This window comes from Salvelinus namaycush, unplaced genomic scaffold (genome assembly GCF_016432855.1).
Source record: "Salvelinus namaycush isolate Seneca unplaced genomic scaffold, SaNama_1.0 Scaffold37, whole genome shotgun sequence".
Classification (NCBI taxonomy): domain Eukaryota; kingdom Metazoa; phylum Chordata; class Actinopteri; order Salmoniformes; family Salmonidae; genus Salvelinus; species Salvelinus namaycush.
In genome coordinates, this window is record NW_024060674.1 from 124,774 (window position 1) to 196,862 (window position 72,089).

At 44.2% G+C, this 72,089-nt stretch overlaps 2 protein-coding genes across 2 annotated transcripts; both read left to right on the forward strand.

Moving 5' to 3' along the window:
- The first annotated feature begins 1,770 nt into the window (after positions 1–1,770).
- On the forward strand, positions 1,771–9,276 carry LOC120040636 (cytochrome b-c1 complex subunit 2, mitochondrial-like). Its single transcript, XM_038985717.1, has 3 exons — positions 1,771–2,795; positions 4,120–4,273; positions 8,928–9,276. The coding sequence occupies exons 1-3, from the start codon at positions 2,716–2,718 to the stop codon at positions 9,009–9,011; spliced, it is 318 nt and encodes a 105-aa protein (XP_038841645.1). The 5' UTR covers positions 1,771–2,715; the 3' UTR covers positions 9,012–9,276.
- Positions 9,277–13,113: 3,837 nt separating this feature from the next.
- LOC120040635 (uncharacterized protein C16orf52 homolog B) lies at positions 13,114–51,402 on the forward strand. The gene is made up of 3 exons (XM_038985716.1): positions 13,114–14,168; positions 35,696–35,908; positions 49,536–51,402. The coding sequence occupies exons 1-3, from the start codon at positions 14,063–14,065 to the stop codon at positions 49,718–49,720; spliced, it is 504 nt and encodes a 167-aa protein (XP_038841644.1). The 5' UTR covers positions 13,114–14,062; the 3' UTR covers positions 49,721–51,402.
- Positions 51,403–72,089: the final 20,687 nt, after the last annotated feature.

Consider the following 72,089-nt stretch of genomic DNA (forward strand, 5'->3'; position numbering starts at 1 on the left):
GAGAGGCTGGACTGGGGGCTTGTAGGCCTGTTGTAAGGCAGGTCCTCACCAGACATCACCGGCAACAACGTCCACTATGGGCACAAACCCACCGTGGCTGGACCAGACAGGACTGGCAAAAAGTGCTCTTCACTGACAAGTCACAGTTTTGTCTCACCAGGGGTGATGGTCGGATTCGCGTTTATCGTCGAAGGAATGAGCGTTACACCGAGGCCTGTACTCTGGAGCGGGATCGATTTGGAGGTGGAGGGTCCGTCATGGTCTGGAGCGGTGTGTCACAGCATCATCGGACTGAGCTTGTTGTCATTGCAGGCAATCTCAACGCTGTGCGTTACAGGGAAGACATCCTCCTCCCTCATGTGGTACCCCTCCTGCAGGCTCATCCTGACATGACCCTCCAGCATGACAATACCACCAGCCATACTGCTCATTCTGTGCGTGATTTCCTGCAAGACAGGAATGTCAGTGTTCTGCCATGGCCAGCGAAGAGCCCGGATGTCAAATCTATTGAGCAAGCATGGGACCTGTTGGATTGGAGGATGAGGGCTAGGGCCATTCCCCCCAGAAATGTCCTGGAACTTGCAGGTGCCTTGGTGGAAGAGTGGGGTAACATCTCACAGCAAGAACTGGTAAATCCGATGCAGTCCATGAGGAGGAGATGCACTGCAGTACTTAATGCAGCTGGTGGCCACACCAGATACTGACTGTTACTTTTGATTTTGACTCCCCCCCTCTTTGTTCAGGGACACATTCCATTTCTGTTAGTCACATGTCTGTGTAACTTGTTTAGTTTATGTCTCAGTTGTTGAATCTTATGTTCATACAAATATTTACACATGTTAAGTTTCCTGAAAATAAACGCAGTTGACAGTGAGAGGACGTTTCTTTTTTTGCTGAGTTTATGAGAACTGGGTGATCTATATATTCTCTCCAAAGCAGAAACACATTGGGTAAAAACTGGTTGAATCAAAGTTGTTTCAACGTTATTTTAACCAAAAAATGTAATGATGTTGTGGAAAACTGATTGGATTTGCAAAAGGTCATCAACTTAAAGGTATTTTACACCCTACTTTTAACCTAAATTCAATGACAGGGTGACATTTTGGTTGATTTCACATTGAATTCACGTTAGTTAACAACACAACCAAATGTGCATCAAAACTAGCCGTTAAACTGACGTCTGTGCCTAGTGTGAAGACTCACATTGCTGAGACTGCTGTGTTGAGTGGGTGGGAGGGAGGTTACTTTCTGCTGATTGCTTTGCTGCTCTAATGGAGATAGTGGAAAGCGCTGACCAGCAGAGTACTGCTCTCTGGCACACTCCTTTGATAGATCAGAGGATTTGCTTTGACCTTAACTACAGCAAGTGACAGTGAGAATAAACTAAGGCATCTACAAATGCTTTTGTTGGCAAAAATGTGTCACAAAAAGGTAATCATACAAACATTTCAGATTGTCCCCCCCATCCCATCACTCCTATCTTGGGGACCACTTTTATCTGGTAGAATGGACACTTATTCAAACATGGGATAGGGAGCCTTTGAGTGTTAAAAGGAAAGGCGTTACTTCTTCCTCTGATGAGAATAATAAACGGTTTGATGAATGTCATGTCCTTCTAAATGAGTGGTCTCATCTACCCCCTCTGCATGGTCCCATCTGTCTGAAACGTCTCTCACGCCAACGATCTCGCGAGACGATAGCGAATGCCCCCTGTGTGTGTGCGTGTGTGTGTGAGAGAGACAGAGTGGGCTGTTGTGTCTGTGGAACGCACTGCGTGAGGGACGGTGTTCGTTTGATAGGGAGCCAAGCTAGTGGGCTAATCGGGGAAAGCATAATCACCACCTCTCCTAGCGGCTTTAATAATATCGTATTTCCATATAAAGATTATGCGAAAGCCGCCGACCCTGATCGAGCTGCCTTGGTTCCTACTTCGCTATGTCGGTAACAGAGCTTGCTAGCTAGCGGTCTATTTACACTACAGATGCTATTCCAGCAGCGGAGAAGAAGGGGGCATGAATAAGCAAGAGGGAGGATGGGTTCTCGTTTTCCTGACGGCTAGCTAGCCTTAGAGCTTCGCTGAAAACAAGGACATACTGAAGGCACAGCATTATTAGATTATTTAGTACCTCTGTCTGACGGAGTTTTGTTCGTAAAATGGTTTAAAGTACTTCTTCAAATGGGGGTTCGGCCGTCAAGCACCCTCTCTGGGTTGTTGTTCGGCACACGGAGTTCGAATGTGGGAAATAGCTAGCTAGGTGGCTAGCTATCCTGCTAGTCTCAATAACCAAATGCTGCTGCTGCTACCGTGCAGCTCCGAGCGAGAACACCAGCGACTGGAGACTTGGGCCCTGACGTTGCGCCAGCTCCTTTTGCTTTATCGGAGGAAGATTCGGGTCGAAAAGATGGTAGTTTGAGATGTGATTTTTTTTCTCCGTTTTTGGCCATATGTAAGTCGAATGAAGGTGTGTTGATTTGCTGTTGCTGCCATCTCCAAATTAATAATGACAGGCTGAACCTCCAAACCAGTTGAATCTATTTTGAAGGGGGTGAGGTGGACCAATAACTATCTAACGGAAACAAATATTTAAAAACTGTATCTCTGAGGTCTAAACTCCTTGGTCTTACCTGGAACTCTAAGCCACGTCTTTCATATCTGCTAATTTAAAGCACACAGACTTGAGCTGCAAATATGGATAAATTAACAATTATATCAGGATGTCTGTTTCTGGCAGCGGATATCTTTGCAATCGCAAGCATTGCAAACCCCGACTGGATCAACACAGGCGAATCTGCAGGTAATTGGGGAATTATTGAACTCTTACCTTTGACATTGACCACTGTATTTTCCTTTTAATGTTACAGCTTCACTGATGGAATGATTCCCCTTTGCAGATTGTAGGGCTGGCTATACGTTATACATTCATTGAAGCCTTTACCTGCTGCTGCATTCATCATCCACAGAACAAAGATCCACCCTCTAGCAATGTTTACATTACATATCAGCAGGGGTATCTTGTCCCCTCTGCAACTCAGTCGTTTGTTCTATGTTCCTCTGTGATTTGAAACACTGGGCTACTAATCCAAAATAGGGATGCATAATGAACATATATAAATTATATCACATGTAGATATTATTTTAGGCCTATATAATATGTTATTGCTGATATATTGGGGGGGACACAGAAATAATTTGATATGTTGTATTCTCTACTACACTCTTTCCCATGTATTACGTAAGGGTAGTGTTGTAATGATTTCATATTAGCAAGACCAAGAAGCACTACTCACTAATTTCTTGGCGGCGGTTTTTTATTTAGTAGATAGAGCTGTCATCAGAGCAATTGGCCACGTCAATGACCACTTTGAGGTCAACCCTATGGGTCAATCGACAGACTTGATCAACTGTAACAAGTGTTGAATACAGGCTTCCTGCTGGCCTCCCGAATGCCAGTTGGTCTTTTTCTGTTGACAAGCCTCAAAACTTATCCACATGCCATTAATAGGCTGATGCTCTTCTTTGTACCCACCCCCACCCACGACGATGACGGCTTATAGTAGGAACTGGGTCAGGAAGGGTTCATGTACCAATGTGAAAGCAATGTAGCCTGTCAGCTGCTGCAGCAGAAGCAATTTGTTTTCATTGCCCTATTTTCTAAGAAGAAAAGGGATGGATGTTTTCAAAACACTGTTTCTGATGTGTGTTCACTGTCTTTATCTTTCAATTGGACAGTGTCCACACACACTCTCACTCAAATAAGCCTTCTATGACAATAACATTCATGTTTTGTCTTTAAAAACGACTTGACAATATTGACACCCTTACTGGAAATGAAGAGTAGCTAACTCATGTTCGACAGTAAATAACATTGTAATTACATGTAATTTGAAAGCATGCTGAGTTGCTTATGGACCTCACTTTGTGCATGGGGGCATTGTCATGCTAAAACAGGAAAGGGCCTTCCCCAAACCAATCTTGGCGCTGACTCTCTGTGGTTTTATTTTTATTTAACCTTTAACCAAGCCAGTCAGTTAATAACTAATTATTATTTACATTGATGGCCTATAATACCTTCTTGCCCTGATTGGACCTTTGACCCTGTCCCCCCTCTTACCTGGTAGGAAGCAGTTGAAAGCGGAGTACCTGATGTCCATGGAGAGTTCTGAGGGCCTGCTGGAGGAGATGGGGGCCCAGGCTCTGTCCAGCGGAGCCTACCACTCACCAGAGACAGTTACCCAGAGCATCGACTCTGTCAGCCACGCAGACGTCGTCAACGTGAGTACACTTCAACATTCACTACTGCTAGGGCAAGAAGGTCAAGGCCTACCTTTAAACTCAGTGCCTCTTTGCTTGACATCATGGGAAAATCAAGACATCAGCCAAGACCTCAGAAAATAAATTGTAGACCTCCACAAGTCTGGTTCATCCTTGGGAGCAATTTCCAAACGCCTGAAGGTACCACGTTCATCTGTACAAACAATAGTACGCAAGTATAAACACCATGGGACCACGCAGCCGTCATACCACTCAGGAAGGAGACGCGTTCTGTCTCATAGAGATGAACATACTTTGGTGCGAAAAGTGCAAATCAATCCCAGAACAGCAGCAAATCAAATCAAATCAAATTTTATTTGTCACATACACATGGTTAGCAGAAGTTAATGCGAGTGTAGCGAAATGCTTGTGCTTCTAGTTCCGACAATGCAGTAATAACCAACAAGTAATCTAACCTAACAATTCCACAACTACTACCTTATACACACAAGTGTAAAGGGATAAAGAATATGTACATAAAGATATATGAATGAGTGATGGTACAGAACGGCATAGGCAAGATGCAGTAGATGGTATAGAGTACAGTATATACATATGAGATGAGTAATGTAGGGTATGTAACCATAAAGTGGCATAGTTTAAAGTGGCTAGTGATACATGTATTACATAAAGATGGCAAGATGCAGTAGATGATATAGAGTACAGTATATACATATGAGATGAGTAATGTAGGGTATGTAAACATTATATTAAGTGGCATTGTTTAAAATGGCTAGTGGTAAATTTTTACATAATTTCCATCAATTCCCATTATTAAAGTGGCTGGAGTTGAGTCAGTATGTTGGCAGCGGCCACTAAATGTTAGTGGTGGCTGTTTAACAGTCTGATGGCCTTGAGATAGAAGCTGTTTTTCAGTCTCTCGGTCCCTGCTTTGATGCACCTGTACTGACCTCGCCTTCTGGATGATAGCGGGGTGAACAGGCAGTGGCTTGGGTGGTTGTTGTCCTTGATGATCTTTATGGCCTTCCTGTGACATCGGGTGGTGTAGGTGTCCTGGAGGGCAGGTAGTTTGCCCCCGGTGATGCGTTGTGCAGACCTCACTACCCTCTGGAGAGCCTTACGGTTGTGGGCGGAGCAGTTGCCGTACCAGCCCGACAGGATGCTCTCGATTGTGCATCTGTAGAAGTTTGTGAGTGCTTTTGGTGACAAGCCGAATTTCTTCAGCCTCCTGAGGCTGAAGAGGTGCTGCTGCGCCTTCTTCACAACGCTGTCTGTGTGGGTGGACCAATTCAGTTTGTCCGTGATGTGTACACCGAGGAACTTAAAACTTTCCACCTTCTCCACTACTGTCCCGTCGATGTGGATAGGGGGGTGCTCCCTCTGCTGTTTCCTGAAGTCCACAATCATCTCCTTTGTTTTGTTGACGTTGAGTGTGAGGTTATTTTCCTGACACCACACTCCGAGGGCCCTCACCTCCTCCCTGTAGGCCGTCTCGTCGTTGTTGGTAATCAAGCCTACCACTGTAGTGTCGTCCGCAAACTTGATGATTGAGTTGGAGGCGTGCATGGCCACGCAGTCGTGGGTGAACAGGGAGTACAGGAGAGGGCTCAGAACGCACCCTTGTGGGGCCCCAGTGTTGAGGATCAGCGGGGTGGAGATGTTGTTACCTACCCTCACCACCTGGAGGAGGCCCGTCAGGAAGTCCAGGACCCAGTTGCACAGGGCGGGGTCGAGACCCAGGGTCTCGAGCTTGATGACGAGTTTGGAGGGTACTATGATGTTAAATGCTGAGCTGTAGTCGATGAACAGCATTCTCACATAGGTATTCCTCTTGTCCAGATGGGTTAGGGCAGTGTGCAGTATGGTTGCGATTGCGTCGTCTGTGGACCTATTGGATCGGTAAGCAAATTGGAGTGGGTCTAGGGTGTCAGGTAGGGTGGAGGTGATATGGTCCTTGACTAGTCTCTCAAAGCACTTCATGATGACGGAAGTGAGTGCTACGGGGCGGTAGTCGTTTAGCTCAGTTACCTTAGCTTTCTTGGGAACAGGAACAATGGTGGCCCTCTTGAAGCATGTGGGAACAGCAGACTGGGATAAGGATTGATTGAATATGTCCTTAAACACACCAGCCAGCTGGTCTGCGCATGCTCTGAGGACGCGGCTGGGAATGCCGTCTGGGCCTGCAGCCTTGCGAGGGTTAACACGTTTAAATGTTTTACTCACCTCGGCTGCAGTGAAGGAGAGCCCGCAGGTTTTGGTAGCGGGCCTTGTCAGTGGCACTGTATTGTCCTCAAAGCGAGCAAAAAAGTTATTTAGCCTGTCTGGGAGCAAGACATCCTGGTCTGCGACGGGGCTGGTTTTCTTTTTGTAATCCGTGATTGACTGTAGACCCTGCCACATACCTCTTGTGTCTGAGCTGTTGAATTGCGACTCTACTTTGTCTCTATACTGGGACTTAGCTTGTTTGATTGCCTTGCGGAGAGAATAGCTACACTGTTTGTATTCGGTCATGTTTCCGGTCACCTTGCCCTGGTTAAAAGCAGTGGTTCGCGCTTTCAGTTTTACGCGAATGCTGCCATCAATCCACGGTTTCTGGTTTGGGAATGTTTTAATCGTTGCTGTGGGTACGACACCGTCAATGCACTTTCTAATGAACTCGCTCACCGAATCAGCGTATTCGTCAATATTGTTGTTGGACGCAATGCGGAACATATCCCAATCCACGTGATCGAAGCAGTCTTGAAGCGTGGAATCAGATTGGTCGGACCAGCGTTGAATAGACCTGAGCGAGGGAGCTTGTTGTTTTAGTTTCAGGACCTTGTCAAGTTGCTGGAGGAAACAGATACAAAAATATCTATATCCACAGTAAAACAAGTCCTATATTGACATAACCTGAAAGGCCGCTCAGCAAGGAAGAAGCCACTGCTCCAAAACCGCCATAAAAAAGCCAGACTACGGTTTGCATCTGCACATGGGGACAAAGATCATACTTTTTGGAGAAATGTCCTCTGGTCTGATAAAACAAAAATAGAACTGTCTGGCCATAATGACCATTGTTATGTTTGGAGGAAAAAGGGGGAGGCTTGCAAGCCGAAGAACACCATCCCAACCGTGAAACACGGGGGTGGCAGCATTATTTTGTGGGTGTGCTTTGCTGCAGGAGGGACTGGTGCACTTCGCAAAATAGATGGCATCATGAGGTTGGAAAATTATGTGGATACATTGAAGCAACATCTCAAGACATCAGTCAGGAAGTTAAAGCTTGGTTGCAAATGGGTCTTCCCGAATGGACAATGACCCCAAGCATACTTCTAAAGTTGTGGCAAAATGGCTTACGGACAACCAAGTCAAGGTATTGGAGTGGCCATCACAAAGCCCTGACCTCAATCCTATAGAACATTTGTGTGCAGAACTGAAAAAGCGTGTGCGAGCGAGCTGTCCTACAAACCTGACTCAGTTACATCAGCTCTGTCAGGAGGAATGGGCCAAAATTCACCCAACTTATTGTGGGAAGCTTGTGAAAGGCTACCTGACATGTTTGACCCAAGTTAAACAATTTAAAGGCAATACTACCAAATACTAATTGAGTGTATATAAACTTCTGACCCACTGGGAATGTGATGAAAGAAATAAAAGCTGAAATAAATCATTCTCTCTACTATTATTCTGACATTTCACATTCTTAAAATAAAGTGGTGATCCTAACTGACCTAAGGCAGGGAATTTTTACTAGGATTAAATGTCAGGAATTGTGAAAAACTGAGTTTAAATGTATTTTGCTAAGGTGTATGTAAACTTCCGACTTCAACTGTATCTATTCACATTCGATATACGCTAAGTGTGTAAAACATTAGGAACACCTTCCTAATATTGAGTTGCACCCCCCTTTGCCCTCAGAACAGCTTCAATTCATCGGGCATGGACTCCACAAGGTGTCAAGCATTCCACAGGGATGCTGGCCCATGTTGACTCCAATGCTTGTGTCAAGTTGTGTCAGTTGGCTGGATGTCCTTTGGGTGGTGGACCATTCTTGATACACACAGGAAACTGTTGAGTGTGAAAAACACAGCCTCGTTTCAGTTGGTGACACTTAAATTGGTGCGCCTGGCACCTACTACCATATCCTGCTCAAAGGCACTTAAATATTTTGTCTTGCCCATTCACCCTTTGAATGGCACGCATACACAATCCATGTCTCAAGGCTTAAAAATCCTTCTTTATCCTGTCTCCTTTACTTCATATACACTGATTGAAGTGGATTTAAATAAGTGATCATTGCTTTCACCTGGTCAGTCTATCATGGAAAGAACAGGCGTTCCTAATGTTTTGTACACTCAGTGTATGCCTGTGAATTTTTATGGTGAATATATTGCCCCCTTGGCTATGGGGGTTGCAGTCTGTATGTGCCCCTAAATCCTTTCTTTCCCTATCTTCCAAACTATACCTCCATCTGTACTATAAAATAATAATGTTTGGGTAAAGTGATCGGAACGCCATTCTTCAAGTAAAAAAGAAAGGGGGAAAAAAGAAATATATGACTAAAATTTTTGAAGACTGATTTCTGTGTGACTTACATTTATTTATAGCAGGTCAGCTGGGGACACAGAAGGGGAATAAGGGACAATGTGACAAGTGTATTATTTTGTTTTCCCAGGCTGCGAGAAAGTTTGTGGACGGCAAGAAATCGATGGCAGCCTGCGGACACCTCGCCAACACACCCTTCGTGGATGAATTGTGAAAAGAAACAAACCATAAACAATGAAACAGTTATTTAACATTTTAACCTGGGCAGGTTGTGCCTGGCTGCTTACTCCAGAAAAAGGAACCTGGTTCTGATATGAAGCCCATGACTTCATCTCACAGTAAACGATAATCCTTTGTTAACAAATCATGTTAACGTTTGTTCTGCAATAATTGTACACAGGTATCAGGAATAATTATTATTTTTGTTGTCAATTTCTCTGTATATTTGATGTAAATTCATTAAATGGTCTATCTACAGTTATGGCAGTCTGATTTGATCACCAAGATGAGTGAGTAATGATATATCTTTGATGTTATTCCGCCCAGCTGCTGCAGGGGGAGAAGAAGAGCCTTGAAAATCTGTTGGAGCTGCTACATCGGCAACATTTTGCATCTATTGTAGCAGCCAGGTATGTTAGAATTAGGGGAAATTGTGGGGGTATTGTTTATATACTGAACAAAAATATAAACGCAACATGTTTCATGAGCTAAAATAAAAGATCCCAGAAATGTTCCATATGCACAAAAAGCTTATTTCTCTCAAATTGTGTGCACAATTTTGTTTACATCCCTGGTAGTGAGCATTTCTCATTTGCTAAGATAATTCATCCACCTGACAGGTGTGGCATATCAAGAAGCTGATTAAATAGCATGATCATTACACAGGTGCACCTTGTGCTGGGGGCAATAAGTCCACACTAAAATGTGCAGTTTTGTCACACACCACAATGCCACAGATGTCTCAAGTTTTGAGGGAGCGTGCAATTGGCATGCTGACTGCAGGAATGTTCAACAGAGCTGTTGCCAGAGAATTTAATGTTTATTTCTCTACCATAAGCCACCTCCGTTTTAGAGAATTTGGCAGTACGTCCAACCAGCCTTTCAACCGCAGACCACATGTAACCACATCAGCCCAGGACCTCCACGTCCGGCTTCTGCACCTGTAGGATCGTTTGGGGGGTCAATTTATTTCAATTGACTGATTTCCTTCTATGAACTGTAACTAAGTAAACATTTTGAAATTGTTGCATGTTAAGTTTATATTTTTGTTAAGTATATTGATCGATCTGGAGTTTGGTCAAACACGTTATCAAAAATATTGCACAGCAAAAGCAGCCATTAAGAATAACAGCTATGGCTAGAGAGATAGGGGCAAAAAAGGCCTTGATGACTAAACATGACAAAACAACACAGATCACGACTGGATGTCAGTGAATCATGTATTCAAGGAACGTAGTGAATAATAAAGCTACATATCCATGTGGTTCTATTTAGGTTCAACATGTATTGTCCATTGGAGGTGGTGGAGGGTGCTTGAATCAGTGATTGACTGACTGTGGTAACAGGGAAATGCACTAATATACCCCCTGTGCCATTAATGCCATGAAGGCTATAGTGTGGTGTCCTCTGAGAAAATCTAATCTTATTAAACAAATTAAGAACTTTTTTTCTCTTCAAATGGGTATAGATTTGATTTTATTAGGATCTCTTTTAGTCCTCATTTGGACTAACCTTCCAAGAGTCCTGAAACATGAATACAATTCATAATACAAACACATTTTAACATATAACACACTGTCAGCTAAGGACCTCTTCCACTATTAGAATGTGTGTTCATGTCATTCTGCTTGGTCAGCCGGTGGGACCTACAATTGAGTGAATATGAACACACAGGATATAATTTTTCCAAGTTGGGTCTCCTGCATATTCTATTGTCAATTTAGGGTCGTGTTCTGTAAAAGCTTAGATCATACAGGCAAGCAATACAAACTCAGCAAAAAAAAGAAACGTCCCTTTTTCAGGACCCTGTCTTTCAAAGATAATTCATAAATATCCAAATAACTTCACAGATCTTCATTGTAAAGGGTTTAAACACTGTTTCCCATGCTTGTTCAATGAACCATAAACAATTAATGACCATGCACTTGCGGAACGGTCGTTAAGACACTAACAGCTTACAAACGGTAGGCAATTAAGGTCACAGTTATAAAAACTTAGGACACTAAAGAGGCCTTTTTACTGACTCTGAAAAACACCAAAAGAAAGATTCCCAGGGTCCCTGCTCATCTGCGTGAACGTGGCTTAGGCATGCTGCTAGGAGAGGACTGCAGATGTGGCCAGGGCAATAAATTGCAATGTCCGTACTGTGAGACGCCTAAGACAGCGCTACAGGGAGACAGGACGGACAGCTAATCATCCTCGCAGTGGCAGACCACGTGTAACAACACCTGCACAGGATCGGTACATCCGAACATCACACCTGCGGGACAGGTACAGGATGGCAACAACAACTGCCCGAGTTACACCAGGAACGCACAATCCCTCCATCAGTGCTCAGACTGTGCGCAATAGGCTAAGAGAGGCTGGACTGGGGGCTTGTAGGCCTGTTGTAAGGCAGGTCCTCACCAGACATCACCGGCAACAACGTCCACTATGGGCACAAACCCACCGTGGCTGGACCAGACAGGACTGGCAAAAAGTGCTCTTCACTGACAAGTCACAGTTTTGTCTCACCAGGGGTGATGGTCGGATTCGCGTTTATCGTCGAAGGAATGAGCGTTACACCGAGGCCTGTACTCTGGAGCGGGATCGATTTGGAGGTGGAGGGTCCGTCATGGTCTGGAGCGGTGTGTCACAGCATCATCGGACTGAGCTTGTTGTCATTGCAGGCAATCTCAACGCTGTGCGTTACAGGGAAGACATCCTCCTCCCTCATGTGGTACCCCTCCTGCAGGCTCATCCTGACATGACCCTCCAGCATGACAATACCACCAGCCATACTGCTCATTCTGTGCGTGATTTCCTGCAAGACAGGAATGTCAGTGTTCTGCCATGGCCAGCGAAGAGCCCGGATGTCAAATCTATTGAGCAAGCATGGGACCTGTTGGATTGGAGGATGAGGGCTAGGGCCATTCCCCCCAGAAATGTCCTGGAACTTGCAGGTGCCTTGGTGGAAGAGTGGGGTAACATCTCACAGCAAGAACTGGTAAATCCGATGCAGTCCATGAGGAGGAGATGCACTGCAGTACTTAATGCAGCTGGTGGCCACACCAGATACTGACTGTTACTTTTGATTTTGACTCCCCCCCTCTTTGTTCAGGGACACATTCCATTTCTGTTAGTCACATGTCTGTGTAACTTGTTTAGTTTATGTCTCAGTTGTTGAATCTTATGTTCATACAAATATTTACACATGTTAAGTTTCCTGAAAATAAACGCAGTTGACAGTGAGAGGACGTTTCTTTTTTTGCTGAGTTTATGACAACTGGGTGATCTATATATTCTCTCCAAAGCAGAAACACATTGGGTAAAAACTGGTTGAATCAAAGTTGTTTCAACGTTATTTTAACCAAAAAATGTAATGATGTTGTGGAAAACTGATTGGATTTGCAAAAGGTCATCAACTTAAAGGTATTTTACACCCTACTTTTAACCTAAATTCAATGACAGGGTGACATTTTGGTTGATTTCACATTGAATTCACGTTAGTTAACAACACAACCAAATGTGCATCAAAACTAGCCGTTAAACTGACGTCTGTGCCTAGTGTGAAGACTCACATTGCTGAGACTGCTGTGTTGAGTGGGTGGGAGGGAGGTTACTTTCTGCTGATTGCTTTGCTGCTCTAATGGAGATAGTGGAAAGCGCTGACCAGCAGAGTACTGCTCTCTGGCACACTCCTTTGATAGATCAGAGGATTTGCTTTGACCTTAACTACAGCAAGTGACAGTGAGAATAAACTAAGGCATCTACAAATGCTTTTGTTGGCAAAAATGTGTCACAAAAAGGTAATCATACAAACATTTCAGATTGTCCCCCCCATCCCATCACTCCTATCTTGGGGACCACTTTTATCTGGTAGAATGGACACTTATTCAAACATGGGATAGGGAGCCTTTGAGTGTTAAAAGGAAAGGCGTTACTTCTTCCTCTGATGAGAATAATAAACGGTTTGATGAATGTCATGTCCTTCTAAATGAGTGGTCTCATCTACCCCCTCTGCATGGTCCCATCTGTCTGAAACGTCTCTCACGCCAACGATCTCGCGAGACGATAGCGAATGCCCCCTGTGTGTGTGCGTGTGTGTGTGAGAGAGACAGAGTGGGCTGTTGTGTCTGTGGAACGCACTGCGTGAGGGACGGTGTTCGTTTGATAGGGAGCCAAGCTAGTGGGCTAATCGGGGAAAGCATAATCACCACCTCTCCTAGCGGCTTTAATAATATCGTATTTCCATATAAAGATTATGCGAAAGCCGCCGACCCTGATCGAGCTGCCTTGGTTCCTACTTCGCTATGTCGGTAACAGAGCTTGCTAGCTAGCGGTCTATTTACACTACAGATGCTATTCCAGCAGCGGAGAAGAAGGGGGCATGAATAAGCAAGAGGGAGGATGGGTTCTCGTTTTCCTGACGGCTAGCTAGCCTTAGAGCTTCGCTGAAAACAAGGACATACTGAAGGCACAGCATTATTAGATTATTTAGTACCTCTGTCTGACGGAGTTTTGTTCGTAAAATGGTTTAAAGTACTTCTTCAAATGGGGGTTCGGCCGTCAAGCACCCTCTCTGGGTTGTTGTTCGGCACACGGAGTTCGAATGTGGGAAATAGCTAGCTAGGTGGCTAGCTATCCTGCTAGTCTCAATAACCAAATGCTGCTGCTGCTACCGTGCAGCTCCGAGCGAGAACACCAGCGACTGGAGACTTGGGCCCTGACGTTGCGCCAGCTCCCTTTGCTTTATCGGAGGAAGATTCGGGTCGAAAAGATGGTAGTTTGAGATGTGATTTTTTTTCTCCGTTTTTGGCCATATGTAAGTCGAATGAAGGTGTGTTGATTTGCTGTTGCTGCCATCTCCAAATTAATAATGACAGGCTGAACCTCCAAACCAGTTGAATCTATTTTGAAGGGGGTGAGGTGGACCAATAACTATCTAACGGAAACAAATATTTAAAAACTGTATCTCTGAGGTCTAAACTCCTTGGTCTTACCTGGAACTCTAAGCCACGTCTTTCATATCTGCTAATTTAAAGCACACAGACTTGAGCTGCAAATATGGATAAATTAACAATTATATCAGGATGTCTGTTTCTGGCAGCGGATATCTTTGCAATCGCAAGCATTGCAAACCCCGACTGGATCAACACAGGCGAATCTGCAGGTAATTGGGGAATTATTGAACTCTTACCTTTGACATTGACCACTGTATTTTCCTTTTAATGTTACAGCTTCACTGATGGAATGATTCCCCTTTGCAGATTGTAGGGCTGGCTATACGTTATACATTCATTGAAGCCTTTACCTGCTGCTGCATTCATCATCCACAGAACAAAGATCCACCCTCTAGCAATGTTTACATTACATATCAGCAGGGGTATCTTGTCCCCTCTGCAACTCAGTCGTTTGTTCTATGTTCCTCTGTGATTTGAAACACTGGGCTACTAATCCAAAATAGGGATGCATAATGAACATATATAAATTATATCACATGTAGATATTATTTTAGGCCTATATAATATGTTATTGCTGATATATTGGGGGGGACACAGAAATAATTTGATATGTTGTATTCTCTACTACACTCTTTCCCATGTATTACGTAAGGGTAGTGTTGTAATGATTTCATATTAGCAAGACCAAGAAGCACTACTCACTAATTTCTTGGCTGCGGTTTTTTATTTAGTAGATAGAGCTGTCATCAGAGCAATTGGCCACGTCAATGACCACTTTGAGGTCAACCCTATGGGTCAATCGACAGACTTGATCAACTGTAACAAGTGTTGAATACAGGCTTCCTGCTGGCCTCCCGAATGCCAGTTGGTCTTTTTCTGTTGACAAGCCTCAAAACTTATCCACATGCCATTAATAGGCTGATGCTCTTCTTTGTACCCACCCCCACCCACGATGATGACGGCTTATAGTAGGAACTGGGTCAGGAAGGGTTCATGTACCAATGTGAAAGCAATGTAGCCTGTCAGCTGCTGCAGCAGAAGCAATTTGTTTTCATTGCCCTATTTTCTAAGAAGAAAAGGGATGGATGTTTTCAAAACACTGTTTCTGATGTGTGTTCACTGTCTTTATCTTTCAATTGGACAGTGTCCACACACACTCTCACTCAAATAAGCCTTCTATGACAATAACATTCATGTTTTGTCTTTAAAAACGACTTGACAATATTGACACCCTTACTGGAAATGAAGAGTAGCTAACTCATGTTCGACAGTAAATAACATTGTAATTACATGTAATTTGAAAGCATGCTGAGTTGCTTCAGTATGCCTACTCAGCAATGGCCTCAGTAACCTATTCCTGGTAGGCTGTGCCATCTGCCTCACTCCTGCTTTGTTGATAACAGTCACACCTGCAATTAGCCTACCACAGCAAAAGTGCTGGTAAGTGTAGGGTTGCATGCATTGCAAACCACCCATCTTAGTGTTTCCCCTTGGATTTTTGTTCAGCAGTGGTGGCAAGGGTAGCGTTAGGGCAGAGACATGCAAGCTGTTCCCATAGACTTCCAGTCGTTGAGCCAACGACTATCCATTTAAAAGCGAGTCTCAGACGATATTGATTATAAACAACACATTTTTTTGCAGTGGTGGCAACAATTAACAGTGGTGGGCCACCCCTGCTAAATGAATATAGGGAAAACAATGTCATAACCGATTCCAATTTAATAATGTTTTAATTCTGGACAATTTATTAGACTTTCCAAGGCGCAACTCAGGCTGCAATTGGCCGAAAGGTTTTGGTTTGGCTGCTGGTTTTAGTATAGCGGTGCAAACGACCATCCTCTCATATCTCCCACTGTTCTCACTTCCTCTCCCCAGTCTCCCCTGCTGTTTCTTTGATGATGATGGTGAGTCTTTTGTTGGGCTCTGTTTATGAGATGGAAAGACCGTTCTTAACATCCCGTCTCTGAAGGCTAGCACCAGGCTTAGCTTTTCTCACCCAGGGATTTACAGTCACAAAGCCTGCGTTTGGTGTCCTGTGCTTCTCATCATACCCTCCTGGTTTTGTGACAGGCTGCGGGTGTTAGGTGTTATCGGTCCAATTCATTATAGAAGTAACTCAATATAGAGACGAAAATTGCCAGCACATTGGCAGCCTTTTAATGGATCGCAGAACAAGTATTTTGGTCAGGGTTGGCCTTTGTGACGCATCATAAGAATTTCCCTCTGTCATCATGGTTTGATTGTGATGTGTTTGTAGACATAGTGGTTAGCCTAATTGCTCACCACAATGTGGGAGATAATTGTAGATCTTACACTCAACAAGCACATTAATGGAAGTGATAATGTTATTTGTTGAGCTGATTTATTTTTGGATGAAGGGAAAGCAAGCATACATGCTGTTTGTTTAGTCATTTTTTTTCTTCTTCTGTTCTCAATTTATACTGGCGTAATTTGCCTAACACACCCTCACTTCTTTAATGCCTGTACAAGTAACAAATAGACTATGCGCTATTTGCCCCTAAACAACATTGCTATAGGAGAAAGATTTTAACATAAAAAAAACAGTAACAAGCAAAGAGCTCTATCATCAGTCTTCAGCCTCTGCTTTTGATGAAGTCATCTGAATGTAATTTATGAGACTGAATGTATTATTGGTTGTAAAGACATTGTGTGACCAATGTGAATATTGCTTTAATCTTCATCTGTCAGTTTCAGTTTCTCTTAGCGTAGCACAAAGATGCAGACATGGCATTTAGCAAAGCATTAAATCATCCGCTATCCTTTATTTAACTAGGCAAGTCAGTTAAGAACAAATTCTTATTTACAATGACGGCCTACCCCGGCCAAACCTAGACGACGCTGGGCCAATTGGGCGCCGCCCTATGGGACTCCCAATGACGCCCGGATGAGATGCAGCCTGGATTCAAACCAGGGACCAGGGTGACACCTCCAGCACTGAGATGCAGTTCCTTAGACCGCTGCGCCACTTGGGAGCCCACTGTAGCCTTGCCAGCATCAGTAGAACATGAAGAGAGAGATTCCACCCTGTCAAACATTTACGTCTTCCATGGTAGAATCATATCTGTTCATCACTTAGTAATTAACCTGCCTTCTCTGAAGAGTAATCAAGTGACAAACAATTACAGAGATTGTTTGTCACCGAGTGGGGCAGCGGTCTAAGGCACTGCATCTCTAACACACAAAGGATGCATTTCAATAGCCTAAAGTGACCAACTCTGATGGTCTCCTCTACTCCATCTTTACTGAGTGCACTGGCTAGGTCAGGGCTTCCCAAACTAGGGGTTTTGAAAATGGGGTTGCGAGAGAAAATGTGCGCTTGCTTCATAGAACCAGGGTTATGTCATTAACCTAGATGCGGTTTTAATAAACAGAGTGGTTTATGTTGGGCCCTATGGTTTCCGTGATGCTGAAAACGCACACGGAATCGCGGAATTTGGTAATAAAAATGGAATCAACTGTAAAACATGGAAGATTGCAGAATTTTCCATAATTTGGCTGAAATTGAAAATGATTTCATAATTGTAAAATTACAGACGAGTAGGCCTAGATAAATAATTCAGTTTTCGATTGGGGTGATTTGGGGGGTGGGGGGGGGTCTGTCGTGCGTGGGACCCTTACGTCACCTCACAACCTGGCTGTCACTTTGAGAAACATGTCAGAGGCCGTCTGAGATGGCCAAGTCGTGAGATGGCCAAGTCGTCCCTAACCCCTAAATTCAGAGCAGAGCAATAACCAAAGGACTATTATGAGTCAGGCGATAAGCTGTTCTGCAAATTATGTCAACATACTATTGATTGGACCCGTAAAAATACATGTGATGACCACTTAAAGTCTAAAGCCCATGTGAAGAACAAGGAAAAGCACCGTGTTAGCCAGAGCATGCCTGGCTCAAACAACCATTACTAGTGCAAGCTCATCAGCAGATTCAAGACGAGAATTTATTCAGGACTTTGTGGCTGTGTTCGCGCCGAGTCGGACATCCGCTTAGAAAAGCTAGGAAAGCTATGGCCGTTTCTAGTGTGAAGCACTGCAAACAAGAAGGAGCCTCTGCCAACTCACCTGCCTCGTGTGTTCGACCAACATATGACTGCCGTTCTACAGAAGATCCGTGGGAAGAAGTTTGTGGTGGTTGTTGATGAGACAACAGATGCAAGGGATTGCAGCGTTCTAAACATCGTCATTGGTGAGTTAACTTAACAGCCTATTAATAAAGCGTTGCAATAGCCTACATTTACATTCTGCAATGTGAATTGTCCGCATGCAAATTGTGATATTCCAAACGACGAGCTTTCGTGGTGAAATATAGCAATGCATAATGTCAGCAGCTGTCTGCCTCTTCATCTAGCTAACTATCGCTGAATCTATATTGTGTTTAAACTTGAAATTTAAATAACACTTATTTTGTCACAATATTATTTTAGGTTAAAACAAAGTTTTTCCTTATCTTTCATTGCAGGTGTTGAAAACCAGTACTTTCTGGTGGATGACATTTTCATGGACAGAAGCAACTACTCCACGTTTTCCCAGCTGTACTAGCCTCCCTCCACAGCAACCATCTGGACCTGAATGGACAGAAGCAACTACTCCACGTTTTCCCAGCTGTACTAGCCTCCCTCCACAGCAACCATCTGGACCTGAATGGACAGATGCAACTACTCCACGTTTTCCCAGCTGTACTAGCCTCCCTCCACAGCAACCATCTGAACCTGAATGATGCCTGGGCAGTGGTCACAGATAATGCCTCCTACTGCCTGAAGGCATACAAGGAGGTTCTGAAAGGAGTGATGCCCAACAGTGTCCATGTAACCTGTCTCTGCCATGTCATCAATCTGGAGGGTGAAACCTGGCAGCACTACAAATACTTCTCTGAAGTTGCATCACTTGGGACATGGATGAGATCTGTCTTCTTCAAGAAGCCTGCCAGAAATAGAAGATGGGTGAGCTTCCTCATTATGAAGGAGTTTGTGCAGGCCAAGGCTCCTCCTGGAGCAGTGAGCTCCAGATGGAATAGCTCATTTGAGGCAGTGAAGTAACATGCAGAGCATGTTCATCTGTACAGAGAGTTTTTGTTGGCAGAAAAGTCATCATCCCAAGCAGTCACAAACATCCTCAGCTAGCTGGAAACAGAGAAGGTTGCTGCATTGTTGCCTAGATTCTTGCATACATTTTTGTCATTTATAATGAAACACTTAGTAGAACTCTGTATTGAAGCACTTGCCATGATAAAAAATTGTGAAATGTTGTGTTGCATCATTACAAATGTACTGTTTCCCTGTACTATGCCCAAAAGCCGTTAGAACCGAGTGGACAAGACCAGGCACTAAATCAGACTGGGAAAAGAACATCATCAATGATGATGTCCTTTTCTACACAGAAGATCATCCAACATTATTGCCTGATGAACTTCTGAACTTCCCAATACCTTTGATGCATTTCAGTCACTTCATACTGTCATAGTCCAAACAAAAAAATTAAATAATGGCAGTTGATTACATAACTTTATTTTTTTTACATCGCGGGGTCGCAATTATTATTATTTTTATATCAAAATGGGGTCACGGCCCAAAGACTTTTGGGAACCTCGCAAGGTTAAAGCCATATGGATAGACAGCCATCCAGGAATTCACCTGTTCGGTACAGGTGGAGGATAGGAGACGAGGAGAGGAAGCCACTTTAGACTATTGAGCTACACCCACTGTATGTTTTATTTTATTTAACCTTAATTTAACTAGGCAGGTCAGTTAAGAACAAATTCTTATTTACAATGATGGCCTACCTTGGCCAAACCCAGACAATGCTGGGCCAATTGTGCGCCGCCCTATGGGACTCCCAATCACGGCCGGTTGTGATACAGCCTGGAATCAAACCAGGGTCTGTAGTGACGCCTCCAGCACTGCCCACACACATTCCTCATCGTGGGGGATTATGGATCGGGGTGAAATGTCACCCAGACACAATCATAGTGGAATTTGCCCCTATGCTCAGATCTAGGATCAGCGTTAAACCTGAACCATTACTATATAATAACAAAAAGCAAACCTGATTTGGGATCAGTGGCGGAGGACCTCATGGTGGTCAAAGTGTAGAGAAACAGAAATGCCACCCAGGCCAATTAGTAGGGACGCATGAAGATGTTGCCCACCGACACTGATCATAGGTCAGATTTTTGTAACCTCTTAATTAACTGATGTAGGTACAGCTAACTTATCTGTGTTAGCGTTAATGGAACCAGGATTTTGATTTTGAGCTCCTCATTGACTCTTAGGGAGGTGCCCTTATTATGGTGCCTTGATTTCCTACAGGAGAGCTCGGCAGCTCTAAACACCCCTGTAATTGGAACCTTGAGTCAGATACCTTGAGCGTGTAATATACAGAAGAAGGGTTGAGTCTCCTCACTCAACACAATGCCACAGCTGTGTTTCCTAAATGGGTTACTGTACACCTGTCTTTGGTCACGGCTAAAGATCATTCTAATGAAGGAGATAACATTATTGATTTGTAGTTGAACAAGACCAATTGTAAAGCCTGGAAGTGAGGAAGTCATAAGTAGAGCCTGGAGTTTCTCCAACCCTGACTACGTGACCTGACTAGGAACAACTCCTGGCCCAGGGCAACACAGAGACGTTTGGGGACCACGACAACCACTGGCACAAAAGGAGGAGAAATGTTGGCTCTCCAGCTGAAAAGACCCTGTCCTCACCTCTGTGTGACGTTCCCAGGCAATCACAGTAAACTTAATTTCCTGCCTGGGCTTCTACACAAAGCCCATTATTACTGGCAATGTCAGTGTCACGGAGACAACTGTGAATCTGCCCGCAGCACTCTGCCCTCCTGTAGATCCTGTTGTCTTCAGAGTGTCTCTGTCACCATCTGAATGAAAATAGATGCACACACAGTGAGATTAAAAAGGGTCACGGTTCAGATATTAAAAAGGGTCACGGTTCAGTATTTAATGTTATTTTGTTTTCTTGACTGATTAGCAAATGCGATATGCCATCTCTCACCATGTTATCCTACAACTAGACTTGATGATGAGATCCTCGCGTCACCTTCCAGCTGTCAGACATACAGTGGGGAGAATTTGATACACTGACAATTTTGCAGGTTTTCCTACTTACAAAGCATGTAGAGGTCTGTAATGTTTATCATAGGTACACTTCAACTGTGAGAGACGGAATCTAAAACAAAATTCCAGAAAATCACATTGTATGATTTTTAAGTAATTCATTTGCATTTTATTGCATGACATAAGTATTTGATACATCAGAAAAGCAGAACTTAATATTTGGTACAGAAACCTTTGTTTGCAATTACAGAGATCATATGTTTCCTGTAGTTCTTGACCAGGTTTGCACACACTGCAGCAGGGATTTTGGCCCACTGCTCCATACAGACCTTCTCCAGATCCTTCAGGTTTCGGGGCTGTCGCTAGGCAATACGGACTTTCAGCTCCCTCCAAAGATTCTCTATTGGGTTCAGGTCTGGAGACTGGCTAGGCCACTCCAGGACCTTGAGATGCTTCTTACGGAGTCACTCCTTAGTTGCCCTGGCTGTGTGTTTCGGGTTGTTGTCATGCTGGAAGACCCAGCCACGACCCATCTTCAATGCTCTTACTGAGGGAAGGAGGTTGTTGGCCAAGATCTCGCGATACATGGCCCCATCCATCCTCCCCTCAATACGGTGCAGTCGTCCTGTCCCCTTTGCAGAAAAGCATCCCCAAAGAATTATGTTTCCACCTCCATGCTTCACGGTTGGGATGGTGTTCTTGGGGTTGTACTCATCCTTCTTCTTCCTCCAAACACGGCGAGTGGAGTTTAGACCAAAAAGCTCTATTTTTGTCTCATCAGACCACATGACCTTCTCCCATTCCTCCTCTGGATCATCCAGATGGTCATTGGCAAACTTCAGACGGGCCTGGACATGCGCTGGCTTGAGCAGGGGGACCTTGCGTGCGCTGCAGGATTTTAATCCATGACGGCGTAGTGTGTTACTAATGGTTTTCTTTGAGACTGTGGTCCCAGCTCTCTTCAGGTCATTGACCAGGTCCTGCCGTGTAGTTCTGGGCTAATCCCTCACCATCCTCATGATCATTGATGCCCCACGAGGTGAGATCTTGCATGGAGCCCCAGACCGAGGGTGATTGACCGTCATCTTGAACTTCTTCCATTTTCTAATAATTGCGCCAACAGTTGTTGCCTTCTCACCAAGCTGCTTGCCTATTGTCCTGTAGCCCATCCCAGCCTTGTGCAGGTCTATAATTTTATCCCTGATGTCCTTACACAGCTCTCTGGTCTTGGCCATTGTGGAGAGGTTGGAGTCTGTTTGATTGAGTGTGTGGACAGGTGTCTTTTATACAGGTAACAAGTTCAAACAGGTGCAGTTAATACAGGTAACGAATGGAGAACAGGAGGGCTTCTTAAAGAAAAACTAGCTAGGTCTGTGAGAGCCGGAATTCTTACTGGTTGGTAGGTGATCAAATACTTATGTCATGCAATAAAATGCTAATTAATTACTAAAACATCATACAATGTGATTTTCTGGAATTTTGTTTTAGATTCCGTCTCTCACAGTTGAAGTGTACCTATGATAACAATTACAGACCTCTACATGCTTTTTAAGTAGGAAAACATGCAAAATCGGCAGTGTATCAAATACTTGTTCTCCCCACTGTAAGTAGGACTATCATTTCTTGCAGGAAGCATATTGTGTCTTCTATAGATTTCTATCCAAGACAAAAAGCGTGGTCAACTTGATGATCATTTCAGCACCGTTTTGATTGGGACAGCACCATCACGCTTTGAAACAAGCATGGGGGCATTATCTGAATATCTGTTTAGAAATTATAGATTGCTATTATTTTTCTTTCGGTATCATGAGGAAGATACTCCAAATGTAACAGCCTACGCCTGCTCCCTAACAAAGCGGAGCCAGGGTAGGAAAAAAAGATAAAGGGTGCAAAGGTTCATCCAGGTCAAATGTGAGATTTCTTTACATGATCGGAAAGAGCAGATTCTAATGTTTTCTAAAGCACATACAGGGCCTTCAGAAAGTATTCACACCCGTTGACTTTTTCCACATTTTGTTGTGTTACAGCCTGAATTTGAAATAGATTACATTTAGATTTTGTGTCAGTGGCCTACTGTCACGACTTCCGCGGAAGTCGGTCCCTCTCCTTGTTCGGGCGGCGTTCGGCGGTCGACGTCACCGGCCTTCTAGCCATCGCCGATCCACTTTTCATTTTCCATTTGTTCTGTCTTTGTTTTACACACCTGGTTTCAATTCCCCAATTACATGTTCATTATTTAACCCTCTGTTTTCCCCATGGTTTTTGTGCGTGATTGTTTTATGTATGTTCGGCCCGTTATTGTGGGCTCGGTATTACGACATGTTATTGGAATATTTGAGTAAAGTTACTTGTGTTAGGGCCTCCCGGGTGGCGCAGTGGTCTAGGGCTAGCTGTGCCACCAGAAACTCTGGGTTCGCGCCCAGGCTCAGGTCCATGGGGCGACGCACAATTGGCCTAGCGTCGTCCGGGTTAGGGAGGGTTTGGCCGGTAGGGATATCCTTGTCTCATCGCGCACTAGCGACTCCTGTGGCGGGCCGGGCGCAGTGCGCGCTAACCAAGGTCGCCAGGTGCACAGTGTTTCCTCCGACACATTGGTGCGGCTGGCTTCCGGGTTGGATGCGCGCTGTGTTAAGAAGCAGTGCGGCTTGGTTGGGTTGTGTTTCGGAGGACGCATGGCTTTCAACCTTCGTCTCTCCCGAGCCCGTACGGGAGTTGTAGCGATGAGACAAGATAGTAACTACTAACAATTCGATACCACGAAATTGGGGAGAAAAGGGGATAAAATTCAACAAAAATAAATAAATAAAAATTTACTTGTGTTACTCATCTCTGCTGTCCTGCGCCTGACTCCTCTGCACCAGCTACACCCAGACCACTACACCTACACACAATACTCCATAATGTCAAAGTGGAATTATGTTTTTAGAAATTGACAATTTAATTAAAAATGAAAAGCTGAAATGTCTTGATTCAATAAGTATTTAACCCCTTTGTTATGGCAAGCCTAAATAAGTTCAAAAACATTTGCTTGATTCACAAGTTGCATGGACTCACTCTGTGTGCAATAACAGTGCTTAACAGGATTTTTAAATGACCTCATCTCTGTACCCCACATGTACAATTGTCTGTAAGATCCCTCAGTCGAACAGTGAATTTTAAACACAGATTCAACTATAAAGACCAGTGAGGTTTTCCAGTGCCTTGCACAGAAGGGCACCGATTGGTAGATAGGTAAAACATATATATTGAATATCCCTTTGAGCATGGTGAAGTTATGAAATACACTTTGGATGGTGTATCAATACACACTACAAAGATACACACGTCCTCCCTAACTCTGGTGCCAGAGAGGAAGGAAACCTCTCAGGGAATGTACCATGAGGCCAATGGTGACTTTAAAAGAGTTACAGAGGTTTTTGGGGGTCTGTGATAGGAGAAAACTGAGGATGGATCAACAACATTGTAGTTACTCCACAATACTGACCTAAATGACAGATTGAAAAGAAGGAAGCCTGTACAGAATACAAATATTCCAAAATATCCATCCTGTTTGCACTAAGGCACTAAAGTAAAACTGCCAAAAATGTGGCAAAGAAATGTACTTTATGTTCTGAATACAAAGTGTTATGTTTGGGGCAAATCTAACACAACACGTCACTGAGTACCACTCTTTGTATTTTCAAGCATGGTGGTGGCTGCATCATGTTATGGGTATGCTTGTCGTTGTCAAAAACTAGGGATTTTTTTGGGATAAAAATAAATGGAATAGAGCTAAGCACAGGCAAAATCCTAGAGTAAAACCTGGTTGTCTGCTTTCCAACAGACACTAGGAGACAAATATATATTTCAGTAGGACTGTAACTTAAAACACAAGGCCAAATATACACAAGTTGCTTATCAAGATGACATTTAATGTTCCTGAGTGGCCTGGTTTACAGTTTTGACTTAAATCAGCTTAAATCTATGGCAAGACTTGAAAATGGCTGTCTAGCAATGATCATCAACCAACTTGACAGCTTGATGAATTTTAAAAAGAATGTGCAAATACTGTACAATCCAGGTATGCAAAGGTCTTATAGACTTACCCAGAAAGACTCACAGCTGTAATCGCTTCCAAAGTTGATTCTATCATGTATTTACTCGGGTGTGAATACTTACCTAAATTATATATTGTTATATTTCATTTTCAATACATTTGCAGAAATGTCTAAAAACATGTTTTCACTTTGACATTATGGGGTATTTTGTATAGATGGGTGAGATATTTTTTGTGATCCATTTTGAATTCAGGCTGTAACACAACAATGTAGAATAAGTCAATGGGTATGAATACTTTCTGAAGGCACTGTACAGGCACCTACAAACACTCATGCGCAATACAATTTTTTTTGTTAGATGACAGCTATTTTATTAAAATATATGCCCACACACATCTGCACACCCCTACTCTCACTCATCACCTGTGCCGGCATGCGCTAGGGATATACATGTAAAAGGCTTGCCGGCAAGAATGTGGTAAAGATGGGCCTATTTGAAAGGGGGTCATGTAAACATTGCAAAACAATTACATGCAACATACTGTAAATCCTATGTGAAAGGGATATTAGTGAAGCTAAAGTGAAACAGTTTACTCTATACTCCTGCCCAAGTCCTTTTCTCATAGGCAAGATTTGAGTGCTACTTTTGGTGATACGAACACACAACACATATTGATAAGACAACAGATTTGAACATTTTTCAGATTCTCTGTATTTTCACACTGCTTAGAGATTCTAAGAGGCATAAAGACATTAGATTAACACCTCCGTTCCACAAATCCATGCCTGTAACCGAGGGGTACAACATCACCCTGAAAACACAGTGGAGGAGAAGCTTTGACATGAGCTATGAGAGAGAACAAAGTCCACCATAGAAGAAGACCACAAGGTGATAGTCGTGATAATTTCAGAAAAGAGAACAGCCAGCAAGGCCGTCATGGTGTGTATAAATTCTGTGTTTGTGTATGTGTGTTACAGCTGCGAAGGGAGAAAATGATTTACCTCTCTTATCTCTCTCACGCTCTGTCTCTCACACTCTCCCTCTTCTGTTCTATTCATCGGTGTGTTGACATGGACGGCTGATTGTCTCTCTCAGTGATAGGTCGTGTCGGTGGCTGTTTTTAGAGTGATTTCTGGTCTACTTCTAAATGGCAAAGCCAGCAAGCGGTGCCAAGCCCTCCCACTGCTGTGAAAATGTTCTGATCGTTGGACAAAACAACCTTTGCGCTGAGGTACAATTGAGGAAATTGTTTTTGTTGTTGTTTAAACAAAGCCGTGCCATCGAAAATGTGATATTTAAAAGCGTACATCTGGAAATAGCTCTTAATTTGGCCTCGTCCTTGTACAGCCAAAGCATCCCTGTTGCTTCCTTGCGTGCTATTGGGGCATAAGGTTTGGATAACTGTCTTGGTTAGCCTTGTTTTAGTAGAGCAAGCACAGTTACAGTAGGCTGTATGTGTGAATGTAGCAAGTTAATATTGATCATTAACCCTTACTTTACCAGATATGTTAACTGAGAACACATTTTCAACACCCTGTCCAGGGAAGAATTGCAGGGGAGTGTAGAGAGATTGAATGAGCCAGTTGAAGGTGGCCATGCTAGTATCAACAGCCAAGTTGGGACACTGCCACAGTAACATCACCTGTTTCTCTGTACCAGCTGTACCAGAGAGCAGAATCCTCCTCCACCATCTTTGTCTGCACTGACTGGGCGGCATCCTGTTTTAGTACATGGTCAGGGCATGAGGGACTAGGGGGAGAAAGAAGTGCTTGGCTGTTGAAAAGTATACTACCAGCTTCCTGCCCCTTCCCTTAACAAGCGCTTTTATGTTGTTGTGTTAAGTAAAACTGTGTGTGTAAGCGTCTGTCCTTTTGTCATGGAACGAATATGGAGAAACTTGTCTTCTGTAAACGTTGTTTGGAAAACTTATGCAGTGGTAACTAACTTCAGACCTGAGCTATGTGTTTTCCTACCTTTGAAGTCCACCTTTGAAGACTGTATGTAGTGTTTGTTTGTGTACGGATATTGAATATGCAAGCCAGTTTGTGTGTGTGTTTGTATACGTCTCTGGAATGAATGTGTGTATGTATGCGTGTCTTTACCTGTGTGTGTGTGGCTATGTAGTCTGAATTTGTGGGTGTGTGTAGTCTACTTGCGTTTGTGTGTGTGGGGATAGTCAACACTACAGTCTACCTTCCCCTGCAGCCTGGTGATGTAAGTACAAGAACGGCCGGGCTGTTAAAACCTGCAGTGGCTGCCTGCCACCTCCACCTCCATACTTCCACCCAGCAGAGTTTAGAGGCCTCCTGCTCCACTCATCCCTCCAGTGCTGCCTGCTGTCTTGCTAACAGTAGCTAACACCTCTCTGCACCTACACTAATGACAGCATCGCCATGCTCTCCCATGCTCAGGACCAACTCACACAGCCCTCATTTCCTCTCATTTAGACAGACTGGGCGAGAAGCAGTAATCTAATGGAGATAGAGAGAGGGGGTGAGAAACAGTGATCTCACTCAAAGAAGAGTGAATACGGATGGAGGGAAAGAAGGAAGGAACATAGAGAGAGAGAAGCTGTGATAAACAGTGAGACGTCAGGATGGAGAGAATACAGAGTGAGGGGACGGGGATCAGTAGAACACATGCAGGGACACAGAGATGGGCAGAGAGAAACAGATTTGAGCTGTGTGAATACAGAGAGAATAGAGGGGAGGCACATGGGAGACGGTTAGCTAGAGACACGGGGATCCATGGAGATTAGAACTGTTAATAATGTTTTTATGGGGACTGTCAGTATCTGTGTGAAGAGGCTGTATTATTGTGTGGGACAGTGTATGAGTGTCTGTGTGTTACTGGTTGTTGTGCTCTGTGTGTATATCTGGATGTCTGTCTCTACACAGCAGCAGCAGCAGTGGTGGGTCTTGCTGTACTCTTCACCAGCTCTGCTCTGCGGTGGGCTGGGGGGAAATGAGGCGTCGCTCCGTTGCTCACACTTTTCATTTTAGATTCCAGCTTTATTTATCCAGATGTGTAGTCTCACGGAGTGTGTGTGTGTGTGTGTGTGTGTGTGTGTGTGTGTGTGTGTGTGTGTGTGTGTGTGTGTGTACATTTCTGTAATTTGTGTCAGAGTACCATGTTTTTGCATGGCGTGTGTGTGTCGTGTCCAGTGGTGTGTGTGCCATGCCGTGCCTGCCTGCCTGTTGTAAGGCAGGAATTCCACTGAGAGCTAGTGAATCAGCAGGAGGCTGGAGGATCCAGGGGGAAATGGCCATAAAACAAGATTATTAGTGCTATCAGAGCCCGCTGATGTTCCACACACTCACACACACACTTCCCGTCCTCAGACAGGTTCAAGGTTACAGTACCCAGGCAGGAATATGTGGCCTACTTCCCTTCAGAAATAGGCTCTTGGGTAAGCTCTAGTGCTCTGGTGGGCGTTCCAGGTGCCATTTTAGTCTGCCTTGCTCTGACCTCCTTTCTTTAGTCTAAAGGCTGAGTAGTTCCAACGTCTTCCGGTTGACAGAAGAACACGTTGGCCCCAGTGCAGACTGCACAAGGTAATAATGGCCTTCTAGAATGTTGTCATTCTTGGATATAGCCTATTTTAGAATATCCAGGGCTAGAATTCTAGAATATGTTGATTATATAATCTCAAAAATGTTCTCTATTGTTCTAGCACATGAAAGCATTCTCCAGCAGAGGAGCATTAGGCCTACATAGTGTTTGTAGGTGTGGTTAGGGAAGGGTTGAGGCTGTGTTTGCTTGTTATTGTAGAGGCGGTGTTGTGCTGGCCTGCTAGCTGTTATAAAGGGGACAGGATTTCCTCTGGACTGATGGCCAGTGGACTGTTTGGCTCGCTGTGGGATACCAGAGGAGAGGAGACCCGCCCTGCCCCAGTGCAAGAGGAGATCTGTCTTTCAGCATCTCCACCATTGGACCACCAATATGTATTGTATCATCTTTTCCACCATGTTTTTCCAAGTTGTTGTAAAATCGAATTATTGTCGATAGCCTACCTGGTAAGATTATGGTGAAGGTGGTGGTAAAACCCACTCTTCATAACCGAGCCCACCTTTCATGAAAAAGACTACAGGTTCCTACCACCTAAACCGTTCATGCATAATATGATACCGTTTTGCTTACTCAGGTAGAAATCTCCATGAAGACGAACACACACTCATTTAGTGTCTCTCCTATGTTTCTCAGTGGTCTGATCTGTGTGTGTGTGTGTGTGTGTGTGTGTGTGTGTGTGTGTGTGTGTGTGTGTGTGTGTGTGTGTGTGTGTGTGTGTGTGTGTGTGTGTGTGTGTGTGTGTGTGTGTGTGTGTGTGTGTGTGTGTGAACTACGTGTTGCTGCCTACGTAACTGTACAAGTGCATGTGTGTGTGCTCATGAGCTAGTCTATCTCTGGCAGACGTCATCATGGCTCAGTCCAGAGGCTATAAATCCTCTGTGTGTGTCTGATCAGTGATAGATGGCTCCAGTAGGCTCTCCGCCATAGGCTAGATATTATCTCCTCTCGTCCGTGTTCCAGACCAACAGATGTGCATACTTACTGACTGACTTCAAGATCAGGGAAGAAACTCAACTGGAGAGAGAGAGGGAGAGAAAGAAGCCTCTTCAGTTTGAAGTGAGAGAAAGTTAAGTAGGAAAAGAGGAGGAGAGAGGACAGGAAGGTGTGTGTGTGGTAGATAAATCAAAGGGAGAAATACTGTACTATGTCTGATGGGAGAAGTGAGATGAAATATATAGTAGCGATGCAAACTGCTGTCACGTTAGCTAGCAGCATTTGAGACTTTTTCAAAGCCTCTGCTTCTTAATGAACTGACACATTATACAGGGAATGCTGAGGTGTCAAGACAAACATCCGGATGCAGTGTGTGCCTGCCAGTGGATAACGATTTATATCTGCTGCTGTGTACGTGCACCTGTGTGTGAGAAGAACCATTACAATCGGTTGCAGTGTGTGTGTGGGAGACGTCCATGCATGTGTGTTCTTGTGTGTGTTACAGAGCAACAGCCTCAGCCTCCTCTGACATAATTGGGCCCTGTAGGCTGCAGAGAGGAGCTCCTTGCAGGCATTGATTCACAGACAGATTAAAGGGGGGGAATTCCACAGTAACGGAATTAAACTTTGTCTCAGTCTTTTCACTTTAAAATGTATGCCAAACAAAAACCATTGATTTTCAAAGTTTAACAAACAATAGAGCTCTATGCACAAGGACTACTTTTAACAATTTCCACTTTTTTTTTTACAAAAACGAATTTAATGTTAGAACTGTGCAGATGGAAACTTTGGTAACGGAATTACTGTAAAATCTCCCTCAGGTTTTTATGTGACCACGTTTTCCAAAACCGGTTAAATATACGCTCAGATTTAAAGATACACTATGCAGAACTTGTAACACCATTTCCTGGTTGCAAAAAGTCTAATAGTTCGCCTAATTTCAGTTTGTGACAAAACAAGCAAGTATAGTGTAGAGAATCATTGTACCATCTAAATCGCTGTGAAATATATTTTCCATAACAGAATATATAGTACACTGCTCAAAAAAATAAAGGGAACACTTAAACAACACAATGTAACTCCAAGTCAATCACACTTCTGTGAAATCAAACTGTCCACTTAGGAAGCAACACTGATTGACAATAAATTTCACATGCTGTTGTGCAAATGGAATAGACAACAGGTGGAAATTATAGGCAATTAGCAAGACACCCCCTATAAAGGAGTGATTCTGCAGGTGGTGACCACAGACCACTTCTCAGTTCCTATGCTTCCTGGCTAATGTTTTGGTCACTTTTGAATGCTGGCGGTGCTTTCACTCTAGTGGTAGCATGAGACGGAGTCTACAACCCACACAAGTGGCTCAGGTAGTGCAGTTCATCCAGGATGGCACATCAATGCGAGCTGTGGCAAAAAGGTTTGCTGTGTCTGTCAGCGTAGTGTCCAGAGCATGGAGGCGCTACCAGGAGACAGGCCAGTACATCAGGAGACGTGGAGGAGGCCGTAGGAGGGCAACAACCCAGCAGCAGGACCGCTACCTCCGCCTTTGTGCAATGAGGAGCAGGTGGATCACTGCCAGAGCCCTGCAAAATGACCTCCAGCAGGCCACAAATGTGCATGTGTCTGCTCAAACGGTCAGAAAAAGACTCCATGAGGGTGGTATGAGGGCCCGACGTCCACAGGTGGGGGTTGTGCTTACAGCCCAACACCGTGCAGGACATTTGGCATTTGCCAGAGAACACCAAGATTGGCAAATTCGCCACTGGCGCCCTGTGCTCTTCACAGATGAAAGCAGGTTCACACTGAGCACATGTGACAGACGTGACAGAGTCTGGAGACGCCGTGGAGAACGTTCTGCTGCCTGCAACATCCTCCAGCATGACCGGTTTGGCGGTGGGTCAGTCATGGTGTGGGGTGGCATTTCTTTGTAGCGCCGCACAGCCCTCCATGTGCTCGCCAGAGGTAGCCTGACTGCCATTAGGTACCGAGATGAGATCCTCAGACCCCTTGTGAGACCATATGCTGACACATGCACATTTGTGGCCTGCTGGAGATCATTTTGCAGGGCTCTGGCAGTGCACCTCCTTGCACAAAGGCGGAGGTAGCGGTCCTGCTGCTGGGTTGTTGCCCTCCTACGGCCTCCTCCACGTCTCCTGATGTACTGGCCTGTCTCCTGGTAGCGCCTCCATGCTCTGGACACTACGCTGACAGACACAGCAAACCTTTTTGCCACAGCTCGCATTGATGTGCCATCCTGGATGAACTGCACTACCTGAGCCACTTGTGTGGGTTGTAGACTCCGTCTCATGCTACCATTAGAGTGAAAGCACCGCCAGCATTCAAAAGTGACCAAAACATCAGCCAGGAAGCATAGGAACTGAGAAGTGGTCTGTGGTCACCACCTGCAGAATCACTCCTTTATTGGGGGTGTCTTGCTAATTGCCTATAATTTCCACCTTTTGTCTATTCCATTTGCACAACAGCATGTGAAATTTATTGTCAATCAGTGTTGCTTCCTAAGTGGACAGTTTGATTTCACAGAAGTGTGATTGACTTGGAGTTACATTGTGTTGTTTAAGTGTTCCCTTTATTTTTTTGAGCAGTGTATTTTCATCTGTTTAAAGCTGGTGTACAAACCCAAAAGTAAAATACACATGTAGAAGCATAGAAATAGTGCTCATAGAACAAATATACAGCTTCTTAGACTTGCTTTCAATGTGAATGGCCGATCTATAACTCACATTTCTATGTGAATTTGGTCGGGTCGCCCAAAAAGTTACATATTGCAGCAATAAGATTCAAAGATGTCTGCAGAAAGAATGGGGTGTCAGTTATGGCAACTTGAGTTTAACAAAAATCCATTTTGGTTATTGAACTACAGTAAGTGAAGTGGAATTACGGTAACGGTAATGGGTCCCTGATCTATACTACACAGAAATGCGTAATTATGGGTATGAATATCATTCTCCTCATGTTTTACAAGTTTGGACATCGCAGCACAGATGACTGGAGTTCTGTACAGCGCAGTAGAATACAGTATAGTTCAGTACAGGGCAATATACTGTACTATACGCTTCTTTTATTTATTGTCCTCTACTATATTGTACTGTACTATTGTATTGGACTGTACTATACTATGCTCTACTCACTGTGCTGTACTGTACTCAGTACCAGAGGTTGGAACCAAAATTATTTTACAATCGTTTCGTTCTGAACAGAACCATTATTGTTTTCATTCCGTTCCACTGTTCCGACCAGCAAAATACAGTTCTGAACCGGTTCGAACCAAAAAAAGTAACGGTTTACAGGTGCCTTTCTGTTCCTTTTTAAACTTCTGAAATCAGTGCAGATAGAGCAGCTTGTGGTGGAGCGGGCAAAATATTTACATGCACTGGACAGATGAGTGTAGGGCGCGAGATGTGACTGACATTTTGCAGTGGGGAGAGAGAGATAGGGTTGAGGAGGCTTGGCTTGAAGCGCTGGGAATCTTGTTATGACATGCATTATCTGAATTAGGCTCACAGAATTATACCTATGGAGGAGCGGCTTCTATAAAGGAACTTTGAATGTCTTTGAACGTCATAGTTGGCTTAATGTTGGACATGCTAGCTAGCTAACACGTTTGTGTGTGCAGAGCAGCACCGGAATTAAAACAAAAACACATCAGCCTCCCGAGTGGCGCAGTGGTCTAAGGCACTGCATCTCCCGGTCGCAGCCAGCCGCGACCGGGAGGCCCGTGGCGCGGCGCACAATTGGCCCAGCGGCGTCCGGGTTAGGGAGGGTTTGGCCGGCAGGGATATCCTTGTCTCATCGCGCACTAGCGACTCCTGTGGCGGGCCGGGCGCAGTGCATGCTGACACAGTCGCCAGGTGTACGGTGTTTCCTCCGACACATTGGTGCGGCTGGCTTCCGGGTTGGATGGGCATTGTGTCAAGAAGCAGTGCGGCTTGGTTGGGTTGTCTTTCGGAGGACGCATGGCTCTCGACCTTCGCTTCTCCAGAGTCCGTACGGGAGTTGCAGCGATGAGACAAGACTGTAACTACTACCAATTTGATACCACAAAATTGGGGAGAAAAAAGGGATGAAAAAAAAACACATCTTACCTTTTTGTAGTTAATAAATCCAATGTGAAACGTTCTAACTATAGTATCCTTAACTAGCATTGAAAAGGTCAATTAATTATTCTCTAATTAAGATCTCTCCCTAATTTCTGAATCACGCTTGTAACGTCAGAGGGGGAGGAGTCTACACATGCACACTCCCTGGCAAATATTTCCAGGTGGCTGGCCGGCAGACACTGGAAGAAGTTGATTAGCGACATGGTGAGGGCGTTGCATAGGAACTTCGTTGTGTTTTCTGGGGGGACTGGAAAAAAATGTCCGGAACATAAAGTAACGTTATTAACTGGTTCTCATGCTTTTAAAATAACAGTTCTGTTCTGGAACAGTATAGATCACTTTCATTCGTGGTTCTGATTATTTCCCCCCCAAAATGTCATTATTTTCCGGTTTTCTGTTCTGTTCCCTGAACCGGTTCCAACCCCTGCTCAGTACTGTATTGTATTGGACTCTACTGTGCTCTACTCACTGTACTGTACTGTGCTATCCAAACTTGTGAAACGTAAGTCTACGATGGGTTCGGATTTGGTCCAGTCCGGTCTGTCTGTGGACATTAACATCAAGGCCAGGGTGGACTGACCAAATTTCAACTACTTTTCAACGTCCATGGAGGTCCGTTGTCGGTCGGTGCTCAGTAGGTGAGGATGCTGGTTAAATGAAATGGAAAGGGAGGGGGCTCATGTGTAGGTGTCAGCTGGGAGAGGTGACATTAACTGGAAATGAGAGGAAGGCAGAAAGAAAGGCAGAGAGAGGGAAGGGTTGTCTAGACTCAGACTGTTTTAACACTCTTGGTTTGACCACCAGACGGCAGAAAGAAAACCGTTATGAGCTGAACATAACAGTATTCCAATGGAAGGAAGACAGTAGCAGGTGACCCTACTGGTTTGTGACTACTATGATTTCCCATTGTAGCCAATTTCATTTGCAGTATTTCTGTTACAGATTTGTTGGTAATTCTGTTAGCAATTTGATAACAGTTTGAGTGTTGTGAAGCCAGGCAATTTTTTTCTGTAAAGAATCTGATTGGTTAGTCGACAGTGTGTGTGTTCTAGCTGCCCTGACATGGATGTAGATCTGGGCGATGTGGACAAAATATATCATATTTTTGACAGTATGACGGTATTTGACAGTATTTTATATAAAATATGCTTCATGAGTAGTGCATGGCCCTAGGGTGGCAAAAAATACATTCTAAGTGTTTTTAATGGGGCTTTCTCTCTTCTGTTTGTTTTATACAGTTCAATCAAACTTCAATCAAAAATAATGTTCTGCATTTTCATCAGAATTTCCTTCACTCATTTGTTGTTATTTCCACACTGTACCACATTTGTTTTGTCTTTGTATGCCTCTATTTTGTGAAAGTCACTTTTTCTTTCCTAGTACCGTATATATTAAATTGATTCAATGTCCGTTCCTTTCGCCACAAGGGGCATTGTGCAGATTTCTAGGGTGCTTTTGTTACCCACACTGCCTCACAGGCAAGATTTGTGGCAAAAAAGTACATTTGCACATCTTTGGCTCCAGCGCTGCCTCACAAGCACTATTCATGGGAAAAAAGCACAAATGTGCACCAGAAGCTCTTGCTAGGAAATTAGCAGTTCTCAGCTGTTCGCAGTCTCTTACTGACGGTAAGAACGGGCGATTCCCTTATTTTTTTTAGTTACATCAGTCAGTTATTACATTTCAATTACATTTAACAAACCAAATACCATTATGTAAGCTAAGGTAAAGTAAAAATGCAAACCGGACTGTGCATCAATACCTGAATATAGTAAAATACGGTTTACTGCCCAGCCCTACAAGGATGTGCCCTAGCAGTGTGGTTGGTGTGAGAATTTAAATGTGTGTATGATCTAACACCTATTTTCTCTCTCTCTCTCTCTCTCTCTCTCTCTCTCTCTCTCTCTCTCTCTCTCTCTCTCTCTCTCTCTCTCTCTCTCTTATATTTATATATATATATATATATATATATATATATATATATATATAGGTGCCCTGACGGTAGGCCTGGTGCGGCAGTGCCAGACCATCCACGGTCGGGACCGCACCTGTATCCCCCCGCGGCTTCCCCCCGAGTGGGTCACCACGCTCTTCTTCATCATCCTGGGTATCATCTCCCTCACGGTGACCTGTGGCCTGCTGGTGGCATCCCACTGGCGCCGCGAGGCCACCAAATACGCCCGCTGGATTGCCTTCACTGGGAGTAAGTGACTCTAGTGACCGAAACAACCCTACCTTAATGACAGTCGAGTGTACATTGACCAATCAAAGCCAAGCTCAACCAACTGAGTGTACCTTTACTGATAGATGTTACTCAGAGACACATTGCACTTGACCACTAAATAGTGGTACTTGGTCACTCAAACGTTAAAAAAATGCACCCTCTCTATCACCCTGTTAAGTAGCTTGACCAAACAAGCTGTAGGCCTAGGTACAGAGGTCCCACTCTCTCACTCCTCTCTCTCCAATCTCGCTCCCCTCTTTCATGACATCATTTCCTTGGAATAACACTCCCCTCAACACCAGTGCATCCGTCTACGAGCAGATATACCCTCTCTCCTACACAGAGGAGGGGTAGGGGTAGAGAGAGAGTAAGTTGAGGGAGAGAAGAGGAAAGGGGGAGGCGAGGGAGAGGGGGGCTGTGAAAATATTGGTTTAGCTTTGCATTCATGCCCAGAATTTCAGTGGTGAAGCTGATTTCAGGTAAACCAATGGAACCAATGTGTGTGATGTTTGCGTCTTTTGTGTGGGCGGTGTGTGTGTGCGTGCATACTTGTATTCTGTATGTGTCTTCTATCCTCCATGCCTCCAGATCATCCCTTCCCTGCAGCTCTTCCACTGAGAAGTGCATTCTATGGTACCTGTGTGGGCGTCATAGAGTGCCACTCAATCGCTTCTTTTTGTCTTTCAACACTCATCCCCCTCTTTTTAGACAGGAATTCAGAGGAGACACTTCTTAACTCAATACCAACCCAACATTCAGCAGCCCTGCTGAGCTGGGCTGTTTCGTAAGGCTGTGTAGGTGTTCATATTCTGATTGGTTGTTTAGCAAAGAGAAGAGACACAGACCCCCTCTCTCACTCACTCACACACGTAGAGGCAGAGTTTTACTAGCACACAGACACATTTGATTGAATTGGTGCATCACAGTCGTTATATGTTAGTCGTATTTAGAGAATAAGAATGATTATATTTCTATGGTGTATTTACCCAATAATCACCCAATAATCAATTTCCCTCCAACCCCTCTAAAAAGATGCGTTGTCAATGTGTTCCTTGCAAATCTGTGTCACGTGCTAAATGTGATTTTATTGAGTAATGTTTTGACAATCACACCGCTCTGAGCCAAGTGATGAGGTTGCCCTGGCAACAGGGAGGATATAGTCACAATCATCCAGGGTTCTGTTGGCTGTATCAGGTCCTCAGTGATAATCTCTCTCTTTCTCTCCCTCTTGTGCTTTCACATTCTATCGCTTTCTCTCCCACTCTCTGTCACTGCAGTGAAGACTACCATTGTTGGCTTCTTTCAGACAAAGAGATGCATTTTAAAGGAACAGGGAAAGGGGAAACTTAGTCAGTTGCACAAGTGAATGCATTCAACCGAAATGTGTCTTCCGTATTTAATCCAACCCCTCTGAATCAGAGAGGTGAGGGGGCCTGCCTTAATCGACGTCCATGTCATCGGCGCCCAGGGAGCAGGTGGTGTTGCGGGGGTTAACTGCCTCGCTCAAGGGCAGAACGGCAGATTTTTCCACCTTGCCGGCTCAAGGATTCGAACCATCAACCTTTCGGATACTGGCCCAACGCTCTTAAACGCTAGGCTACCTGCCGCCAGAAAGAAAGAGATTGAGAGAGAAGGAACGGGAGAATGTTTGTAGGTAGGGGGTAGAGATTGAGATGTGTGAAGGGGAGACTACAGAATGACACTGAGCTACACTGGACCAGGAAGAGTGAGAGAGGGAGATGAAGAGAAAATGAGAGTGGGATTGAGAGACTGGAGAGGTAGAAAAGCATCACTTGTAACCTGAGAGCCAGCTATGGGAGAAGGAAAGGGGGAGGAGGACAGAGGGGTTCTAAAGGGGATGGAAAGTAAGAGGGCCTTGAGTATTTCCCTGACAGTGCTGAGCACTGCACCTCACAGGGTTGCTGCTGCTGCTGTGTAATGGGCAGGCTGGGCTTTCTCCTTTCAGGAAAGAGGGAGAGGGTAGAGTGAGGAGAAGTGGTAGACTAAAAGGGGATTAAAAGAGAGGTAGAGTTAAAGTGAGGGAGAGATTGAGTATGTGAGAGAGTGAGGGGGCTGGGGGTTGGGATAAGGGGCATCTGTGATTGGTGCTCTGTGTTACAGAATGAAAGGTGCAGGGAGAGGGGGGTAGCTAGTAGGGGGCTAACAGGTGATGATTGCTGGCTGGGGAAAGGAAGCTTCCAGTAGGCGTAGCTGGCCCAGGGCCACTGCCACCTGAAAGGGCCCCTTTGTACAGCCAGCACAGGCCCCCTTCTGTCCCCTGTACACTACAGTCTTTACACTAGGCCCTAGCCAGGCCCCCTTCTGTCCCCTGTACACTACAGTCTTTACACTAGGCCCTAGCCAGGCCCCCTTCTGTCCCCTGTGCACTACAGTCTTTACACTAGGCCCCAACCAGGCCCGTTTCTGTCCCCTGTGCACTACAGTCTTTACACTAGGCCCTAGCCAGGCCCCCTTCTGTCCCCTGTGCACTACAGTCTTTACACTAGGCCCTAGCCAGGCCCCCTTCTGTCCCCTGTGCACTACAGTCTTTACACTAGGCCCTAGCCAGGCCCCCTTCTGTCCCCTGTGAACTACATTCTTTACACTAGGCCCTAGCCAGGCCCCCTTCTGTCCCCTGTGCACTACAGTCTTTACACTAGGCCCTAGCCAGGCCCCCTTCTGTCCCCTGTGAACTACAGTCTTTACACTAGGCCCTAGCCAGGCCCCCTTCTGTCCCCTGTGAACTACAGTCTTTACACTAGGCCCTAGCTAGTAGGCTTGGGCGGTATACCATATATACCGGGGTATTTGGAAATAGCCACGGGATGGTTTTTCAGTACCAATACAGGTATGTAATAATGTAATATGTACATGTAGGTAGAGTTATTAAAGTGAGTATGCATAGATAATTAACAGAGAGTAGCAGCAGTGTAAAAGAGTGGAGGGGGGGGGGGGCAATGCAAATAGTCTGGGTAGCCATTTGATTTGATTAGATGTTCATGAGTCTTATGGCTTGGCGGTATCTTTTTAGAAGCCTCTTGGGCCTAGACTTTGCGCTCCGGTACCGCTTGCCGTGCGGTAGCAGAGAGAACAGTCTATGACTAGGGTGGCTGGAGTCTTTGACACTTTTTAGGGCCTTCCTCTGACACCGCCTGGTATAGAGATCCTGGATGGCAGGAAGCTTGGCACCAGTGATGTACTGGGCCGTTCGCACTACCCTCTGTAGTGCCTTGCGGGCGGAGGCCGAGCAGTTGCCATACCAGGCAGTGATGCAACCAGTCAGGATGCTCTCGATGGTGCAGCTGTAGAACCTTTTGAGGCAGTGAATGATGTGGTGTACTCTTCAATGCCATCGGAAGAATCCTGGAACATATTCCAGTCTGTGCTAGCAAAACAGTCCTGTAGCTTAGCATCTGCTTCATCTGACCACTTTTTTATTGACCGAGTCACCGATTGTAAGCAAGAATCGGGAGGATAGAATTATGGTCAGATTTGCCAAATGGAGGGCGAGGGAGAGCTTTGTACGAGTCTCTGTGTGTGGAGTAAAGGTGGTCTAGAGTTTTTTTTTTTTCTCTCTGGTTGCATATTTAACATGCTGGTAGAAATTAGGTCAAACAGATTTAAGTTTCCCAGCATTAAAGTCCCCGGCTACTAGGAGCTCCGCCTCTGGATGAGCGTTTTCCTGTTTGCTTATGGCCGTATACAGCTCATTGAGTTCGGTCTTAGTGCCAGCATCGTTTGTGGTGGTAAATAGACAGCTACGAAGAATATAGATTAAAACTCTCTTGGTAGATAGTGTAGTTTACAGTTTATCATGCAATACATTAGGAGATAAAGAAGATTGCGTTCTTCATTTCACCTGTCACATAATTTTTCATTATGAAGCTTACTGGTAGTTCCCAGTTGTGATGTTTGTTTACAAGCACACAACAACAAGAGACAGGATGTAACGGCAGCCTTCCTCCTCTTCGTCTGAAAACAAGCCACCTATATATGATTCCCAATCAGGGACAACGATTGACAGCTGCCTCTGAGAACCATATTAGGCCGAACACAGAAACAGACAAACTAGACACACAACATAGAATGCCCACCCAGCTCACGTCCTGACCAACACTAAAACGAACAAAACACACAAGAACATTGGTCAGAACGTGACAGTACCCCCCTCCTGAGGTGCGGACTCCGAACGCACCCCCTAAAACTCAAGGGGAGGGTCTGGGTGGGCATCTGTCCGCGGTGGCGGCTCCGGCGCAGGACGAGGCCACCACTCCACCATTGTCTTTGTCCCCCTCCTTAGCGTCCTTTGAGTGGCGACCCTCGCCCCCGACCTTGGCCTAGGAATCTTCACCAAGGTCCCCACTAGATTGAGGAGACAGCTCAGGACAGAGAGGTAGCTCAGGACAGAGAGGTAGCTCAGGACAGAGAGGTAGCTCGGGACAGAGAGGTAGCTCGGGACAGAGAGGTAGCTCAGGACTGAGAGGTAGCTCAGGACTGAGAGGTAGCTCAGGACAGAGAGGTAGCTCAGGACAGAGAGGTAGCTCAGGACAGAGAGGTAGCTCAGGACAGAGAGGTAGCTCAGGACAGAGAGGTAGCTCCGGACTGAAGGGCAGCTCCGGACAGAGAGGCAGCTCCGGGCTGAGGGGCAGCTCCGGGCTGAGGGGCAGCTCATGACTGGAGGGCAGCTCATGACTGGAGGGCAGCTCATGACTGGCGGGCGGCTCTGGCAGCTCCTGACTGGCTGGCGGCTCTGGCAGCTCCTGACTGGCTGGCGGCTCTGGCAGCTCCTGACTGGCTGGCGGCTCCTGACTGGCTGGCGGCTCTGGCGGCTCCTGACTGGCTGGCGGCTCCTGACTGACTGGCGGCTCTGGCGGCTCCTGACTGACTGGCGGCTCTGGCGGCTCCTGACTGGCTGGCGGCTCCTGACTGACGGACGGCTCTGGCGGCTCCTGACTGACGGACGGCTCTGGCGGCTCCTGACTGACGGACGGCTCTGGCGGCTCCTGACTGACGGACGGCTCTGGCGGCTCCTGACTGACGGACGGCTCTGGCGGCTCCTGACTGACGGACGGCTCTGGCGGCTCCTGACTGACGGCTCTAACGGCTCGGGACAGACGGGCGGCTCTAACGGCTCGGGACAGACGGGCGGCTCAGATGGCTCGGGACAGACGGATGGCTCAGATGGCGCTGGGCAGACGGATGGCTCAGATGGCGCTGGGCAGACGGATGGCTCAGACGGCGCTGGGCAGGCAGGCAGCTCAGACGGCGCTGGGCAGGCAGGCAGCTCAGACGGCGCTGGGCAGGCAGGCAGCTCAGACGGCGCTGGGCAGGCAGGCAGCTCAGACGGCGCTGGGCAGGCAGGCAGCTCAGTAGGCCTGGTGCGTGGTACCGGCACTGGAGGTACTGGGCTGGAGACACGCACCATAGGGAGAGTGCTTGGAGGAGGAACAGAGTTCTGGAGACGCACAGGAAGCCTGGTGCGTGGTGTAGGCACTGGTGGTACTGGGCTGGGGCGGGAAGGTGGCGCCGGATATACCGGACCGTGAAGGCGTACAGGAGCTCTTAAGCACCGAGCCTGCCCAACCTTACCTGGTTTAATGCTCCCCGTAGCCAGGCCAGTGCGGCGAGGTGGAATAGCCCGCACTGGGCTGTGCTGGCGAACCGGGGACACCATACATAAGGCTGGTGCCATGTACACCGGCTCTAGGAGACGCACTGGAGACCAGATGTGTTGAGCCGGCTTCATGGCACCTGGCTCGATGCCCACTCTAGCCCGGCCGATACGTGGAGCTGGAATGTACCGCACCGGGCTAAGCACACGTACAGGAGACTCCATGCGCTCTTCAACACAAAACGGTGTCTGCCCGTACTCTCGCTCTCCACGGTAAGCCCGGGAAGTTGGCGCAGGTCTCCTACCTGACTTCGCCACACTCCCCTTTAGCCCCCTCCCAAGAAATGTTTGGTTGAGCCTCTCGGGCTTCCAGCCGCTCTGCCTTGCTAGCGCCTCATAATGCCGCCTCTCCGCTTTTGCTGCCTCCAGCTCCGCTTTGGGGCGGCGACACTCCTCTGGCTCTGCCCAGGGTCCTTTACCGTCCAGAATTTCCTCCCATGTCCATTCCTCCTGGTACCGCTGCTGCTGTCGCTGCTGCCCGTTGCTACGCTGCTTGGTCCGAGTGGGGTGGGTGGTTCTGTAACGGCAGCCTTCCTCCTCTTCGTCTGAAGAGGAGGTGTAGCAGGGATCGGACCAAGACGCAGCGTAGTTGGTGCTCAACATATTTAATTACGAAAGAATAAACGTGAACACTTAACACAATACAAAAATAACAAAATAACAAACGTGTGGCAAACCGATACAGTCCTAGCTGGTGCAGAGAAAACACAGAGACAGGAAACAACCACCCACAAATCCCCAACACAAAACAAGCCACCTATATATGATTCCCAATCAGGGACAACGATTGACAGCTGCCTCTGATTGAGAACCATATTAGGCCAAACACAGAAACAGACAAACTAGACACACAACATAGAATGCCCACCCAGCTCACGTCCTGACCAACACTAAAACAAGCAAAACACACAAGAACTATGGTCAGAACGTGACACAGGAGCCTTGTGAGTCACTCACTGTTGTGCAGCACGCACCAGGTGATCTAGTTACAGTATGGAATTCACAACTAAATGTTTGCCAGCTAGAAATCTTATAAGTTAACTGTGTAAAATGTGCTAAATGCTCTGCAGTTGTGCATTTGGTTTGCTAATTTAGAAGATAGTTAGCTATCTAGCTAAGTGGTTAGCTTCTTCCAAAATCCAGTTTATCTTGGTAACAGCAGAGAACACCCTCCTGGATCAACAGCCTTGCTGTCTAATATTTGTTTTGTGCGTACAACTTTAAGTATAATTATTTTGTTACTTGTATTACTTTCAGTATGAAGGTATTACAATCTGCATACCGCCCAAGCCTACTAGCTAGTCCCCTGTACACTACAGTATTTACACTAGGCCCTAGCTAGGCCCCCTTCTGTCCCCTGTACAATACAGTATTTACACTAGGCCTTACCCAGGCCCCATTCTGTCCCCTGTACACTACAGTCTTTACACTAGGCCCTAGCTATGCCCCGTTCTGTCCCCTGTACACTATAGTATTTACACTAGGCCCTAGCCAGGCCCCCTTCTGTCCCCTGTACACTACACTCTTTACACTAGGCCCTAGCCAGACACTACTATGTCCTAGCAAACCCCGCTGTCTGACTTCGCTGTACAGTACACCCCAGGTACAGTGAGGTACAGTATTCTGACAGGCACTAGTCTAAGGATCAGTAACATATCAGCTAAGGTAGTTTGAAAAACACTGAGGTTCTGGCTTGCGGTGGGTAAACACATGGCCGCGGCAGTGAGGACAGACGTAAATATTAGCCGTGTCTGCCCAGTCCGGGGGGGTTAGCCAGTCAACACTGTCCTCGCTAGCTGGCAGCACAGACAGGACACATTCAGCCAGCCAGCCTGCCTGCTAGTGTAGAGAGAGCCATAGAGAGCCAGCGGCATCATCTGAGCTGTTTTAGCTAGGCTAAATCAGTCCCTTTCTGAGGGGGGAAAATAGCCTGTGTGGGTTTGGGCTGGAGGACATGATGTGTAGCTGTAGTGTTGTGGAAGCATATGAGGAGTTATTGCCCCAGGCCTCTTTTGATTTCCATCTACGTGCGTTTAGAAAATCAGCCCTATGATTGAAGCTTTAGTTGGGGCCCTCAGTGTGAATGGAAGAAAGTATCATCTGTAAGCCTTTGATTGTGTGTCTGGCAAAGCAACGTGATTTGATTTAGTCTGTTTCCAGTTCGTCTGTTCAGTGGTAATTCACAGGAATCAGAGAATTATCTTGTTTGACTTTCGATTGACAGTTGCACTTATAGACCCAGCTAACACTTCCCTAAACGTTCTCCTTTGGTTATTTGACATACAGTGCCTTCAGAAAGTATTCACACCCTTTGACATTTTACCGATTTTGTTGTATTACTGCCTGACTTTAAAATTGATTAAATTGAGATTTTTTTTGTCACTTGCCTTTTCTTTGTACCTCATAATGTCAAAGTAGAGTTCTCTTTTCTTTTTTTTTATCATCACAATCATTTATAAATTTTTTAAAGCTGAAATGTCTTGAGTCAGTAAGTATTCAAGCCCTTTTGTTATAGCAAGCCTAACTAAGTTCAGTAGTAAACATTTGCTTAACAAGTCACATAATAAGTTGCATGGACTCACTCTGTGTGCAATAATAGTGCTTAACATGGTTTTTGAATGACTACCTCATCTCTGTACCTCTGGACAAGCAGTGAATTTCTGACACAGATTCAACCAGTGCGATTTTCCAATGCCTCGAAAAGAAGGGCACCTATTGGTAGATTGGTCAAAATAAAATAAAAAGCAGACATTGAATATCCCTTTGAGTATGGTGAAGTTATTAAATACACTTTGGATGGTGTATCAACACACCCAGTCACTACAAAGATACAGGCGTCCTTCCTAACTCTGTTGCCGGAGAGGAGGGAAACCACTCAGGGATTTCACCATGAGGGCAATGGTGATTTTTAAACAGTTTGTTTTCTCCTATCACACTCTGAGGATGGATCAACAACATTGTAGTTACTCCACAATACTAACCTAATTTACAGAGTGAAAAAAAAGGAAGCCTGTACAGAATACATGCATCCTGTTTGCAACAAGGTAATAAAGTAATACTGCAAAAAATGTGGCAAAGCAATTCACTTTTTGTCCTAAATACAAAGTGTTATGTTTGGGGCAAATACAAAACAACACTTCACTGAGTATTACTCCCCATATTTTCAAGCATAGTCATGGCTGCATCATGTTATGGTTGTGCTTGTAAGGACTGGGGAGTTTTTCAGGATAAAAAAAAAAAACTAAAGAGAGCTAAGCACAGGCAAAATCCTAGAAGAAAACCTGGTTCAGTCTGCTTTCCACCAGACACTGGGAGATTAATTCACCTTTCAGCAGGACAATAACCTAAAACACAAGGCCAAATCTACACTGGAGTTACTTACCAAGAAGACAGTGAATGTTCCTGGGTGGCCGAGTTACAGTTTTGACTTATCTGCTTGAAAATCTATGGCAAGACCTGAAAATGGTTGTCTAGCAATGATCAACAACCAATTTTACAGAGCTTGAAGAATTTGGGGCAAATGTTGCTCAATCCATGTGTGATAATCTCTTAGAGACTTACCCAGAAAGACTCACAGCTGTAATCGCTGCTAAAGGTGATTCTAATATGTATTGATTGATTCAGGTGGTTGAATACTTATCTAATCAAGATATATTAGTGTTTTATTTTTCCAGAATTTTTTACAATTGTTAGATTTTTCCCCCACTGACAGAGTGTTTTGTGTAGATCGTCCTGGGAACTAACATTTGATAGCTGGGGAGGCTGCAATATCTTCAAATAAATATTCTGAAAGCCCCAAAATAAAACCAAACATGGGGAGTTTCATGATGCTAATTAACAATGGCTTTTTTAATTAACTGGTCCAACCAAGAGGCTAATCACTTGGATTAAGACGGATAACTACCCTAATGATTTTTCTCCTGACCTTGTCCCTGTGCCCAGTCACTGCTTACACACACACACTGAACACACACACACAAACCGTATTGTGCCCCATCAGGACTGGTGTGTCACTCCTCTTTGTGGGGTGCCAGAGCAGTGACTTATTATCAGTGTTATATCACTTATCTCAGCAGGACGTCTAACACACTAATTGGTGTCTTGAAATGGATGCCAAGTGCTTGTCTCTTCAGAAATATATATTTATGACCTCCCGAGTGGCACAGCGGTCTAATGTGTTTTGCGGTGTCACTACAGCCTTTGGTTCGAATCCCAGGCTGTGTCACAACCGGCTGTGACCGGGAGTCCCATAGGGACACAAGTGGCCCAGTATCGTCCAGGTTTGGGGAGGGTTTGGCCAGGGGGCCTTTACTTGGCTCATCGCACTCTAGTGACTTCTTGTGGCGGGCTGCAGGCTGACTTCGGTCGTCAGTTGAACGGTGTTTCCTCTGAAACATTGGTGCGGCACATTGGTTAAGCGAGCGGGTGTTAAGGAGCGCAGTTTGGCGGGTCATGTTTAGAAGGACGCGTGACTCTCCCGAGCCCGTTGGGGAGTTGCAGCGATGAGACAAGATCGTAATCACGACATTGGGGAGAAAAAGGGGGCAAAAGTTTGGACACACCTACTCATTCCAGAATTTTTCTGAATTTCTACTATTTTCTACATTATAGAATAATAGCGAAGACATCAAAACTATGAAATAACGCATATGGAATCATGTAGTAACCCAAAAAGTGTTAAACAAATTGAAATATATTTTATTTGAGATTCTTCAAAGTAGCCACCCTTTGCCTTGATGACAGCTTTGCACACTCTTGGCATTCTCTCAACCAGCTTCATGAAGTAGTCACCTGGAATGCATTTCAATTAACAGGTGTGCCTTGTTAAAAGTTAATTTGTGGACTTTCTTTCTTTCTTAATGCGTTTGAGCCAATCCGTTGTGTTGTGACAAGGTAGGGATGGTACACAGAAGATAGCCCTATTTGGTAAAAGACCAAGTCCATATTATGGCAAGAACAGCTCAAATAACCAAAGAGAAACATGAAGGTCAGTCAATCCGGGAAATGTAAAGAATTTTGAAAGTTTCGTCAAGTGAGTGCAGTCGAAAAAACCATCAAGCGCTATGATGAAACTAATGAGGACCGCCACAGGAAAGGAGTTACCTCTGTTGCAGAGGATACGTTCGTTAGATTTAACTGCACCTCAGATTGCAGCCCAAATAAATGCTTCACAGAGTTCAAGTAACAGACACATCTCAACATCCATGTTCAGAGAAGACTGAGTGAATCAGGTCTTCATTGTCGAATTGCTGCAAAGAAACCACTACTAATGGACACCAATAAGAAGAAGAGACTTGCTTGGGCCAAAAAACACGAGCAATGGACATTAGACCGGTGGAAATCTGTCCTTTGGTCTGATGAGTCCACATTTGAGATTTTTGGTTCCAATCGCTGTGTCTTTGTGTGGCTCCCACCATGAAGCATGGAGGAGGTGTGATGGTGTGGGGGTGCTTTGCTGGTGATACTGTCAGTGATTTATTTAGAATTCGAGGTACACTTAAGCAGCATGTCTACCACAGCATTCTACAACGATATGCCATCCCATCTGGTTTGCACTTAGTGGGACTATTATTTGTTTTTCAACAGGACAATGACCCAACACACCTCCAGGATGTGTAAGGGATATTTGATCAAGAAGAAGAGTGATGGAGTGCTGCATCAGAAGACCTGGCCTCCACAATCACCCGACCTCAACCCAATTGAGATGGTTTGGGATGAGTTGGACCGCAGAGTTAAGGAAAAGCAGCCAACATACAGTATGTGTGAACTCCTTCAAGACTGTTGGAAAAGCATTCCAGGTGAAGCTGGTTGAGAGAATGCAAAATTGTGCAAAGCTGTCATCAAGGCAAAAGGTGGCAACTTCGAAGAATCTAAAATCTTTGTCACGGATCCCCCCCGGTACTGCTGCTCATTCCGTGCACCAGTTCCGGAGGTCTACGTCACCGTCCTCTAGGCGTTACTGAACTGTCTCATTATGCACACCTGTTCCCCCTGATTAGTAATTGTATATATGTGCCCTCTGTTCACCATTGTCTTGGTCGGTTACTGTTCCCATGTCCGTTGGTCTTGTGAGTACCTGTGCTTTGTTGTTTCGACTTTCGTGCTGCGTGTATTGTGCACTTGTTATTACGGGTCTCGTCCTGTGTATTGTTATTACAGGTCTCGTCCCGTGTATTTATTAGAGGTTTAACCTCACTCTTTTGTTTGGGTTACATCCCTGTGTTTTTTGGGGGGCTTCTTCCCCGTGCCTTTTCATGGCATGTTGTATTTTTTGTGGAGTATTAAAACCCCCTATTATTTATTCCTGCGCCTGTCTCCAATCATTTATACAACGTGGCAATCTTAAATATATTTTGATTTCATTAACACTTTTTTGGTGACTACATGATTCCATATGTTTTATTTCACAGATTTGATGTCTTCACTATTATTCAACAATGTAGAAAATAGTAAAAATAAAGAAAAACCCTTGAACGAGTAGGTGTCCAAACTTTTGACTGGTACTGTATATATTTATTTATTTTTACTTGTTTTTTTTATCTAATGATACTTGTTGCTTTTTTCGCCACAGAGTAGGATGCCTGGGGAACATGTCTGCAGTCTCTCTCCTATAGCTCCTGGTATGTGATGGGGTGGCCCTTCTATTGCTGCTGATAGGGAGAGAACACGGATACTCTACCATGTAGGAGAGAGGAGAGCAGAAGTTATTTCACGGCAGACCACCGCATGTCCACTGAATTAGCGTTAGCCTAAGTGATTAAGTTACAGTATATCGAATTAGCTTTTAACGTCATCTTTTAAAGTAATTCAACTCTATATTTATACTACCTTTTGAGTACGTTTTATAGAGTATGTGTAAATCCTTGGCTCTGCCGTTTCAGATTAGTAACACTGCTTCAGATGGACAGATTCACTCAAAGCCCACAGAATCTATGTTGTGCGTACATGTGTGGGTGTTCAGTTGGTGTTTGTGTCTCTTGATCAGGTCCTGAGTCCCTCTACCTGCTGCCCTGACTGTCTGAAGAGAGAGAGATGCTCCCTGGTCTCGGCTCCCTCTAGCTGAGTGGATTATAAAATTGCCTCAGTTTGTTACAACGCCAACTCACTTTTCTCTCTCTCGCTCTCCTACTCTCTCTCTCACACACACACAGTCTTGTGTAACTAACCTTGTGGGGACACACAATTCAGTCCCATTCAAAGTCCTATTTTCCCTAACACTAATTCTAACCTTAACCCTAAACCCCCTAGAAATTAGCATTTTACCTTATGGGGACTGTCCGCAGATGTTCAATTTTTCTTGGGATTATTATTCTTGTGGGGACTTCTGGTCCCCAGTAGTATAGTTAAACACGTCCACACACACACACACACACACACACTTTCTCTCTCTCCTCTCTCCATTCCTCCATCTCTCTCTCTCCCTCTGATCATTGATCTGCTTGGAAGCCCACTGAAAGGCCCCATTATCCTATGCCGAAGAGCGTCCGTCTGCCTGTTGTTTTTGGAGCTCTTCTAAAAGCCTGCATGGTCTGGTTGGTGTGTTCGTGACCTTGGTACATTCACGCTGGTGAGACTGGAGTGTGTCTCCTTCACAGCTAAGGTCTATTTATGTAAAAGGGTTGAGGCGTGATGGTGTCTGGGGCCTTGGACGAGTGTTTTGGTTCTGTAGTGTGTGTGACGTTGTGCGGTAGTATGTAGGCCTACTGAGGACGAGTGATGATTCAGTCATTAAATTCATCAATTAATTAGTCAGTCACTCAATCAATTAACAAATCAAGTCAATCTTTATTATCCCAGAGGGAGATTTGGTTGACAAGCATCCAATCCATCCCAGGTTTCATCCTAATTGAAAGCAGAGCTGTCTCCAGTGTAGCAAACACCACAGGAAATAGTAAACAATTCCAACATGTCTAACATTATCTCTCTCCCCCTCAGTGATCCTGTTCTGTATGGCGGCACTCATCTTCCCCATCGGTTTCTACATCAACGAGGTGGGTGGCCAGCCATACAAGCTGCCCAACAACACGGTGGTGGGCTCCTCCTACGTCCTCTTTGTCCTCTCCATCTTCTTCACCATAGTGGGACTGCTGTTCGCAGGCAAGGTGTGCCTGCCCGGCTGACTGCGGCTACCGCTCTGCCACCTGGACTTTCAGCTGGGGCCGAGGAAAAACATACACAGGAGATAAATCAAATGGAGGAAAAGAAAAATGGACGACTAAAAAGAAAAACACTGGCCAGAAAGCAGGGATGGGATGTCTCTGGCGGACGGTGTGACGATATGCAGCTGGGACGGTTAACGCGGAATAACAAACTAACTGAGATGAATAGACATGGACGAATATGGACGCTGTCGAACTGACTCGGGCTTTTCCCCTCTCTGCCTTTGCTTATTTAAAACATGTTATTTTTACATTGTTGTTGTTGTTGCACTTTGGAGAGCGATGTGGGAGACACACGTCCGCTCCATGGGGGGGTGAAGAGGGGTGGGGGGGTTGGAACGACCGCCGTCCTTTCCCCAAACCCCCTGCTGTTGCCACGGCGACAGTAACTATGACGTCACACCTTTCAGAGGATCTCCACTTCACCCTTCCTGCCCAGCGAGAAAACAAACCGTTGTCATCTCAACTGTTCCTGTTGCTATTTTTGGCTTCTTACACTATTTCAGTTGTTTTGGTTTCTTCCATTTAGGGTTTTTTGGGGTTGTTGCTTTCTCCTTTCCCCCTTTTTCACTGAGGTGGTTTGAGGTGGTTTGGGCCAACGAACCTCTGGAGGAGCTGTAAGGGTATATTAAGAGGCTGCTGATGGGGTCATTGTCTCTCTGCCTCCCCATGTGTGGCCTGGGACAAGAGTCACTTCAGCCATGGTTAGGCAGTAACTAGGGAGGGAGCTATTTGGGGTAGAGGGGGAAGGTTGGTTGAGATGACATCCTAGGTGGCATCCTAGCTTGCTGGACATGAGCAAGTCCCCTTTGGAAGAAGGAGGGTGGACTGCTACATTGGCCTTTCCATCTTCACCCTAACCTTAACCCCAGCACCATGACCCATATAATCCATGGGATTTAGACAGGTGCGCTGTTCCAGAGAGGGGAGGATAGGACCCCAGGCCCTGAGGACCAAGGTTCCTTAATTAGCCAGGCACCACACAGTAAGTCAAGCACCTACCAGCTGCTCTACAGGAAAGGAAAAAGGGAATGAAGACTGAGAGCACCTGGATTATTATGAAACATGGATGGGATCAGGCAGGAGTGATGTTTTGTTTTTGCTTTGTAAAATAGTAATAAAAGGCATCAGGGACTGCAGGTCAGGTCGTTGTGTGGGGCTGTGCCTCACTACTGTGCTCTGCCCGATGCCTGTGAAACACACACGCACACACACACTAACAGATGCACAAAAGAGTTGCACACAAACACACACACGTGTTTCGGGCTCAATCTCTAAGTCATGGTGAAGTATTTGTTGTCCATTTCCATTCCTGCTCAGCTTTTCTTTGTGTTGGTCTGTATAATATGGATTGTGAAGAAGCCCTTTCTGGTTCCTAGTTTGATTTGTTGTTGTGCCATGATCAGAATTTCTGTTTTAGGAAGCACTGTGCATTCAACGGTATAGCTAATAGCAGAAGAGACACCACAAATGTATAAAAAAAGAACTTCTTACCTCATATTTTTTTCTTATTCAAACTACTACTTTTATGTTTTCCAAACCATGGCGATGAGTTCCCTAGAAATTGTATTGTCTTGATCAGGCATAAAGCTTGTGATCAACGCAAATTATTTATCTTTCACTGAATAAAAAGAGAAAAAAGACAGATGTGTTTGAGTCTGACACAATCACTCTACATACTGTATAATGTTTATTCTGTTTCAACATGTTAGTGTTCAGCTCCAGGCCTCGAGGGCCACCTTGTCAGCTGGTTTATGTGTTGCCTGGTTTGTCATTTATCAACTAGTGTCTTTGACTGGTTAGGGAGTAGCCAATCACACCGGTCTCTGATAAAAGGCAATAACAAAAACCAGGGCGATGTTCAGTAGGAGAAAACCTCCCTGTTTCAAAAGTTATGTAAAACTTATAAAATAATCCAGTGGACCTCTTATTTATTTATTTATTTTACCTCAAAAATCGTTTAATTTGTGGGGGGGGTTCAGTTCTATATTTTTCAGTTTCTTATGGAATAATCTGTAGAAGAATGTGCCATCTCCAAATGGCCTTCCCATCTGAATGTTTTAAGACATTGCACTGTTTTCAACACAAACCTATGTAGAAGACAGAGGCAACCAAGGTGCATCTCAGTTGAAGGGCTATATGTTTTCAGTCAGCCTGCAAAGTGATTATTGTTCATCTGGAAATGAGCACCAGTGAAGTTAGTGAAGAACAAAACGTACAGTACCCTCCCAACCCCGCGACTATTGATTCAAGTTGTTTCTTTTTTGAAGACTTTAACAGTGTTTGCCATATTCACCTGTGAATTGACTTAATCTCCAGTTAAGTTTTACAGTCAAACCTATGAGTGACCTTTCGTTCGTGTTCATACTGCATTCATGTTTCTGTTAAATGTGGGTTTTGTTCAGAAGTCTGTGTGTGTCCAGCCAAGAATGGACAAAGATTTACATAATGCAACTGATTACATTTTTCCTTCCATCATTTACAAACACTAATTATTTACAGTTTAAAAAGGAATAATGTATCCACAGCAAAATGATAATCTGATTATATGGAAGTGCACATTCACTGTTTGGGTAAATTATTAGCAAGACACTAGTCACTAACATCATCTGACTGTATAGAATAAAAGGCACCAACTATGCAAATAAAGACATGAGATCTACAGGTGTAATAGTCAAGGCTCCTCTTCCATCTAATTACAGCATCTTCTCTGTCAACCATCTTGAAACTAATCAATGCCTGTGATGTGATCCATACTCTCAATTAAATCCAAAAGAAAGGAAATAAAGGGACACATTTACCAATCACTTCCACCAGTCCAAAGTTTGCACCTGTTATTTTCTGAGAGAAAGAAATTAGTATTTTAAAATGAAGTTAAACCATGAAAGTGTCTTTAGTAACACCTGCTTCACTCCCCTTGGATAACAACAGATGGAGCAAACCTCACACCAGAGCAAAACATTTAGGTTGCATCCCAAATGGCACCCCATTCCCCATCAAATGGCACCCTATTCCCTGATCTGTTGGTATAGTGTGCCATTTGGGCCATTTTATAATGAGGAATGTCCCAAATCTGGTTGTTTGGATAAAGAGAGCTGGTTCTTTTTTGGGTATTAGGTGAAGTCTGCTATTTTGCCATTCAAATTAATTTACCAGCTAGATTGACCCCCTAGAGTCTATGTCCGTGCCCCTGTGGAAATGTAATTAGCATAATAAACAAATCCCCATCAAAATCTGTCTGTTTAAGATGGAGCATTTGCAGTGGAAGTTGTCTGAGCTACAGCGGTGTTTGTCAGACAATGATACATCCCGGTCTTCTCACGAAAATGTTTGTAGTGTCCAAACGGTTTGGCCTCCAAACTAATAGAGCCCCACAGTGGAGGTGTCATAATTCCCATAAAACCTAGTGGTCAAACAAGGAAATGGTTCCAATCATTTTTCTAAAATGTATTTTTCCTATAGGGAATGTTAGAAACACTTCAAATAAGGACTGGGTTTCGTGTAGGCTTACCCTGGCATGACGTTTTGATAACCGTGTACATCTCTCTCGGACAAGGTGACTTTTATCAATATATTTACTCTCAGATGTGAAAATGCTAATTAGCATCAAAGTAGACACCATACAAGACTACAAATCCCTGCAAGCTTCTGCACGTCATCTTCAGCTGACACCTTTGCTAACAGGTATACTGTCAAAGAAATGTAACCAATTTATTCATTATAAAATGTATCTAACATTAGATAGTTAATCCAGAGATTCTTACCTTTGACTTGATTTGGCAGTTTTGTCCAGATCATCATGGCATTTGTAGTTATTTGACAGCCATATTAGCAGCTAATTATCATTTCATTTTTGTGGGGGTGAGGGGGGAGTAATTACAGGCGAATATATTGATAAAGGTCACCTTGTCCTAGAGAGATTTACACGGTTATCAAATGTCACGCCAGGGTAAGCCTATACGAAGCAGGCCTTATTTTAAGTGTTTCTAAAATCTCCTATGGTGAAAAATGTATGAAAATGCAACCATTTCCTTGTTTGACCGCAAGGTTTTATGGGTATTATGACTCATACTGTGGTACTCTATATGACCACTCTATGGAAAGGTGAGACTCTCACGATGGTGTTCTCCATTTTGTGTTCTCTACGACCCCCACAATCGTCACGGGACTCGTCAGAAGTCGGTACCGCCGATCTGCCAACTTCTGTCTGTAGCGTCCAAACAGTTTTGGCTACACACTAACATGACCCCTCTATGGAAAGGTGAGAATCTCATACACATGTCGGTTGTTTTACTCTGTGACCCTCACAAGACGCATCTGAGGGTAGCCCGGTACCAGTTACAAGTTTAGTGCCCCAAAAAAAAGGTTAAATATGGGCTTAGACTCTTAAGGATTAAGTTCAGTCAACCAGAGACAGGAAGCTTTTCCTGACCATGTGACCTGACCAGTAACAACTCTGGGCCTAGTCTACACTTAGCAAAAAGGGTTCTTTGTCTTTCAACATAAGATAAACCTTTTTTGGTTCCAGGTAGAACCTTTTTGGGTTCCATGTAGAACCCTCTGTGGAAAGGGTTCTACATGAAACCCAAAAGGGTTCTACCTGTAACATAATGGGTTCTACCTGGAACCAAAAATGGTTATTCAAAGGGTCTCTCCTATGGGAACAGCCAAAGAACCCTTTTAGGTTCTAGAAAGCACTTTTTTTTCTAAGAGTGTATAGCCTAGTATATAACTTAGGTTCAGAGGTTTTCCAGGTGACATCACGTGATCCCCCCCAAAATTCCAGACCCTGATTCTGTTATGGAGTGATCTGATATGGTTGCCTTCAGACTAGACCATGACTTTGTTGCAGAACAGCTTTACATGCATAGAGAACAGCAGCCACATCTCTTCCTCCTCAATGGTGACTCATCTACATACACTACGTGTCTAATCTGTTTATCTGCTCTGTCTGAGCACACACTCTTTCCACCCATTCCCTCACCATCTGAGGTTCTTCCCCTCTCTTTGTGTTCTGCTCTGCTCTGTTGGTACAATGTTGTTGTTTTTCTCAGTAACTTGAGCTAAATGACAGCTGAAAGCCTTCACAGAGCCATAGTGTATGTGTGTGCACATGCATGCATCTGCGCATGTGCGGGTAGCTTATGTATGTCTATGTATGGGTGTGTGTGTGTATGTTTGAGTGACAGGTTATGAGGTTTGAGGATGAGTCTCCCAGCCTAGAATTACATGGGCTTCCCTCTGGGCCCTGGCTGATGAGCCCTGGCTGATGAGCCCTGACAGATCTGAGAGCAGTGTGGGTGTGCTGGCTGGATTCAAACGGTCAGAGGCTCTCTCTGGTCCCTCAGCTCGTCTGTGACTAACCAATCCATCCATTTGCCACCATAAAAATAGAATGCCATTTTCTCTTCTAGGAATTATATTTCTATGTTTGCCACATTCTCGTGCTTGGAATGAGTCATTGGTAAAACAGTTTGCAGAGGAGATCTATATTCACGCTGAAACCATTTTAACACAGTTTTATATGATTAAAACCGACGGGAGAAATGTATAGAGTGTTTGAGACCATTCTCGAATGCAAATTAGTTATCAATTAAGAATATTTGTTTTTAGTTACGTTAATTAAGATGAATCAGTTGCGAACTTGACTAAAAGCATCACGGTCGTGTGGTGATGAATTGAACAAAGAGCTAATCTTAAATTGACCACTCAATCGCAATTAAGAGCTCAATTAATTAAGCTTGATTAATTGAGAGCTCAGAACGTAATCAAATTGAAACCCTGCAATCAGATTGGCCTGAAGCAACACCATGCAGACATAATAATGATGGGTCCTTTTTCATATTGATGAATATAGAACCTATTTTTCTCCACATAATGTTACATTTTAAGTAGGAGCACAACCTGTGATCATATTAGGATACCCAGTCACCAAGGACATGTTATGGATCTATTTTCAAAATCTGGCCGTGACCCCACTCTCTGAGTGTCTCAGGGAGAGTCTCAGGGAGAGCAAATTCACACATGCTGATTAATACACGCTTGTATTGGTGGGAAATAGGACAAATATAAGCACCCATCAAATTATTACTATAAATCTGTATAATTTATAGAGAGCTAAGAGAACTGTGGAAGAATAGCTGACTTCTATGATGAATGATGATTCATTCTACTGATGAAATGTTCATAGGGCCATATCAAGTACACAGTCCCTATATATTTTCTGTTGTCTTTACTTATACCAACACAAATTCACACACACACACACACACACACACACACACACACACACACACACACACACACACACACACACGCACACACACACACACACACACACACACACACACACACACACACACACACACACACACACACACACACCCCCTATAGGCTTATATCAATCAAAATGGTACATTGCTTTGATGATGGAAACAACCTGCATCTTGTCTGTATAGATGTATTAGCAGACCACATTGAGGTTATCAAGTAGAGAGATGTTCACTGTACAAACAACTGACTCCTCAATGGGACTAAAATGAAGAGTCTTTAGCGATGAAGCACACTCAAGTCGATGTCGATTTTGAACATTATTTGGTGTTTCTCTGCCGGAAATGCTGGGGAATTATTGTAATAATCACTAATGTATGTTTTTTGTGGTGTATGTCTGGGAAATATCACAGGTTATAATTGTTCATATATTTTGGGATTTTAACTTTTCAGAATGTGTTTTTATTTGTATTCTTCTGTTGATTTGTGGTTTATGAACAAGGAACCCCTTTTTATCACCTGTACTTATGTTATTGAGCAAATGTACCAAAATAAAATCCACTGCTTAAGGATTTCATGAACTGACTGTTTTAATTCCTGCATACTCTACATTTGTCTTCATAAAGGTAACATTTGTACATTATTTTTAACTCTATAATATAAACCCTTCATTACACATTTATAGCCTAAGCACATCATTAATATGACATTATATATCTAGATAGAGGTTAATGAATGTAGGTACATTGATACATGCATAGACTGGCGGGTAGGAGCATTGGGCCAGTAACCTGAAAGGTAGCTGGATCAAATCCCTGAGCTGACAAGGTAAAAATGTGTTGTTCTGCCCCTGAGCAAGGCAGTTAACCCACTGTTCCCCGCGTGCCGAATACGTGGATGTCGATTAAGGCAGCCTTCCTCACCTCTCTGATTCAGAGGGGTTGGGTTAAATGAGGAAGACACATTTCAGTTGAATGCATTGTTGGACAACTGACTAGGTATCCCCCTTTCTTTTCCCAATATCCTGTGGTCCTGTGTGGCTCAGTTGGTAGAGCATGGTGCTTGCAACACCAAGGGCTGTGGGTTTGATTCCTGCTGTGGCCTGCCATATGTGAAATATATGTACGCATGACTAACTTGCTTTGGATAAAAGTGTCTGCTAAATGGCATATATTAGTGACCTAAATGTTAGTTAATTGTGCCATACTACTCTGTAGATGTTATAGCCTACACACTGACAGGTGCTGATATCATCTCTGTAGGTGTTGTAGTCTACACACTGACAGGTGGTGATATCATCTCTGTAGGTGTTGTAGCCTACACACTGACAGGTGCTGATATCATCTCTGTAGGTGTTGTAGTCTACACACTGACAGGTGCTGATATCATCTCTGTAGGTGTTGTAGTCTACACACTGACAGGTGCTGATATCATCTCTGTAGGTGTTGTAGTCTACACACTGACAGGTGCTGATATCATCTCTGTAGGTGTTGTAGTCTACACACTGACAGGTGCTGATATCATCTCTGTAGGTGTTGTAGTCTACACACTGACAGGTGCTGATATCATCTCTGTAGGTGGTGTAGCCTACACACTGACAGGTGCTGATATCATCTCTGTAGGTGTTGTAGTCTACACACTGACAGGTGCTGATATCATCTCTGTAGGTGGTGTAGTCTACACATTGACAGGCGCTGATATCATCTCTGTAGGTGTTATAGCCTAGACACTGACAGGTGCTGATGTATAGGGGCAGACGTTACGTGGGTGGGAAGTGTAGGAACATAATCTCACAGAAAATATTATACATATGGAAACATTTCCTTTTCAAAGGTTGTAATTGAATGCAACAATGTTTTTTCTTGCTAAATGCATGCTTTTTATGCGTTATGGCTTTCGCGTTTGTTGACTGTGATAGATTACTGTGTCAGTGCTGCCAAGTGCACTTAGACGGAAACGTGGTGCCCATCTGCTCATTTGATGGCCTTCCAACTCGATTTAGTTCACCTGAGCAGATAATACCAGCCAGGCTGCAGCAGTCTCTCCTTCTCCAAGCAGCAGTGAGGAGAGAGGTCACTGTAGTGAATTTGGCAGGAAGCTGTAGCCTACACTCTAAAAATTAGGGGTTCAACAAGGGTTCTTCTAAGATTCTCAAAGTTCTTTGAAGAATCTTAGCATTCTCGGCACTGAAAATTGCCCCCAAAAGGGTTCATTGAGGAACCTCCTTAGTTGATGGGGGTTCTTGCAGGAACCTAACTGCCCAACTGAAACATGATTTGAAAGGACAGCAGGTGCAGGCACTTAACTGAGAAATGTAAAGATCTCCTCAATTTAAGGTTTGTCCCTTATATGATCTAAATGTATATTGTTTTGTAATGATACCATCTCTTTTCATTTTTTGTGTAAATCTTTCTAAAACAGAAAATGGACACAATTCAATGGATATCAATCAACAAAGAGGTAAGAATTTGTAGGCTGTAAGAATATGTTGAAGGCTAGCTGTATTGGGTGCAGATGACTGAACTGCTCACTTTTGGGTCTGTCTGCAAGTATACAGACGAGGCATACAAAGGTATGGTATGTTATGCAGATCACATGTACCATCCTCTTCACTTACCTCTTCAATGAAAATCCAATAGGCCTCTACAATACAGACAAGGTATGTGTATGAAAACCATTATCAAAACAGTGTAAGGGTGTTTAACTGGCGGCAGAGAAGTCAGGCGCAGGAGAGAAATAACTGTTTCCAACTGCTCAGTTTGTTTACAAAAAAAAACACCAAAAAACATAATAATCAATGGGTAACATAACCCGAGGCACACCAGTACAGACGTACACATACACTTACAAAAAACAATCACCGACAAGGACAGGTGGCGAAACAGAGGGTTAAATACACAACATGTAATTGATGGGATTGGAACCAGGTGTGATGGAAGACAAGACAAAACTAATGGAAAATGAAAAGTGGATCAGCGATGGCTAGAAGGTCGGTGACGTCGACCGCGGAACACTGCCCGAACAAGGAGAGCGAACAACTTTGGCGGAAGTCGTGACAAACAGTTTTTTTTCATTCACATTTAACACAAAAACCAAGGTATGAATACTGTTGTGTGCATGTTTTGTTAAACATCTGTATTAATACTATTTTTGGGATTCACATACTTCACCCTCCCTACACCTCTGATGAATATAACAGGAAACCTGTTCGATCACCACGCACTGCAAAATCATTCTGGCTATGGATACAGGGAACATCAACACACTAACATCAACACACCAGAGGAAAGACCCATTGGACTTGGGGCTCTGCTGGGACTTTACCTCATATTTAGAGTTCTTTATGCTGCTTTGCCACTAAAATCATAATAAACACTGACAACTAAAATATTGTGTTATTGTTATGCGTATTATTAATAATAAGAACCCTTTTTAATGGTTCTTCAAATAATTTATAGGGGTTCCCCCATTGCTTTGATTTGAAGAAGCCCAAAAGGATACCCCAGGAACCTTTTCGTTTTAGAGTGCACTGATACAATGCATAGCAAGCACCTTGTGGAAATAAGACTATATTATATTTAATGTAATAATTGTGCACAATGGCAGGGTTAAGATTCGGCTTGTCACCAAAAACACTCACAAACTTTTACAGATGCACAATCAAGAGCATCCTGTCGGGCTGTATCACCGCCTGGTACGGCAACTGCTCTGCCCATAACCGTAAGTGTCACGCCCTGACCTTAGAGATTCTTTTTATGTCTCTATTTTGGTTTGGTCAGGGCGTGAGTTGGGGTGGGTGTTCTATGTTTTCTATTTCTTTGTGTTTGGCCGGGTGTGGTTCTCAATCAGAGGCAGCTGTCTATCGTTGTCTCTGATTGAGAACCATACTTAGGTAGCCCTTTTTCCCACCTTTCTTTGTGGGAAGTTGACTTTGTTTACGGCACATAGCCTTTAGCTTCATGGTTTGTTTTTGTAGTGTTTATTGTTTTGCTCGGCGTCATTTGTATTATTAATTGCCGGGGGCAAACTACCTTCCCTCCAGGACACCTACACCACCCGATGTCACAGGAAGGCCAAAAAGATCATCAAGGACAACAACCACCCGAGCCACTGCCTGTTCACCCCGCTATCATCCAGAAGGCGAGGTCAGTACAGGTGCATCAAAGCAGGGACCGAGAGACTGAAAAACAGCTTCTATCTCAAGGCCATCAGACTGTTAAACAGCCATCACTAACATTGAGTGGCTGCTGCCAACATACTGTCTCAACTCCAGCCACTTTAATAATAGAAGAATTGATGTAATAAATGTATCACTAGCCACTTTAAACAATGCCACTTCATGTTTACATACCCTACATTACTCATCTCATATGTATATACTGTACTCTATACCATCTACTGCATCTTGCCATCTTGATGTAATGTATCACTAGCCACTTTAAACAATGCCACTTCATATGTTTACATACCCTACATTACTCATCTCATATGTATATACTGTACTCTATACCATCCATTGCGTCTTGCCTATGCCGTTCTATACCATCACACATTCATATATTTTTTTAATGTACATATTCTTATTCATTCCTTTACACTTGTGTGTATAAGGTAGTTGTTGTGAAATTGTTAGATTACTCGTAAATATGTTACAAATTTGCTAAACGAATGATATGTTACAATTTCTAGCTAGGTGTTAACGTTAGCTAGCTGGCTAATGTTAGCTAGGGCTGGGGGTTAGGGTAAAGTTAAGGAGTTAGGTTAGAAGTTAGAAGTTAAAGGGTTAAGGTTAGGTTTAGCTAAAAAGGTTAAGGTTAGGTTTAGCTAAAAAGGTTATGGTTAGAGGAAGGGGTAGCTAACATGCTAAGTAGTTGCAAAGAAGCAAAAAGTAGTAAGTAGTTAAAGTTGATAAATACCTAAAATGCTAAAGTTCTCCTGATGACATTCGAACTTCCAATCTTTGGGTTGCTAGACGTTCATGTTATACACCCACCCCGACTAACCATCTTACTTTTGTTTTTGCCTTAAGTAACCATTTGTCTTATCAACACTACTAAACGTAACATATCATACTAATGTTGGTGTCCCGGATTGACATTTACTATTTTACGTCTAGTCTATGAGACCAGGCTGAGAACAGTGTTGTTAGGCCTGCCTTGGCCTACCCTACAGGTAAAATATTAACGTTTTTGATTCAGATGTTAAATCTATATAACATTTTCCTGTCAATACAGTTACAGGTATTTTATATTCCATGCCTTTACCTGCCTCTACGTCTTTATGTGCTCTCTTTCAAAAAGGCGCACTCACGCGCACAGATCGGAAATTGTCGGTCACCTTGGAGATGAGAAACATTGAAGAGGGTAGGTTACGACTGTCCCAGCCTCTACTTTCCACACGAAAATTCTCAGCGAAGCACCCTCAATATATCTGTACACCTTTATATACGATTTAAGAAGCTTTGAGAGAAAAACGATGATTGCATAAACTGGCGGGAGGCACCTGTCGGACACATCCATGTTTTGCGCCTTCAGAATGTCTTGAGAAAGAAGACGCTCCGATTGTCCACCGGTCGACCCTGCAAGCAAAGGTAGAACGCGCCGGTGAAATTGTATCAATTTACAAATGACAAGATTCTGAAACTGCTGCATCCTATCTAATTCAGATATGATCTAATGTAATCGCATGTTTTCAAAACCCTATAGTATTTTTCTCTAAATAAAGAGTAGTCTAAGAATATGATGACTTAAACCAATGTGGTTGAAAAAAGGGCCATCCTGGCATTATGATAATGATTTGCCTGGAAACCTGACGTTGGGCATAAATGAGAATTTAAACCAAAGTTTCCTCTCAAATCTACAAGCCAGAATGTTTAATAACGTTACATTTTAACGTACAGTACTTTACCGGTTTTCTTTTGCAGTTGGTCGTTTTTGGCGGTAGGAATGAGACAATATACCCACAAAAATACAGTGCACTCTGGAAGTATTCAGACCCCCTTAACTTTTTCCACATTTTGTTACTTACAGCCTTATTCTAAAATGTATATTTTTTTCCTTCATCAATCTACACACAATACCCAATAATAACAAATCAAAAACAATTTATTTTTGGCAAACTCCAAGCAGGCTGTTTACTGAGGAGTGGCTTCTGTCGGGCCACTCTACCATAAATGCCTGATTGGCGAAGTGCTGCAGAGATGGTTGTCCTTCTCGAAGGTTCTCCCATCTCCACAGAGGAACTCTGGAGCTCTTTTAGAGTGGCCATCAGGTTCTTGGTCAACTCCCTGACCAAGGCCCTTCTCCCCCGATTGCTCAGTTTGGCCAGGCAACCAGCTCTAGGAAGAGTCTTGGTGGTTCCAAACTTCTTCCATTTAAGAATGATGGAGGCCACTGTGTTCTTGGGGACCTTCGATGCTCCAGACATGTTTTGGTACCCTTCCCAGATCTGTGCCTCGACACAATCCTGTATTAGAGCTCTACGACAATTCCTTCGACCTCACGGCTTGGTTTTTGCTCTGACATGCACTGTCAACTGTGGGACCTTATATAGACAGATGTGTGCCTTTCCAAATCATGTTCAATCAATTGACTTTACCACAGGTGGACTCCAATCAAGTTCTAGAAACATCTCAAGGATGATCAATGGAAACAGGATGCACCTGAGCTCAATTTCAAGTCTCATAGCAAAGTGTCTGAATACTTATTTTTATTTAACTAGGCAAGTCAGTTAAGATCAAATTCTTATTTACAATGACGGCCTAGGAACAGTGGGTTAACTGCCTTGTTCAGGGGCAGAACAACAGATTTTAACCTTGTCAGCTCGGGGATTCGATCCAGGAACCTTTCGGTAACCACAAAGCTACCTGCCGCCCCATGTAAAGAAGGTATCTGTTTTTTATTTTTAATACATTTGCAAACATTTCAAAAAAACTTTTTTCACTTTGTCATTCTTGGGTATTGTGTGTAGATTGATGAAGAAATATGTTTATTTAATTAATTTTAGAATAAGGCTGTAACGTAACAAAATGTGGAAAAAGTCAAGGGGTCTGAATACTTTCCGAATGCACTGTATATGTAACAATTTCATTAATTTTACTGAGTTATAGTTCATATAAGGAAATCAGTCAATTGAAATAAAGTCATTAGGCCCTAATCTATGGATTTCACATGACTGGGCAGGGCGCAGCCATGGGTGGGCTTGTGAGGGCATAGGCCCACCCACTGCGGAGCCAGGCCCAGCCAATCATCATTTTATTTTCCCCCTACAAAAAGGCTTTATTACAGACAAAAATACTCCTCAGTTTCATCAGCTGTCCGGGTAGCCGGTCTCAAATGATCCCGCCCACAGGTGAATAAGCCGGATGTCATGTTCCTGGGCTGGCATGGTTACACATGGTCTGCGATTGTGAGGCCGGTTGGACGTACTACCAAATTCTCTAGGTGGCTTATGGTAGAGAAATTAACATTAAATTCTCTGGCAACAGCTCTGTTGGACATTCCTGCAGTCAGCATGCCAATTGCACGCGACCTCAACTTGAGACATCTGTGGCATTGTGTTGTTAGACAAAACTGCACAAAGTGCACCTGTGTAATGATCATGCTGTTTAATCAGCTTATTGATAGGCCACACCTGTCAGATGGATGGATTATCTTAGCAAAGAAGAATTGCTCACTAATAGGGATGTTAACAAATTTCTGCACAACATTTTAGAGAAATAAGCTTTTTGTGCATTTGGACAATTTTTGGGATCTTTTATTTCAGCTCATGAAACATGGGACCAACACTTTACATGTTGTGTTTATATTTTTGTTCAGTATACATACATTTTTCAAAGCGCTGGTAGTGCCTTGAGATTTATATCACCTGAAGCATGCGCATAACCATGTAAACACATGCACAAAATCGGCAAGTACTGCTCAGGGATTAGTGCTTTATGATTAGTGTATTTTGAGGTCAGTTCTGTTTCGGTTCAATTATTAAAAAATAATCACTGTTTTGATTTCGGTTTAGATTATTCTTTTAACATTAAATGCATTGTGCATTATGTGGGTTGAATGCTGTAACAAAACAGAATAAAACAATTAATGAAAGTTCCATGATGGTAATGACTGGCTATTACTGCTTATCAATTATTAACCATCATTTATTCAACTTTAATAAAGTATTTCAGTTGTTTTGTATATTATATTTGTTTTATTTAATTACTTTATTACTTAATTCCAAGTCACCTCATTTCTATAGAGCTGCTGCCTATGCTGTCTGGCAAAATCACTATTTTAGTAGTTCTTCAAAGTAAATAAGGCATTGTAGTTAATTACCACATTTTATGGGTTAAACCGTTTAGAATATTGGCCTGTTGGAAACTACTACTCCCTACTACATCGCACGGTTCAGACTGGATTTGATTTATCTCTGGAAAAACTCATTGAGCTCACTGAAAAAAAGAATAAAATGGAACTCAAATAATTTAACCTATGTCGGTCAATTCGATGTTTAAAAAACTTGTTTTTAAATGGTTAATCGCTCAGCACTATTGGCAGGTATGCATGGGTTTAGTGCATGTACTTGTATGTTGTGCGCATGCTTCAGGTGGTAGAAATCTGAAGGCACTACCTTCCCTCCCTTCTTATCCTCTCCTGGGAAGTCTGAAGGCACTACCTTCCCTCCCTTCTTATCCTCTCCTGGGAAGTCTGAAGGCACTACCTTCCCTCCCTCCTTATCCTCTCCTGGGAAGTCTGAAGGCCCTACCTTCCCTCCCTTCTTATCCTCTCCTGGGAAGTCTGAAGGCACTACCTTCCCTCCCTTCTTATCCTCTCCTGGGAAGTCTGAAGGCACTACCTTCCCTCCCTTCTTATCCTCTCCTGGGAAGTCTGAAGGCACTACCTTCCCTCCATTCTTATCCTCTCCTGGGAAGTCTGAAGGCACTACCTTCCCTCCCTCCTTATCCTCTCCTGGGAAGTCTGAAGGCACTACCTTCCCTCCCTTCTTATCCTCTCCTGGGAAGTCTGAAGGCACTACCTTCCCTCCATTCTTATCCTCTCCTGGGAAGTCTGAAGGCACTACCTTCCCTCCCTCCTTATCCTCTCCTGGGAAGTCTGAAGGCACTACCTTCCCTCCCTTCTTATCCTCTCCTGGGAAGTCTGAAGGCACTACCTTCCCTCCCTTCTTATCCTCTCCTGGGAAGTCTGAAGGCACTACCTTCCCTCCCTCCTTATCCTCTCCTGGGAAGTCTGAAGGCCCTACCTTCCCTCCCTTCTTATCCTCTCCTGGGAAGTCTGAAGGCACTACCTTCCCTCCCTTCTTATCCTCTCCTGGGAAGTCTGAAGGCCCTACCTTCCCTCCCTTCTTATCCTCTCCTGGGAAGTCTGTGCACAGCAGAGGAGGCTGGTTGGCTGAGCTATAGGAGGATGGCCTCATTATAATAGCAGGAATGGAATTAATGGAACAGTATCGAACACATGGAAACCGTATTTTTTTCTTCCGGTCCATTTGTTCCATTCCAGTCATTACAATGAGCCCATCCTTTGATAGCTCCTCCAACCTCCTCTGGTGGACAGGTGTCTGACAGATGGCTGCATGGCTAAGATCCTTCATGAACAGAATCAATGGGTATTGATTACACTGAAGCCCCAGTCAGTCTGTGACAGTGCTGTGCTGCTGTTTTGTTATTCCCCAGTGGCCACAGAGCTCACAGGGTTACTGCCTCTGTCTGAACTGTGTCACTACAACCTCTTCTAACTACACTGGATGTCTCCAACTGTTCTGCTAGGGCTACACTACAGGGAGCTGCTGCCTTCTGTCCTTTCATAAGGTGTTCTGCTAGGGCTACACTACAGGGAGCTGCTGCCTTCTGTCCTTTCATAAGGTGTTCTGCTAGGGCTACACTACAGGGAGCTGCTGCCTTCTGTCCTTTCAGAAGGTGTTCTGCTAGGGTTACACTACAGGGAGCTGCTGCCTTCTGTCCTTTCATAAGGTGTTCTGCTAGGGCTACACTACAGGGAGCTGCTGCCTTCTGTCCTTTCATAAGGTGTTCTGCTAGGGCTACACTACAGGGAGCTGCTGCCTTCTGTCCTTTCAGAAGGTGTTCTGCTAGGGCTACACTACAGGGAGCTGCTGCCTCCTGTCCTTTCATAAGGTGTTCTGCTAGGGCTACACTACAGGGAGCTGCTGCCTTCTGTCCTTTCAGAAGGTGTTCTGCTAGGGCTACACTACAGGGAGCTGCTGCCTTCTGTCCTTTCAGAAGGTGTTCTGCTAGGGCTACACTACAGGGAGCTGCTGTCTTCTGTCCTTTCATAAGGTGTTCTGCTAGGGCTACACTACAGGGAGCTGCTGCCTCCTGTCCTTTCATAAGGTGTTCTGCTAGGGTTACACTACAGGGAGCTGCTGCCTTCTGTCCTTTCAGAAGGTGTTCTGCTAGAGCTACACTACAGGGAGCTGCTGCCTCCTGTCCTTTCAGAAGGTGTTCTGCTAGGGTTACACTACAGGGAGCTGCTGTCTTCTGTCCTTTCATAAGGTGTTCTGCTAGGGTTACACTACAGGGAGCTGCTGTCTTCTGTCCTTTCATAAGGTGTTCTGCTAGGGCTACACTACAGGGAGCTGCTGCCTTCTGTCCTTTCATAAGGGTGTTTTTTATTTTTACCTAAATTTAACTAGGCAAGTCAGTTAAGAACAAATTCTTATTTACAATGATGGCCTACACGGGCTAAAAACGGACAACGTTGGGCAATTTGTGCGCTGCCCTATGGGACTCCCAATCACGGCCGGATGTGATGCAGCCTGGGTGTGCAAAGAGGGTGCTAATTACTGTACTTTGGCAGGTCTTACAGATGCCTTTGAGGAACTCTTTTAGAAGAAGTCAAGAGTGTCATATTGTGTTGTCTGTCATTAGATCAGAGGTGATGCCCAATGTATCCATGTTAATAAGCCACCGGCCTTTGAGGATGTTGCACACTCCAAAGGTGTTGCATGATGCACAATATTGCCATTCTGAATGAAGGTTGGAGATACAGTGTGTTTGAAAGTGTGTTTTTATTGGGTGTTATAGTGTGTTTTTATTGGGTGTTCATTGGTGAACAGGTGTGATGGAAGCGGCCAGTACTTCCCTCAGAGATTACTGCCCTCCCTGGGAAGATGTGTCTCTGTCTGCCCCTCACAGAGACGATGGTCTACTGGTCACCCATGTCAACCAAACACAGGACTTACTGGTGAGCTGGTCAAGTTCTCTCTTGAAAAATACATTTTATCTCCATGAGACTAACCTGGATAAATAGTGTTCAGTCTTCCCTTGAAAGCATTTCATTGAACTGATTTGTAGTTTGTTTGTGTCTAATGTATAACCATTCAGATGCTGAATCCACAGTGTAATGGGGTAAATCTTGTTTGTGTCTTTATAGTTCTTTCTCCACGTTATTACTGCCTGTGTCGTCGCTGTCCGTGTTTTAGTCCGTATTGCCCCTGTCTGTCTGTAATGCTGTTTGTGTTTTAGTCCGTATTGCCCCTGTCTGTCTGTAATGCTGTCTGTGTTTTAGTCCGTATTGCCCCTGTCTGTCTGTAATGCTGTTTGTGTTTTAGTCCGTATTGCCCCTGTCTGTCTGTAATGCTGTCTGTGTTTTAGTCCGTATTGCCCCTGTCTGTCTGTAATGCTGTTTGTGTTTTAGTCCGTATTGCCCCTGTCTGTCTGTAATGCTGTCTGTGTTTTAGTCCGTATTGCCCCTGTCTGTCTGTAATGCTGTCTGTGTTTTAGTCCGTATTGCCCCTGTCTGTCTGTAATGCTGTCTGTGTTTTAGTCCGTATTGCCCCTGTCTGTCTGTAATGCTGTCTGTGTTTTAGTCCGTATTGCCCCTGTCTGTCTGTAATGCTGTCTGTGTTTTAGTCCGTATTGCCCCTGTCTGTCTGTAATGCTGTCTGTGTTTTAGTCCGTATTGCCCCTGTCTGTCTGTAATGCTGTCTGTGTTTTAGTCCGTATTGCCCCTGTCTGTCTGTAATGCTGTCTGTGTTTTAGTCCGTATTGCCCCTGTCTGTCTGTAATGCTGTCTGTGTTTTAGTCCGTATTGCCCCTGTCTGTCTGTAATGCTGTCTGTGCTATAGGCCTACCTTATGTCTTAGTCTGTATCCCTCTAAATGTTTCTATGTACAGTATATAGTACTAAGGCTTACTTTATGTCTGTAGTACCGAGCCTAAGAGTATATCTGTACTCTACCTTACTTTCTGGGCTCCTATCTGTAGTTGTGAGCCTCAGAGTGTATCTGTCCTCTACCTTACTGTCTGTGCTCCTCTCTGTAACCTAGAGGTCACAGGGTCAGGCTGCGGAGTGGAAGAGCTCCTCTGATTGGCTCCTGACCCACAGTCTCTACAGCTCCGGCCTCTCCCTCTCAACACTCCTCTCACACGGGACCACCAAGATCAGGTAAGTGTGTGTGACAGGGGCCAGCTTTACATATCTGGGCCCATATTCACAAAGAGTATCAGAGTAGAACTGCTGATCTAGGATCAGTTTTGACTTAAATCATAATGAAAAAGAGCAGGGACCTGATACTAGATCTTTTACACTGAGACGCTTTGTTAATAGGTGCCCAGGTCCCTAGCACGCCTAGCTCGTTCCATGTTACAAATGCCCTATGCACCTCCACCCAACTTATCCCACCTGGGCAGTTATTGCCTGAGCAAGGCTGCCTGAACGGCTACGTGTGAACTATGACCTAATAGCAGTTGCCCTTGTTCCCTGCTCTGACCTCTCTGTGTTGGTGGCAGTGCTGGGGAGGACGGAGGCCTCAGCAGACAGCTGGAGATCACTGCTGCAGCACTCATTCACTTTGACTTCCAGCTGTACCAGTGAGTACTTCTCTCTTAACACACACACACACACACACACACACACACACACACACACACACACACATGCGTGCGTGCAAACTCACACACACACACACTGGCATGTGGTGCCACGCACGCACAGGCACACATACACACACTGGCATGCACCCACGCAGGCATGCAAGCACACACACACACACACACACACAAAACAAGTGCTGTCACCCAGACACACACAGCTGCAACCGTGACTGCCACTGTTTGTGATAATGAACGTGTTGTTTGGACTCTACAGGGCCATTGAGCTGTACCATGGCAGAATAAGATGGCTGAACCAAGGAAGTATGAAGGTATGTCATAGTAGATCTTCTTCATCATCATCATCATATACAGTATATAACTATTGCTATACAACCTAAAGTGTCCAGAGTGACAGTTTAACTGTGCCATTCCCGTGTGTGTGTGGCAGGTGTTTGGGCTGGTGAAGGGGTCCAGAGTAGGGGTCATAGTTGACACCTCAGATGTTAACTGCACCAAGGACAGACTGCCAGATCTACAGAGGAACCTCCTGGTAAGATAGATAGACATTTAAACCACTGGTTTCACCTCATCATTTACTGGTGAGATAGATATACATTTAGACCCCCGGTTTCGCCCAGCGATGTTTATAAACCCTGGATGACTGACAGGGGACGGTGTAATAAAGCTACCATGCAGCCATCTTGGTACTCCTCCTCCCTTATAAAAAAGATTTTGGAAGCTATAAAAATGCATTTATTCATGTCTAGATTAGTTTTTGACATGTTTATTATATTACAGACTAGAGGTTGACCGATTAATCGGAATGGCCGATTAATTAGGGCCGATTTCAAGTTTTCATAACAATCGGAAATCGGTATTTTTGGACACTGATTTGGCCCGATTTTTACACCTTTATTTAAACTAGGCAAGTCAGTTAAGAACACATTCTTATTTTCAATTACAGCCAATTACGGTGGGTTAACTGCCTTGTTCAGGGACAGAACGACAGATTTTTACCTTGTCAGCTCGGGGATTCAATCTTGCAACCTTACGGTTAACTAGTCCAACGCTCTAACCACCTGCTTTACATTGCACTCCATGAGGAGCCTGCCTGTTACGTGAATGCAGTAAGAAGCCAAGGTAAGTTGCTAGCTAGCATTAAACTTATCCTATAAAATACAATCAATCAATCAATCAATCATAATCACTAGTTAACTACACATGGTTGATGATATTACTAGTTTATCTAGCGTGTCCTGCGTTGCATATAAACGATGCGCTGCGCATTCGTGAAAAAGGACTGTCGTTGCTCCAACATGTACCTAACCTGTCACACCCTGGCCTTAGTTATCTTTGTTTTCTTTATTATTTTAGTTAGGTCAGGGTGTGACATGGGGAATGTTTGTGTTTTGTCTCGTTTCGGGTGGTTATATGGAAAAGGGGGTGTTGGGTTTAGTGTATGGGTTTGTGTTGTGTGAATGTTTCTAGGTATGTCTATGGTTGAGTGAATGTTTCTAGGTATGTCTATGGTTGCCTGAGTGGTTCTCAATCAGAGACAGATGTCGTTCATTTGTCTCTGATTGGGAGCCATATTTTAGGCAGCCATAGGCATCATGTTTTTGTTGGGTCATTGTCTAAGTCTGTGTCTAGGTCTAGGTCTGTGTCAAGGTTGCATGTTTTGCATTTAGTCGGTTATAGCTTCACGGTCATCGATTTGTTGTTTTGCTTCGTTGGTTCATCTTCTAAATAAAGAGAAGATGTATTTTTCACACGCTGCGCCTTGGTCCGCTTTCTCTCCCTTGGACAATCGTGACATAACCATAAACATCAATGCCTTTCTTAAAATCAATACACAGAAGTATATATTTTTAAACCTGCATATTTAGCTAAAAGAAATCCAGGTTTGCAGGCAATATTAACCAGGTGGAATTGTGTCACTTCTCTTGCATTCATTGCACGCAGAGTCAGGGTATATGGAACAGTTTGGGCCGCCTGGCTCGTTGGGAACTAATTTGCCAGAATTTTACGTAATTATGACATAACATTGAAGGTTGTGCAATGTAACAGGAATATTTAGACTTATGGATGCCACCTGTTAGATAAAATACGGAACGGTTCCGTATTTCACTGAAAGAATAAACGTTTTGTTTTCGAGATGATAGTTTCTGGATTCGACCATATTAATGACCTAAGGCTCGTATTTCTGTGTGTTATTATGTAATAATTAAGTCTATGATTTGATAGAGCAGTCTGACTGAGCGATGGTAGGCACCAGCAGGCTCGTAAGCATTCATTCAAACAGCACTTTTGTGCGTTTTGCCAGCAGCTCTTTGCAATGCTTCAAGCATTGCGCTGTTTATGACTTCAAGCCTATCAACTCCCGAGATTAGGCTGGTGTAACCGATGTGAAATGGCTAGCTAGTTAGCGGGGTGCGCGCTAATAGCGTTTCAAACGTCACTCGCTCTGAGACTTGGAGTACTTGTTCCCCTTGCTCTTCAAGGGCCGCGGCTTTTGTGGAGCGATGGGTAACGCTACTTCGAGGGTGGCTGTTGTCGATGTGTTCCTGGTTCGAGCCCAGGTAGGAGCGAGGAGAGGGACGAAACCTATACTGTTACACTGGCAATACTAAAGTGCCTATAAGAACATCCAATAGTCAAAGGTATAAGAAATACAAATCGTATAGAGAGAAATAGTCCTATAATTCATATAATAACTACAACCTAAAACTTCTTACCTGGGAATATTGAAGACTCATGTTAAAAGGAACCACCAGCTTTCATATGTTCTCATGTTCTCAGCAAGGAACTTAAACGTTAGCTTTCTTACATGGCACATATTGCACTTTTACTTTCTTCTCCAACACTTTGTTTTTGCATTATTTAAACCAAATTGAACATGTTTCATTATTTATTTGAGCCTAAATAGATTTTATTGATGTATTATATTAAGTTAAAATAATTGTTAATTCAGTATTGTTGTAATTGTCATTATTACAAATAAATAAAAAAAGTCGGCCGATTAATCGGTATCGGCTTTTTTTGGTCCTCCAATAATCGGTATCAGCGTTGAAAAATCATAATCGGTCGACCTCTATTACAGACACTTTAATGCATACTATTATATTATGTGAGCTAAACATACAAATAAAAATATATATTAAAAAAATGACCTTAAAGTATTTCTTTAGAGAATAATAATATTACTGTCCTCACTACAACACA

Excerpts from the sequence above, each read along its gene's own strand:
- LOC120040635 (XM_038985716.1), top strand. The coding sequence starts at position 14,063 with ATGGATAAATTAACAATTATATCAGGATGTCTGTTTCTGGCAGCGGAT. Across the intron at positions 14,169-35,695 it reads CAACACAGGCGAATCTGCAG|GTGCCCTGACGGTAGGCCTG; the intron begins GTAATTGGGGAA and ends ATATATATATAG. Across the intron at positions 35,909-49,535 it reads CTGGATTGCCTTCACTGGGA|TGATCCTGTTCTGTATGGCG; the intron begins GTAAGTGACTCT and ends TCTCCCCCTCAG.
- LOC120040636 (XM_038985717.1), top strand. The coding sequence starts at position 2,716 with ATGTCTGTTTCTGGCAGCGGATATCTTTGCAATCGCAAGCATTGCAAA. Across the intron at positions 2,796-4,119 it reads CAACACAGGCGAATCTGCAG|GAAGCAGTTGAAAGCGGAGT; the intron begins GTAATTGGGGAA and ends CTTACCTGGTAG. Across the intron at positions 4,274-8,927 it reads GCCACGCAGACGTCGTCAAC|GCTGCGAGAAAGTTTGTGGA; the intron begins GTGAGTACACTT and ends TTGTTTTCCCAG.